The sequence below is a fragment of the Morus notabilis genome, unplaced genomic scaffold, assembly GCF_000414095.1.
Source record: "Morus notabilis unplaced genomic scaffold, ASM41409v2 Scaffold277, whole genome shotgun sequence".
Classification (NCBI taxonomy): domain Eukaryota; kingdom Viridiplantae; phylum Streptophyta; class Magnoliopsida; order Rosales; family Moraceae; genus Morus; species Morus notabilis.
Genome location: NW_010363731.1, coordinates 359,569 through 423,241, shown reverse-complemented (window position 1 = coordinate 423,241; position 63,673 = coordinate 359,569). Strand labels below are relative to the sequence as shown.

Genomic DNA, 63,673 nt, shown 5'->3' with positions numbered 1-63,673 from the left:
CCCTAGAGTTGTGGAATGGTCGAAAGCCAGTTTTGAAGCATATTCGCATATGGGGGTGTCCGGCTCATGTGATGAAACAATAGATTGGGAAGTTGGAACCAATATCAGAAATATGCATGTTTGTGGGATATGCAATGGGGACAAGAGAATGATTATTTTATATAGTCATAAGAATTAAAGGGTATTTGTACCGACAAATGCCACGTTTCTCGAGCATGACTATATGATAGTTATCAAGCCCAGAAGCAAAGCAGTTCTGGAAAAGTTACTTTACAATAAGATTGGACCATAATCGACAATAGTTATTGGAACGCTAAGAATGACCACGATTCCTAATCAAACTCTTGTGGCACCTCGTCGTAGTGGGAGGGTAAGCAAGTTACCTGACTGGTATACTGAGGAAGCACAGATCATCACTGTTGATGACGGTAAGGAGGATCCGTTGACCTTTAAGGCTACAATGGATGATTTTGATAAGGAAAAGTGGCAAGCAGCTATGAAACTCGAGATAAAGTTCATGTACTCCAACTCAGTCTGGCAACTTGTAGATCTACCTGAAGGGGTAAAACCTATTGGATGCAAGTGGATCTTCAAGAGAAAGAGAGGAACGGATTGAAAAGTAGAGACTTATAAAGTAAGGCTAGTGGTTATGGGTTACACCTAGAAAGAGGGAGTTGACTATGAGGAAACTCTCTCACCGGTAGCCATGCTTAAGTTCATCCGGATACTCTTCGACATAGCAACATATTTTGAATATGAGATATGGCAAATGGATGTCAAGACAACTTTTTTGAATGACTATCTTGAGGAAACCATCTATATTGATAAGCCAGAGGGTTACATAGAGAAAGGCCTAGAGCAGAAAGTCTGCAAGCTGTAGAGATCCATTTATGGATTAAAGCAAGCTTCTAGATCATGGAACATCCGGTTTGATAAGGCTATTAAGTCTTATGGATTTGATCAAAACCAAGATGTTTCAAATGAAAGAAAAGAAGATGTTCTTATTTTTTATAAGCCCGAATATCTGATATTCAGTGGGAGTGGTCAGTCGTTGTCAGTTAAACTCAAGATTCGATCATTGGGTAACCGTGTAGTGCGTCCTTAAGTGTATGAGGAAAAAGAGAAACTATAAGATAGTTTAGTTAGTGAAAGAGTTATCTTTCACGGGATACATAGACTTTGACTATGAGTCATGACAAGAAAGGTTGTTGGCAAAGTGGGATTACTAATTCTATTATTAAGAGTTAATGTGTAGCAGCTTGTGAAGCAGCAAAAGAAAGCAACCTGACTCTAGAAATTCTTAACTGATCTGGAAGTTGTTCCAGACATAGATCAGTCATAGATACCTAGAAAGTTTCAGGATTGGAGACATTCTACCTGTTTTAGGACAAGTGGGAGATTGTTGCGAATGGTGTCCTAGAACGATAAGATGTAATATGATATATATTATTTATTTAATAAAAGAGTTTATTCATTATTTTATGTGCATATATTTATGAATATTTTATGAATATCAATAAAAATTCCATGATTATTTATGTGACCTTAAACATTGTATATAAGTGTTATATACGATAGGATAATGTTTAAGGATAATAATCAAAAAATAATGTTCATAATGAATTTAATTAAAGTTTGGAATCTTTAATTAAAACATTATTAATACATGTCATTCCCATTTAGAATGGAACGATGTTATCTGCACTGTTAATATGGTGAGATATTGAATGAGTGTATTTCGCATAATGAGATTATATGGAACAAGGACACAGACACAATATGAATTTCTAATAATTTCCGTTAAGTATAGAAATTCTAATTGAGTGTACCGATGGTCATATATAGAATGATCTTAATCCTGAGTTCTTAACAGACTCCTATTTATGGATTTGTGTCTTTTGATTTACTCGGTACGGATTCTGAGATCCTGAATCCTATTCTTTGTATTTTGGAGACATGATGACGTAGGTAGCCAGGAATGTTATTACACGAGATGGAATCCATTTCTTCTTAAGAAAGAAGTAGATAAATAATTCTTTTGAGGGTTGATTCGGTACTTGGACTAGTAGGAGCTCCGATTCATGAATGTGTTTTATGAATCACTGTCCATTAGAGAATCAATGGTACTCAAGGATAAAAAAGTAATTAAAGAGGTTAACGGATTTTACCTTGCTCTAATTATAAATTATTTATGGAGGATTGATCTATATGCAATGACTATATCAAATGGACACTTCACAGTTTAGAAGTAATTTATATCTATAATTTCGAGATTTTTTGAATTAATAGAATTAATTAATTAATTAAAGTGTTTAATTAATTATTAATTTTATTGGAGCTCGGGATTATAGGTCCATTAGTCCTCGCGTCGTCCTAGTAATTCTACCAGACACAGAGGGTAAAATGGGAAATTTTAGAATTAAGGAATTCTATAAATTAAATACTCGAAAATAATTAATTGAGAATTAATTATTATTTAAATAATGTGATTATTTAAATTTGAATTTGAACACATCTAGATTTATCCATTTAAACTTATTTGATAAGTTGTTCAATTTAGAATTCAAATTAATTTAAGTTTGACTTAAATTGGAATTTGAATTTGAGTCAAAATTGGACTACAGGATAAATGATAATTTTCTCTGCCTTCCCTATCTGATATTGGCGGCTACATGAGGAGATAATTGACAAGCTTTATCTTGGAGATAGAGATTGGATTCCTTCTAGAAGTTTGACTTCTACTCTATAAATAAGAGAATAGTAGAAAATTGTGGATACAATTTTTGAGACAATTTTTGAAACAATTTTTTGCCCTAATTCCAGTTATGGCCGAAATTCTCTTAGAGAGGAAAAAGGAAAATTTTTCTCCAAAAATTTCACATTGTGCATGCGTTGGTGTTTGTGGAAATTTTAGTGTTTATTGTAACCCGTTTTGTCTCATGTGTGCCCACACACACGTCTTCGTGGATTCTAGGAATTGACGTGGAAGAGATTGGTTTTCTAAACACAAAGCTTTGGAGCAAGGATTGTTCGAGGTCAAAGAACTCAAGTTATCATCCAAGTCGGCCTCTAGGTATTTTTCCTAATTGAGTTCTTAATAAATGAATTAATGAGATTAATTTATTCATGCATAAATTAATATAATCTATAGAGTATCTCAAAGGTTTTGTGAAAATTTTGGTTATACACGATCTGGCTCCCCGCCACGCTTCCGCATCCAAATTCGATTCGGAGACCATCAGAAACAACATAAGTTACAAATATGTAGGAAATATATCGAATCGTACCAGGAAAATATATGAGCTATCAAAGAGACCCGATAGACATATATAAATCAAGCTCCTATAATCACGATTGTACTTTTTCACCAACAAGTACATCTCACGATTATAAACTCTAGTTCTATTCCACTTAAAGCCTATAGCTGCACTCTTGATCTTACAAAGCTCTAATTAGCTATCGTCCCCATCTTTTTTATGATGTGTATTATCCCTGCAGGATGTCCATAATCGACTTGAAGTCAAGTTCAATTTTACCTTCTCGATTATATTTAGCTTATGTTCCCACACCATTCATTAGAATAACCACTATTCATAACAACATAAAAATTGTACACCATTAGATAACACAAAGTAGTTTAATAGTTGAGCGCTCATGTTTTCTGATCGCCAGATAATGCCATAAGAGGATATCATTAACTCTTATATAAAGAGCTATTGATTCCCTATCTATGTATAAGAAATCTAAGCACACATGAGCCATATCTCAAATATACTGGTTTGTGTACCTTTAATAATATTAGGATGTCACCTTTTAGTACATCAAAAGATAGAAGTCACATACACATATTTATTTTTCATCTCATAATTAAGATATATCATCGAAAGTGAATTGTTTTATTCAAACAGAATTATTAATTGAAGCAATTTCACTTTGCCCCGATCCAGTATATATTCCACCAAAGGAACTATATCACTAGTCACTGATTCAAGTGGCCTTATAAAACCACCGGTCGACTGACTAGCGTATACTAACTCTGTCAACAATTATGTTTCATTTGACCGGTATTGTGCTAATTTCCATATTTATCTCATTTATTTATATGAAAAACTTGCATAAAGTCTTAATTTTAATTCAAATAACTCAATATAAAAATTACCTGATTAAAAGAGTCATATAATAGTTTTCTTGTATTAAATAAAAAGATTAATTATAAAAATTTCCCCTAAATTATACCCATTGTATAAGACTTTGCCTCTAAATCTTTAAAACATAACATCTGTTTCCCCTTAATAATGAAAAGTTAACAAAAATACTTCCTCCATTAAGAAATTTAACAGTTTTTGACATGTGTCACATAAATGACAGTTGTTGTTAAACATTTAAGGCATAGTTATTATTTTACCTGTGGACCCTAATTTTTTGGTCTAATTTACATATAATATAACAAAAAAACATTATAATTCTTTTTCATTATCAATGACACAATAAATCACTCACCTCAAAAACATAGTTCTGTTTTCTTTTTTTTAAAAATGGTTTTTATTTTTCATTTGCTTATTTTAACATAAAAAATAGTTCAAAATAACTTCATGAACTTTTAATTCTACCAAAAACAGAATCATAAAATTTTTAACTTACATTCAATTAATGATGAATGCTTCATAATTGAAAGTACTTCAAATTTTTTAAATCAATTTAAATTTAGAATAAATTTCAAACCATAGAGTTACTAAAATACACTAAAATAACTAATTAAATGTCACTTTTCGTTAAAATTTAACGGAGGGCTTTTTTGTTAGCATCTCATTATTTAGAGCGAATGACTATTACGTTTTAAAGAATAAGGGGGAAAGTATTACAAGGGGCATAATTCTAGGGGAACTTTTGCAATTAATCCTAAATAAAACTAAAGCCTTAATTCAACTAATTTATTTTGAATTAAACAACTATTAAATTACTCGTGAATTAATCACCTACCTTATCATCTAATTTTGAACCTATTGCAGAAATGACATAAGTTATCAATATGTAGGAAATACACCGAATCGTACTAGGAAATTATATGAGCTACCAAAGGGACTCGATAAACATATATAGATCAAGCTCCTAAAATCACGACTGTTCTTTTTCATCGATAGGTACATCTCACGATTATAAACTCTAGTTTTCTTCCACTTAAAGCCTAGAACTGCATTCTCGATCTTACAAAGCTCCAATTAGCTATCGTCCCTATCTTTATTATGATGTGTATCATCCTCATAGGATATTCATAATCGACTTGAGGTCAAGTTCAATTTTACCTTCTCGATTATATTTATCTTACGTTTCATTACCCTTCATCGAAATAACCACTATTCATAACAATATAAAAATAGTACACCATTAGATAACACAAAGCAGTCTAATAGCTGAGTGCTCATGTTTTCCAATCCCTATATATTGCCATAAGAGGATATCATTAACTCTTATATATAGAGCTATTGATTCCCTCTCTATGTATAAGAAAACTATGCACATGTGAGTCATATCTCAAATGTACTGGTATGTGCACCTTCAACAAAATTAGGATGTCTCCTTTTGGTATATAAAAAGATACAAGTCACATATACGGATTTATTATTCATCTCAGAATTAAGATAAATAACCTATATTTGTCGAAAGTGAATTATTTTATTCGAACAGAATTATTAATTGAAACAATTTACCTTTGGTCTAATCCAATATATATTCCACCAAATGAACTATATTAATGTCTCTACCCATGTAGTCACACTCCAACAAACAAGACAAGTTGTCTCCGTTAAGAAGTAGACAACATAACAATTTTAATATGAATAAAGCACTAAACTTTATTAATTTGATTGTAGATCATACAATTTAGATGATCATCTTTAAATTCATGTCTTCTCCATATTCTTCACAATATATGAACGATCTGAAGACTTAGAGCGACAGTTTCAGACTTCCAATTTACTTTACATGTATTCAATAAATATGAACATAGAGAGGACAATACTTGATAGATGAAATGAATAAATTCTTTCTTAATATCAAAATGTCATTGTTACATTTATTACCAAGGGCATAAAGGCTAACAAACACTACAAAATCAAAATATAACACAAACTCAAACTTTATCCACAAACCAAACCTTATCAGCCTATTTAAATTTAACACAAATCAAATTTGCAAGGTTGAAATTATCATTAAAATGAATTAAAAGATAATCACAATTAAGTAAACTAAGCTCAAGATTCTCTTTTCTTTTAATTAAAACAGCTACCGTTAAATAATGGTCTTTTATTACAATTATGCGAAAAAGAAAAAAGGATTAAAAATCCTAAAATAATAAACACAATGATCTTCCTGCCCTTAACACAATAATCCTAAAAGAATAGGTTCCTTTTTTTTTTTTTAAATAAAAAGCTGCAATAGTATGCGGCATAAAAATTCAAAACACGAGTTTTGTGCAGTGATTTTTCAATTGAACTAAAACCGTTGTCTATAAGGAATCGTCTATTATACATTTTTTAGCAGTGTCTTTTTCTGGGCATCCGTCCATGGGATAAGAGAAGATAAGTTAGAAACGACTCTAATATGCCAACCAAACGAATATTGGCTGGCTACAATGGGGTTCTACTTCTATAGTTTTCAAAGAAAATATTTTAATTTAAAAGGCAATGCCTACTTGTGGGTAGATGCAACCTTCATTACATTATAATAACTGTTGATCGGTCAGACAATATTCCTACTTGTCCAAACAGCATGGAAGCTACAACCGCAGGTTTGAAAACTTGTCGCTACACGCCTACACGTTATTAATCTAATGAATTAACTAGCAACTTGTGTTATTATGAAAGAGAAAATCAAAAATACCATCATTAAAGTAACACTATTTTATTTTTATTACTATTATAAATTTTTTTCATATCACTAATAATTTATAAGTTATTTTTCATAATTTATAGGTTATTTTTCGTAACTTAACTTGTAAGTTATTTTTTTTTATAATTTACAGATTATTTTTCATAATTTACAGCTTCTATTAATTTACAAGTTGTCTTTTGTAACATACAAGTTATTTTTAATAATTTACAGATTATCTTTTCGTAATTTATAGATTATTTTTTATAGTGACTTTAAAATTTTATGTAGGAACATGAATAAAAGAATTAGAAAAAACATTAATGGTTAAACTTAAAGTTTTCACTTATAATAATTTCTCTGAAAACGAAACTTAACTACAAGAAAATTATAGGACAGCTAAAAACTAGCCTGTCCCACGGCATGAACTGGTTTGATCACATGCAGAAAAAAGCAGTGGTCATCCCAGAAAACATACATTATTACCCTACACATGTGACTTGATTGCAATTTGTATTTCCTTTTTATTTTGTCGTGACGCTTTGTTTTGAAGCTTTTTGTCGTAATTAACCGATCTCAAATAATAATTGTTTTGTCACTATCGAGAGTTACTATTCTTTTCAACTAGAAGATGTTGGTACTTACATATATGCCAAAATGCACCGTGTACTAGTCTGAACCGTAACCACATGATGTCTCCAATCTACGAGCAACATCCCAAAAATTGGTTATTATTCAGTGACAAGTTCTTAAACTCGATTGACAACACACGATTTTATAACATCAAATAGTTATGCTTTCCATTTTGTTAGAAGTACAACTATTTTCCATCTAAACTTGCTTATGAATGTTATTTATTTATTTTTTTTGTAAGTGATATGAGAGATAAATATTTAAATATACAAAAACAATTTAATTAGGTTAATTGGCAATGAAAAAGTAAACCATGTGCCCGAAAAATATTTTAATTCTGTCTCCACTCTATAACGGTGTCCACACTAGTAATTCAAATACATAGCTGTGTTCTTATTAAACAAAATTCATTTATTTTATTTTCTAGTGGTCTCATTGAAACAACTTTCTGATTACTCCGCTAACGTAAATTCATTTGTAAATTCATTTTACTACGAATTTCCCTTTGCAATTTAATAAAGTAAAGGAGAATAAATACAAAATTCCAAGAAATGGCAAGCTCATATGAAAAGGTTGCAAGAGAAAAAGGACAAATTACAAGAAAAGAAAAGAAAAAAAAAGCTCAGATGAAAGTTGAAACCTGCAAATAACACGGGGTACCTTTAGCAAAAAGCCAATATATATTAGAAGGACTCGATCTTTTCTTATTGATCTTAGGACCCGTCTGTGATAATTTTTGCTTTTATTTTTTTAAGTAAAGTAAAATAAAAAAGAGATGCATAAGTTAGCATTTTTAATTAGTATTTGAATATTTCATATAAAAGAACTCTTATATTTTATAAAACCTTCTGAATTTGTTAGTAAAAAATTCAAAAGCTTTTACAATACAAGAATATGGATAATCTTTTTAATTTGTCATTCACAAATATAAAGGATGAAATTATGAAAAAAAAAACTTTTTTATAAGCTCTTTTTTCATAAACACTATGGAGGTGACTCATTTTAATGGAGTTTATAAAAGTTCAAAGCACTTTGATAGTGTCCACCAAACAATTTTAAAATTAGCTTCGAGACTACTTTGTTTACGCCATTTGAAACAAGCCCTACGTTTCACATCAGGTTTTATTTTTATTTTTATTTTTTGTTTATTTTTTTAATGTACATCAAGAGATAGCAACGTCTGAGATGGAAGAGACTTAATTTGCACACAATTGACAATAATATCATTACTATAAGGCTAACTAACAACTTTTTCCACGTAAAGAACTTGTAACTTGCGTTTAAATCTTTAATAACTTGCCTTTAAATCTTTAATCTTTAACATTTATAAAAACAGTAAAAAATTCCAATAAGCAAATTTTTAAAACCAAGGAAAAGTGAAAACTTAGCGACCTCGCTGGCTGGATGTTTTTGTTTTATTGTTAATAAGCCTGAATGTCTAATTAATTTTAGGATTAGTGTCGATTCTGCTGTTTCCGAAGGAATATACTAGTAAGCTAGTCATACGATATTATCTCTTTCTTACACATCTCCACAACATATATACGTGGATCAGGGCTACTTTAATAGTTTGTATTATTGTATATAATTGCACTAGTTCTAGTTACAATTACAATCAAAAGAAGAATTTCATTTCTTTTGACAGGAAAAAAAGAAAAAAAAAATGGGTGGGTTTGAGAATTACAAGCCTGCAATTGCTATGGTAGGATTGCAATTTTCTTATGCTGCTGTTTCACTCTCAACTAGAGTAGCTCTTTTACAAGGAATGAGTCCAAGGGTCCTTGTGGTCTACCGGCAAGCCATAGCCACTTTGGTTATTGCCCCTATTGCTTATTTCTCAAGGTACTCAAAATCTTAACTCTTTTTTTTGTTGATTTTATCTCTCTCTCTCTCTCTCTCTCTCTCTCTACATATATATATATATATATATATCTTTGTGTGTATATATATCTGACTATATATATGTCTCTCCTCATTCTATATATAGGAGAAAATCCGGTGGGTGTTCAATGGGATTAAGGAGTTTTTACTTGATATTTTTGGCCTCTTTAATTGGGTAAACTTTTCCATCTGAGTTCATTTTCTTGATTTGTTAATGGTGGGGATTCTTTTTTAAGTTTTCTTAAATTGGTTTTCTTTGTTGTAAACTTATGCAGTGTTGCAATCAACCAGAATATTTATTTTGAAGGACTATATTTGGCCTCTGCATCAATGGCAAGCGCAATGGGAAATCTTGTCCCAGCAGTGACATTTTTAATTGCATACTTTCTTGGGTAACTTTCCTTTTCCAATCATTACTTGCCTCCTTTAGTAACTTTTTTTTTTCCCAATAAAAGTGACTATATTGCTTAAATTTTAGCTAAGAAAAAAAAAACTACATTGGCAATAACTAAGCTAGCTTGACATGCATATTGTGTTCCTTCGTTTATGTTTTTCTTTCTCATTTCTTTTTCCCTAGTGTCTACAATGGCTCATTTCATTTTCATATATTTTTCTATGTGATCTAATTAGATTAGAGAAGGTGAAGATTAGAAGCTTGAGAAGTATTGCCAAGATACTTGGAACTATGTTATGTGTCAGTGGTGCCATGTCCATGGCACTTCTCAAAGGCCCAAAACTACTAAACGCAGAGCTACTACCTAAGAATTCTGTTTTCGGGTCCGGCGAAGAAAAATGGTTGTTGGGTTGTGTATTACTCTTTGTTAGCTGTTGTTTCTGGTCAATTTGGCTGATTTTGCAGGTACTAATTATCTCTTAATATGTCTGAATTAGCAACTAATATAAACCTTTAATGGATCACGTACGAATTCTAAACACAATTATTTTTTTACAGGTTCCAGCTTCAGCAAGTTATCCTGACCACTTATCTATGTCAGCTTGGATGTGTTTCATGGCGACAATTCAATCAGCAGCAATCACACTGTTCTTCGAGAGAGACCTTGAAACCTGGAAATTACATTCTGCTTTGGAACTTGGTTGCTGTTTCTTTGCAGTAAGTTGTTTAATATTGTAGAGAGAGAGAGTATTTTCTGCTAGTATTCATCAAGAAAGACATTTTCGATGGTGTTGCTCTTTCTTTTCAATTCGTAGTTTGATACCGCAGAGAGAGAATATATTCCAACAGATTTGATCTAAATGACATTTTACTAATGTACATCGAGAAAGACACCTCCAATGGCCTTGAGAATATTACTTACTATGTTTTATTTTTAAGGCATAAAATCTATCAGTAACTATTAATTTCAATTAAATGATTGCCGTTATTGGCCCATACCAACAAAAATTTGTAGTTTCGTCTCTGATCATGTAATTACGTGTGGATTGAATGCTAAATTGAGAGTGTTGACGAGTTTGGAATTTTGGTATATATGAGCAGGGAATAGTAGGGTCCGGGATTTCATTCTTTGTTCAAGCATGGTGCATATCACAAAGGGGCCCTCTCTTCTCTGCAATGTTCAATCCTTTATGCGCAGTTATTGTGACCATATTGGCTGCTATATTTCTTCACGAGAAAATTTATACTGGGGGGTAATTACGATTCGCCATCATTATTTTTATACTTGTGTCAATTTATTTCGTTATATTTGCTTTTTTGAAAAATTTTTTTTTTTTTTTTTTTTTTTTTTTTTTTTTTTTTTTCAGGTTGGTAGGTGGTATTGGTGTGATTATTGGTTTATACATTCTGTTGTGGGGTAAGGCTGAAGAGATTAAAGAGACAAAGGAGGAAACTGATCCGAAGCTGCAAAAGAGTGAGTGGAAACAAGTTGAGGAATCTTTGGAAAAAGACAGTTGTAAAAGTGATTTGGAGGAACCTCTTTTATCTGACCAGTCATCATTAGTTAATTGACATGAGAGGGAGAAATGTCATCAAGTAGTGTAATTTTGTTTTCTTTTTCTTTTTTTTTGTTTTTTGTTTTTTTTTTTGTGATGAACGAAAGAGGATTTTCCACAGCCTCTGTGCTTGCAGCGAATGAATTTCTGAGGTTAAAAATTAAATACGTTCATTTCTTAGTTCCATGGAATATAATTTTATTTCAACATTTGCGCTGGGTGGGACCGATAAATTTTCTATAATGATTGTTTCGGAACGGATTTTATTGGTTTAGAAAACCAATATTTTACGCAGTTGAATAGGTTTTTAAAAATTGTTTATACAACATTCAAGAATAATCTTATGTTGCTATGTAAAAAATAAAACTAAAAATAAAATAAAATTATATATCTACTCGTACCTATTTGGCAATAACAAATCTACTAACTCCTTCACAGCTACTCAACCACTCGATCTTTGTTGCTAGTAATTTTTTTTCTTTTTTTTTTAATTCTCCTCCAGAATAGACTATTTGGAGGCTGATGTTCTTAAATTGCACTCACTCGCATCTTTTTTTGTACACATCGATCGGGTTAGGGATGAGCCTGTTTTTGCAACTTTAAGGCTCGTTCGGTTCGCTAATTTGAGTTGAGATGTGATATTATGTGAGAGCTTTTTACTGTAATAAAAAAGTTAAATGTGATTATTTCTGAGAGCTTTTTACTGTAGCAAAACTCGAATTCTAAACTCTTTGTTGTCAACACGTTTTCTTTTTCTTGTTGCATGTTCACACGTACAGCTGACAATGTCTGTTTAATTACTTTGACACGTGTCAAATGAAAATTAAGCGCTTAGTGTGCAGATATAAAAGTTTTTTCAAGGAAGTGCGAGTGAAACTTTTCGAGAGGGTTGTTCTTTTGTATTTTTGAGTTTAGTATTCTTGAGTTAAGATCTTGAGTTGAATTTGAGTTATAATTTGAGTTGAAGTTGTAACTTAAATTTGAGATAAGAATCTTTTTGAGTTTGTGTTTGAGTGAGTCAAAACTTGAATTTATATTTAGATAGTATTTTAATAAAAACTCAATGGTGATGAAAAATTTTAATAGGGTATATAGGTGGAGTTTTATTCGTCTTTTCGTTGTCAACGCATAGAAAAAAAATCATCTCAATTAGAATTAAAACGAAAAAGTTATAGCATTTTTAAGAATAGAAAAAATACCGTTCATTAATTTGAATTTGAGTTTCTGAACTCAAGTTGAAGGAGAAATTTAGGCCTCGTTCGTTTCGCTGATTCGAGTTTAGAATTCGAGTTTTGCTACAGTAAAAAGCTCTCACAAACAATCACATCTAACTTTTTTGCTACAGTAAAAAGCTCTCACATACAATCACATCTTAACTCAAATTCTAAACTCGAATCATCGAAACGAACGAGGCCTTAAACTCGAGTTTTAGTCTCAAACTCGAGTTTAAACTCGAGTTCAAACTTAAAAGAACATAAACTAAAATAAAATTGTAACTCGAGTTGTCTTTTTTTTTAGTTTTATTAGCCGCCGAACAGCCCCTAAATTCAGAAATCCAAGAATCAAGCCGTTTTCTGAAGACTCTGAATAAGAAGATGCTCTGGGAGATAACCATAAACCTAAATGTTGATCCCTCACCATATTTGACCCAAGAATTTTACAGTAACATTATTACCTCAAATATTCAATGCCTTCTAATTCCATGTCTACCTTTGGGGAGAGTTGTTGATATTTCTGGGGAGAGAATCAATCAGTTTTTTGAATATTAATAATGCTGGGCTTTTTTATTGTCAAGATGATTCACCTTGCCAGCACTCTAGCCATGCACGGTACAGACCTTTAGGAAAACCACATGGCCAAAAAATTCCTTCTCTAAATCCCATCTTGCTCTTAAGTACAAGCTTATCCAAAGAATCACCTTAAACAACTAGAATCCAGTGAGAGACACTTCCAACGCAGCGCTGAAACCAGTTGTGGACATAGTTGAAACAGTCGTATCTTAACTACTTAAAAGTCAAAACTACTGCATCAAATCAAGAATCAACAACCTGAGCTAAGTAGTAGGAGTCATACTTCGGTGGAGAGGAAACAAGTTGGGAAGAGACCACGGCTGATGAAAAATAAGACGAGGCCCGTCTGATGAGTCCTCAGAAAAGGAGAAAGCAGCTCTAACAACCAAGCTTCCATCGACTAAGAAAGAGGAGGAGGAGAAGTACTTTTAGTTTCTCAAAAAAAAAAAAAAAAAAAAAAAAAATCAAGAAATCAACTCGTCGCCTCACTTAGACTTCAGCTGTTGTCCCAATAGACAACCCTGTAGTTACTGTCAAAATGCAAAATAAAAAATAAAAAAAATTTTCAATCCAGCTGCTTTTTCTCTCGACACCCGAAGATCAACCCGTAACAAGTGATATTTTTTTTCCTTCATTTCATTTTTCTTTGTTTGAATGGTTTCTTATTTTAAGACTATTTTTTTTATATATTGCGTCTGTACTTTTAGGGCCTGTTTATTTCTGTTTTTGTTTCCGTTTTTTACGTTTTTCGAGGATAAAAAATGAAAATGCGTAGACAAAACACGTTTGGTGTAAAATTTTCTAAAAATTGAAAACAAAAACGTTTTTGTCCTTTTCTAAAAATCTGAAAATGACTTATTCTTATTTTCATTTTCTCCGTTTTCCTTTTCTCTCTTCAGCCCAGACCAGAGACTCTCCCCTTTTCCTTTTTCAAACACAATCAAAGGCCTCTAAGCAAGGAAACATCTTGATCTCAAATTTCATGAATTTAAAACCACTTCTTTTAAATTGATTAAGTACGATTAAGGATGTGTAGAAATCAAATTAAAAAAAAAAGTAACAAAATAATTAGATCTGGAGGTTGGCCCTTAATCTCTCTAATTCCAAGCAGAAATCAGATCTGAGCACAAGGTAGGGCTTCACACCAAAGGCATGGCGCAGTGGTCACCGGGTTAGGCAGGCAGAGGAGGTGGCTTCGCTAGTGGGGAACGACAGCGGTGTAGGGTCGACATTTGTGTGGGTTGGGGATGCGTGGCCTTCTGACAAAGAGTCGAGCTGAGTCCTGTACAACCTAAATCGTAGGAGGCCAGTCCACAATCCGTGGAAGAGTGGTAAGGTGGCGACGGCGGGTTGTGGTGGTGAAGTGATTGAAGAAAGGGTAGGGTGGTGGGTCGATCGGCGAGAGGCTAGGGTGGTGACTCTACTATGATGGCGACCTCTGTTGAGTTTGCGACGGCTTCCGGGGTGGTGGGTTGTGACGGCGAGAAGAGGAGGACGAGAAAGATAAATGGTATTGGTATTTGCTTTGTTTCAATGAACAAAGAAGAAGGTCAGAGATGGGGAAGAATGTGTTCTTCAGATTTGTGGTCTTTTTTTTAATGTTTTTTAATCAATCTAATCTGTTTTTTATTTTTGTTTTTCTAATTTTTGTTTTGTTTGTTTGTTAATTTTAGTCTTTAAATTTTTTTTAATTTAATTTGATTATTTATTTAATATATTAAAACTACCAAACGCATTTTCAGAAATAATTTCAAAATGAAAATGAAAACGTTTTCATTTCCATTTTCATATAGAAAATAAAATTATTTTGGAACCAATTCCAAACGCACCCTTAGTTTTTTTTTTTTTTTCTTTTGTTACTATTTCCATTGCCATGTACTTTTAAGCATGTTGGGGTAAGATTTTGTCACTCAATCTTAACTGTACACTGTTAACTCGAATCGACTATACTTGAAGGCCACCAATCAAGGGGATCTCTTAGAAGGATTGAACAACTCATAAAGGATAGAAGACGACCTGAATCCAAGATTAGCTCCAAACGACTTCAGCATCCGAAGTCGACTATGACTACTTGGTAGAGCAGAGGAGTTGACTTCTCCAAGGAATATTTTGAGAATCTTTCGAGACACTTTCCATTTTGGGATTTTAGGAAGCTATTAAATTGCACCAAAGGTGGTTCATATCTCATAAGATACGAAGTCTACAAGGAAAAAAGAATAAAAACACAATCGGGAAAGTCAACTCCATTCAAGAAAGAGAAACTAGTCTTAAATGGAAAATTAGAGCTTGTCGCTACAAAAGGAGGACTTCCCTCAACGTCCAAGACATCTCATGTTCTGCAATATGCTCTAAAGCCACCCTTCTCTTTATCTGTTTCCTCCATTATTGTCTCTCTCAAACTTTTTTAAGTTTCTTTATAATATTTTCTACATGCATAGTGGTGTTGATGGCTGATTTGGTACTAGGCCCGTATAAGGGTCCAGACCCAATAATATGTGTCATGTGACACTGTTGGGCTTGTTTTGTGGACCCACGTCACACTCGGAGAACCCTCGTGGGCCGTGGTTTGGTGGGCCATGGGTAATCAAGTGGACCAATTTATCTCTTAACTTTCGTATTAATTTGAATCCCGCTTAGGGGCTTTCCTAAATTAATCAAGTTAAGAATAAATGGGTGATGGAGTTCTCACCCTTTTTCCCAAAAGCCTTCCTTGCGTGGAAAGCCTAAAACTCTTTGCTAAAGTCTTCTTCTTCGTGTGTCTTTAAAGCCCTAATTGCTCCTTCAGCCCCAAACTTCATCTTTTAAAACCTTCCCTACCGCCAAAAGGTCTTTCTACATCACCTTCTAGCTCAACAGAGACTTCTCTTGTGCTTGACTTCCATCTCAGAGCTACATTGCGTCTGCCTCCGACAGAGTCCACGCGCAAACCTCTAGATCACCTATTGAAGTTACGTCGGATCAATTTATGTCAGGTGCTCCGAATGATGGCTGCTTAGCCAGAAATAACATGAGTCTGACCTGACATGTTTGACGCCATATTCAGACCTCTGAGAATGGAAATGTTCAAAGCATTTAATGTGATCCCATCCGATCAGGTGTGTTTCAGACCTGGGAAATGTTTTAATCATCATATGTCTCAAAGCCTTGTGTTAATCTCCTTCTACTTCGGGCTATTATTCCAATCACATCTCTGCTTTGTCCAATCATTTTTCTCCGTAAGGAATGGCGTGTCCAGTGCTCTATCGGAGCGTTGTCGGATCTGTTACAGTGCAGTTCTCCAGAACCTTCCATTCCATTTTGAGGCATCCTTTTCGTCAAGAAAACTATAGTTCTTTGCTTCAAATGGAAATATGTGCCTCAGTTTCCACTAGATCCTTTCATACATGAACCGCTGCCAAACACTTCTATTTTTCCCATGTTTGGTTTTTTTTATTATGACAACTCCATGAGGCTGGTTGGTGTCTTCCTTTAAATGGAATTATGTGTGCAGACTTCCCTCAAAGCATACGGTATGATTCCTCAGAGCAAGTGTTCAAGATTTCTCCTATTCTTTCCCTTCACATTCACAACAACTAATCAAGCTTGCATAGCTTACTTCCACTTTGCTGAAATGCTTCCAGAGTTTCTCCAAATTTTCTCCATCCACTTCTTGAGTTATTCTCGAGGTTATACTGGTCTTGGTTCGCTCTAAGCCATGATGCTACTCAAGAAGCTCAGCCAAATCTTCATTTGCTCTCCTCTTAGAGCACTAGGAAGTTCTTGAGCCTTTACCAGCATATTCAAATACCTTCGCAGCATGAAGCATATTTCGAGGCTCAAAAAGCATCAAGTCTTCGCTCTCACCAACAACCATTTTGACTTGTTCAACCTCACCCTTTTGGAGTTCAAGCTCAAAAAGCAGCAAGCCTTATCACCACCATAGTGGCCCGGTCTGGGTTTCAGGTCCTGCCCCCAAGGATACACTCTCCATATCCTATCTAGGCCATCAGCTGGTTTACTGATTCGCAAGATCTCTTATCTTAAAAAATCATTCATTAAACTTTTTGAAATAGTTCATTATAATTCCAATAGCTAAAATCAAACTATTGTGTTAAAAATGCTTTTCTTTCACAGACATGCCCTTTCTTTAAAACATTTACAAGGCCAAAACTCTTTTGAATACAGGCTATTGAAGAAAGGGATAAGGAATCCTACCTCTCAAGCACCAAACATGTGGCTAGCGTTGCACTATTCCAGCTTTTAATTCCTTCAAACCTTCAATTCGACTCCTTAGCTAGCATTGATACAAAACAACACTTTAGGATCCAATTCTCACTCCTAAAGCAATTCAATCTCAATTATGCACCTCGATTTCCTTTTAGTGCACCTTAATCCAATTCCAAGTTTCATAAATCATTTTATGTTTCAAATCATCATTCCAAGGGCTTTGATTCAGAAACATGGATTAAAGATGCTAATCCATCTATTTTAGAGCCCCAAATGAAGCTAATTTGGGCTATCTTCTAAAATCGAGGTCAAAACAACATTTTTGGATAAAACAGGGTCAAACCCCGTGTGCACCGGTCGACCGGTGACATAGAGGTTATTCTCCACCCGTCAGCCGGTGGAGAAGGAACCGGTCGACCAGTGGAAGCAGTATAGGATGGCCGACATGGCCGATCCGCAGAAAATCAGAACAAAACCTGCAAATCTGAGTTCAAATCTGAAATATCTAAAGGGGAAACAACCAAATCCAGGGTTACTAAATGAAGTCCAAAGAACCAAGGATGCCTAATTTCTAACATGATTTTACTCAAAATCCATCAAAATCCATTTCGAATCAAAAAATAAGTTTTCTAATAAAAAAATTTGAGAATCAAGAGAGGTTAATCTTACATCAAATCCTTCTCTTAACATTGAAAACTCCTTGAAATTCTTCTTTCGTTCGAAATCTGGTTAATTTGAAACAAAAATGGGAGAGAGAGAAATAGAGAGAGAACGAGAGTGAGATAGAGATAGAGAGAGAGAGAGAGAGTGAAAAATGACAAGAGAGAGAGAGAGTGAGAGTGCATGGGAAGGAAAAAGAAAAAGGAAAAGAAAAGAAAAAGGAAAGAAAATAGGTGCCAAAATATTTAAGAAGACAGTCCAGTAAATGTGTTTACACACACTTCTGGGAGGAAAATATAGATATTGACAATACTTAAGCCCTTAGAAATATTTAAAGTTACATGTCAGAAATATTTAATCAAGAATAATTAGTTAATTAAACCAGATTAGGCACACTAATAAATCTTAATTACCTTAATTAATATCGTTTAATTTCTCGAGATGTTACAAATTTCCTGCCTCTTTTTGGCCATGTCATTGCCAGCTTTAAGTATCAATATTTGTGACGACATGTCGTCGTAAATAATGGACAAACTGGCGCTAAAATTATTGGCGCCAACAGATATTAGCAACGACATGTCGTTTAGAAGTTAAACATAATTAGGAAGGCAATTAAACATTTAGAAATATAATAATCAAAACCAAAGGTGAAATATTAAAGAAATTTCTAAACAAGCCCCACATTTTTTGCTAAAATTAAATTACAAGAAAGTGATGGGAACTTGCACATTTCTGAAAAAATAAGTTTTAAAATTAAGCCTTTGGCATCGTTCAGGGCTTCACCCAAAGGATATATAGTATTGTTCATACATGAACATGTAAATAACGTTACAGACATCAACTACAGTCTAGAAGTCCAAAGTTCAGATTTTTTTCTTTTTTCTCTTCCTTCTTTTTTTTTTTTCCTTTCTCTCCCTTTTCTTCTCTAGGTATTCCTTGGATCGTTTTTCTAGAACATTTTTTTTTAGCGTTGATAAATAATAATATATCTTCATTTTTCATTCTAAAATTGTAATGACTGAGAAAATTTCAGACCTTAAATAATACAATTCATGTATTTTTAAGCCAAGGATTTTCTTAGAAAATATTATGTTATATTGTGAATGGAGGATTTAAGGAATTAATATATGTATTCCTAAATTCTATAGCAAATTTCATGTTAAGTTCATGTTTCGATCAAGTAAATTCGATCGATAAATTCTCGCCGTATTTTAAGGCGGAATAATTTTCAGTACAAGTATAGTTTGAGAATCTTAATTTCAAGAATCTCTAAGTACAGCACGATGTTAGCGGCGTATAAAAAAAACGCACTGGCATTTTAAAAGAAGAAAAAAATCCATAATTGCTAGACAGTTAGGTTAAAGTCACAAGATAAATACCTATAGTAGATGGATACAATATGAGCTCGGGAGTTGACACTGTCAGAAACGTCATTCTTGGGATAGAATGCAGAAAATTAAAATTTAGAATTTGTTCAGTCTAAAATTAATTTCAAGACTTGAAACAGTTTGAAATATTTCGCGAGTAAGAATATAAAATAATATTGAATTATTCAGAAATTGATATTGGACTGTAAGTAGTAGATTAACTTACGTGAGCTAAACTAATTACCTCTAATCAGTATAAATTTAATCTGTTTAGAGGAAATAATTGAGGATAAGATCAGGCACGTAATCTTGCCTTAATCAGATACTTTATATAGTGAAATTTTTAGGGTTCTTGCACTTTCTTTCTCTTATTCTCGCTCATTCTCTCTCTCCTCTCACGTTCTCTCACACAAACCATCAATGGCCAAATACTCAAGTTAAGATTCCGACCTCCATTTTTTACACCGCCGGTGTCAATAGAAAGATCTCGACGAGCTGAGTTCAACGACATGCGACACGACCTCTAACTCCGCCGGAATCAGCCGCAATCGCCGGTGGAAGTTCCGAAATTCCCATTTCTTCCCGTCATGATATCTCCGCCATCCGACCTCCGATTGAGATGATTTCAGTCCCTATGGACTCAGTACAGCGAGACGAAGAAAACCCATCTATTTTCACAGCTCGATTCTGGCCGGAGCACCGCCGTCCGTGGTGGTTGGAATCGCCGCCGCCGCCACCGTCGTTTCTCTCTCTCCAGGCCGTCGTGGATGTCACCGCCCCCACCAATCAACTTAGAAGCCGACGTCCAGTAGATCTCGACCAGCAGCCACCGTCACATCGCAGTTTGGCCGGAAAACGGAGCCACTACCATCGTCCGTGGAGGGAAGAGGTGGTTCCGACGATCTAACCATTGGATCCTTTCATTTAAATCCATTGCAACTTGCAAGTGTTGTTTTGGTGATCTTTACATTTCTACGACATTTATTGTTAGAGTGTTGAGGCCAGCAATTGGTGTTCGCTTTGACTTATTAATTCCGGTTTGCTATTAATTTTTTGCGAAGAATAGGAATAGATAAAATTCTATTTTAGGATCTTAAGTGCTTTATACATATTTAGTAAGAGTGGCTGTCAGATGTGATGCTAATTAGAGTATGAAGGTCTAAATTCTTAGTATTCACAAGTTAGAAGATAAAGCAAACGGTGAAGGAGAAAAGTTATGGAATTTGTATCCAGCAAAACCTTTTCTTTTCTTTGACAATGCATTTTCTTTTATGCGCCTTCAACATTTGATGAGGCTGTATGTTCTGATTATTAAAGAACTTCCTCAACTTTCCTTGTGGTGACTTTTAGGTATGATTTGCATTCAGGAACTAGTGAAGTGATCGGAAATCATGCTGATCTCTCTACATGCATTGGATATTCTGACGCTACCTGTAAGCAAAATTACCATATACTTCTGTTGCCATTTAGTTCTGTTTACAAGTTACATTAGATGTTTGATCCTGTTTCTCTCACCCCCATCACTGGATTGACTTGTTTGAATTAGAGATGTCTGGGCCGGGCACGGCCCTGCACAGTGCAGGGCCGGGCCTGAGGAGAAAATCTCAGGCCCGGTCCAGGCCCGCTAGTCCATAAGGGCCAGGGCCGGGCTTGGGCCCAGGCCCTTCATGGGCCGGCCCTGGCTCTTGTAATTTTTTTTCTAAAATTTAATTAAAAAAAAAGAAAATATATCATATGTCCTCAAAAGATGTGATTTTATTAAATTGAAATAATACAAATAAGTACACATAAATGACTGTCTCGTTAAAAATATTGCCAAGTAAAATTTGTAAGGAGATCGAAACAAAACCTTAACGAAAGAAAAAAAAGTACAGTAAGAATGATTGATTTACTTTATCGTATAATTTAATGTAACATGATTGATTTTATGTGTTGGAACCCTGAACATCAGAAGTTGACATCCATGAAAAATTTGCCTTTTTTCCAGGCCAAGTAATCATTACTGGTTTGCACAAGAAAATATTATCCTGGGACACACGTATGGAGAAGGATCTTTTGTGCTTGGTGAATCTAGGATCAGAGGTGGATTCTATGTCAATTTCGGGATTTGATATAATGCTAGCAGTCGGAACATCAGTATATATGTACGACTTGCGTAATTTAAGTAGATCAGTCCAATCAAAAAAATCTGATATGGATCTTCGGATAAAATGTGTCAGCTCAGTTCCTTATTCTAAAGGTATATAATAACAATTTCTTTGCGTGTTGTATAACATGTAACCATTGCTGAGGCTGCAAAGAAAGTGTTCTGATTAGAACCGTCAATGTCAGTATTCATTGATTATATATAAATTTGAACTCACTTTACCTAACTAACTAAAATTGACCACTTCCAATTCCTGTATGCATATAGAGAGTTGCATGTTTTGAGCTTATTTTATGCCGAGGGTTTAAGATTTTCAAGAAAACTAGGTAATGAGGAATAAGAGTGGACTTTGGGGAAAATAAATTAGTTTGATTAGGATTGATTTTTATTTGATTTCCCCTTAATTGTGTGTGATTTTATGGATTTAATTAGTTTCTGGTTTTGGTTTTGGTTTTGCAATTGGCCTATAAATTGACTACACTTTTATGGACAATGCAGACTATGGTGATTTGAATATTGAAAGAATTCTCAGCTGTTTCTCCCTCTTTTGACTTCCCCTTATTCGTCTCTCTATCTCAATTGCTTTTCTAAATCCCTAATCCCTCTTCTATCTCTCTCCTTTCCCCTAAATTCCCCCCTCTTTTCTCTTCTCTACTTTCTTTCTCCCCCTAATTCTGCATCACTAGGTTTCTGCATTTTCTTTTATGCTACAACGGCATTTAACTTTTAGTAATATATGCAAGGTGTTTGAAGTAAAACTTGTGTCTTTGCACTTGCAGGATTTGCAGCTGGCTCAGTAGATGGACGCGTAGCATTGGAGATGTCTTTTTCGGCCAATTCTGATGACATTACGTCAAATTTTAGGTTATTGCCGACTTAAGCTTTGACCGCCTTTGCTTTTTGGTTAGAGAAAGGCCTTGTTTAAGTTGTTCAAAGTCTGAAAAATATTTGGTCTGTCATTGTCCCTAATTCCTTTATTCTATCTTTTCTAATGAAATCCTTTTATTTTGTGTTGTATTACAGTTATACATTCCGATGTCATCCAAAGTCAGCTAATAAAAGACTTCATCTCGTGTCGGTGAATGACATTGTATTCAACCCACTGTACGTGTAATCTTATAAGGAGTTTTACCAGAACTATTATGAAAATTTACATTGATTTTATGTTTTTTTATAGCATTGGCAGTGCTTTTTTTACTGGTGATAACAACGGTTATGTGAGCGCATGGAATGCTCAGAGCAGGAAAAGGCTATTTGAGGTATGGCTCGTTGCATTAAACTACTTGTAGATGTTATTTCTTCAAGTGAATGCTTTTTATGTTTCCTCAGGAAGTATTTTTAGTAGAGACATTCGTCTGAGTTCTGAAATAAGGATTAATTCGGATTGCATAGTATGTTTCAGTATCATTCCCTTTAGAAGGCTTAAAGTCGACAACATTTGTAGACGACAGTGAGGGGCTAAAATCCAAATAATGTTTTGTTTAAACTATGCTAAATTATTAACATACGTCGGCTCTATTAGCCTTTTACTTCTACGTGCTTAATGAGTAGGTCATTTTGGTCTCACAAAATAGCTGATTCTCCGTTGTCATATTTCATGATGTGAGCATCCAAGTGTTCTATGATTATCTACATTTGTGAACCTATTCTGGTTTAATATCATTGCTGCCATATTTCTGAAATGGGATGATGTTTTTTTTTCTTAACATATTTCAAAAATGTATGATTATCTACAGGTGTGAAGCCTCGTTCTTTTTACATCACTCTCTTGTGCGTTTGAGATGTTGGATATGTATTCTGAGGATTGAATGATGAATGCTCTCTCTCTCTCTCTCTCTAGTTCATGAATGGTCTCTTTAGTGGCCATTAACTTTTCATTGTTTCAGTTGCCTAGATACCCAAATAGCGTGGCTTCTTTATCAATGAACCACAAGGGACAACTTCTTGCTGTCGCATCAAGCTATACATACCAAGAGGCTAATGAAATGTTAGTGACTCTTGTATTATTTTGTCTTCTATCTTAGAAGTTTCTCCGTTTACCTATAAACATCACACGTTAAGTACAAAAGGGTGATATTCTGTCTGGTTTGATTTATTATTGAAACAGAGAAGAGCCACCTCAAATATTCATTAAAGACATTGGCAATTGCAGCATCAGATCAGTTTCTTCTGGAAGTTCAAGCAGCCACTAACCATTCGCTGAAAGAAAGAGACTTGAGGTAGAAACTGAGTTAGAAACTTAGAGCAGCTGAAGAAACGACGCGTGGTTGGCAGGCTAGTGTCTTGGGAAGTTGCATCCCATTGTAAAATTTTGTGGCGATTTATCTAATAACATTTTATGTTAATTGGCTTCATGGGTTATGTGATGATATATTCTTAATTTAGGAGATGTTTAGTTGGAGGATTCAAATCATGATTTGAATCATGGTTTATGGTTCGTTACAGTGTTTTCTCTCATAAAAAATACACGTAAATCGAAAATAATCATAATCACATGATTTTAATCCATGAATCAAATATTTCCTTAAAGTTTTCGTTTGTGTTACTAAATTGGTCGTTATAACATTATGAGACAAGGTTTTCCTTTCATCACGCTAATATCATGTATCATGAAATAAAAAAAGAAAAAGAAAAAGAAAACAATGCTATGTTTGAGATTGACCAGCTCTTCATTTTTGCGTTTTTTTTCCTCTTTGGGTGAGAAGAAACTTGCTCAAGTGTTATTTTATACTATCTTACCAGATCATTGACTTAATGGACCCCAAAAATAAATTCAAAAGAGGAAAAATAGCATATTAATATTTGTTCTTTTTTAGAAGAGTAAGGTTTCTTATTGATGGTAAGGTTGTATATAATAACTGAAAATCGAATGGCAAACGACGGCACGGACCAAAATTGACAGAAAAAATCAATGGAAGCTAGTGGTTGACGCTGTCGGTTGGTGAAACTGAACCGCATAATCTCCAGCGATTTGGTCTTTTGATTATGCTAATTTTCAATTAGTCGGTTAATTGAAAACTGACCTAGTTTTTCTTTAATGAATTTCAATGGAAGAAAATTATAGAATTTATAGTGTATGAGTTTAAATTTTTACCTTTTACTCTTGATAAATACCCTTTTGTTAGTATAATTATTTGACTAAAAAGGCCATGAATTAAGAGTAAAAATAAAAATCGTGACTCATGGACTTTTAAAGAGTATTTGTCAAGATTACCCATTTGATGAGTGCAAATATGCTAGTAGGCCCATGTTAATCCTATGCTGTTGGGCCCAATAGACGATACACATTGATAAACGACCTGCATCCACTAAAAGTAAAACCACCAAAGGGAAATGGGTCGACCAATATAAAATCTCACGACGACGAGACCGCCATAACTGCCAACATATCTCTGTCTCTCCACACTTTTCTTCTTTGACGTCAACAACTTCAAGGCCACAATGACTTCTGCAAGCTGGATGATCATCGTTCAAGTGATTGTTATTGTGACATCGACCATGTCCTGTGTACTCATTGTAACCCTAGAAGCTCCATCGGCGTCTCCATCCACCCACTTGCCCTTTCGGGCCTCTTCGATGCAGTCGCCATTGCCGACCCCCTTCTCCGTTGTCGTCGCTATTGCTGTCTCCCCTTTCGTCCTCTCCACTACCGTTTCCATCACTGTCGGCATAGCCGCACTCGACGAAGCTTTATTCCAACTCAAGAGGCTGGATCCTAGTAAGGGTGGCAATTCGTATTAGTAGGTCGTATTCGTGTCAACTCGTTTGTTAATCGTGTCAGAAAACATCAACCCAAACACGACTCATTTATTAATCGTGTTAATCGTGTCAACCCGTATAACCCATTTAAATTAATATATTGAAGAAATAACTAATATAATAATGACTTATTTAACACGGTCAAGACAGATTTACCATGTTTATTGGTCAATTTATTTTTTTCTTTAATAAAGAATAAATAAAATTTACCTACAAATATTAAAATTTACATTATTTGTATTTAATATGTCATACAAACATTCATGTTATATCACATATCATTAGATTACAGATGACACATATAGTTAATCGTGTCAATTCGTGTTAGGAGGTCAACTCTAACCGAACTCATTTATTAATCATGTTTATCGTGTCAACTCGATTATAATCCAAATCCATTTATAGTAAACCCAAACCCGCTAACTTCGTAAGGGTTTCGAGTCGTGTCATCGTGTTGCTTCATGAATTGCCAGCCCTAGATCCTAGCCATGATACTCAGGTGTATTTCGCTGGTCGCCGAATAAAAATCATGACCCATATACTTTCAAGGGGTATTTATCAAGATTACCCATTTGATGGGAGCAAATATGCTATTGGGCTCATACTAATCCTATATTGCTGGGCCCAACAGACGATACACATTAATAAACGACCCACATCGCCTGAAAGTAAAACCATCAAAGGGAAACGGGTCGACCAATATAAAATATGTTAACAACAATGAGACTGCCATATAAGGCTGTACATGGGTTGGGTTGGTGCGGGGTATGTGTCACGTGAACTATCGGTCAGATAATAAGTGAAGCTCCAACTTAAGTATAAATATATATACATATGGAGAATGGTTAAATTGAGGCCCCACAGTTTGGATAAGAAACTGCTTAATGATTATGACAAACAGAGTAGAAGTGAGGATGGTCCATAATCAATGGGGAAGCTATTAGAACAAAAATAGAGAGCTCCTATAAGTATGAACAATAAGACTGATCTTTCTCCACTCATACTCCAAGAGAAGGGCGGAGTACCCAGAAGAAAAATAGAAAAAGTCTAATCGAGGTGAGAAGGATCCCCCAAAGTATTAGAACAAGTATATATAAATAAGTTATAGTTACTACTATGGCTAATAATAACGATTTGGATAATGGGAACCTATTAAGAAAATGTTAAGATGATAGATTCTTGAGCCATTTCCTATGTCAAATCACGATCCAGGTAAAGGAATGCATGAATTAAGAATATAGAGCAAGTAAGTTAAGATCATGGATTAGTAAGAAGAGACCTCATAAAAGTAAGGTCAATAATCTTAGTAAGATCCTCGGGGAAGAAATGCCAATGGAGGATGCTCTTCATGTGAAGAGTAGCGAAAAACATTACAAAACCTGAAAATTTCCGTATTACAGACATCACAAGCGAATGGCCTGGGAGGTATTTAATATTTATAAAACAAATAAAACACAAGCGAATGGCCCAATATGATGTATTTTAAAATAAATTTTATAAACAAGTAAATAAATTAATGAACAAGTAAATAAATAAATAAACAAATAAATATAGATATTCAGTTCCAGCACAACAGCCAGAACCTCACATCTTTTTTCTCAAAGTATATATAACTGAAAATTTCCGTATTACAGACATCAGCATGTAATTTATCCTCTGATAAATTACTTGGACAAGCCTGAGCACCACCTTAATGGCCCAGTCCGATTTTCGAGTCCTGCCCCCAAAGATATACTCTCCATAGCCTATCTAGGCCATCAGCTGGTTTACCAATTCGCAAGATCTTTTATCTTAAGAAATCATTCATTAAACTTTCTGAAATAGTTCATTATAATTCCAATAGATAAAATCAAGCAATTGTCTTAAAAATACTTTTCTTTCACAAGCGTGCCCTTTCTTTAAAACATTTGCAAGGAGAAAACTCTTTTGAAAATAGGCTATTGAAGAAAGGGATAAGGAATCCTACCTCTCAAGCACCAAACCTGTGGCTAGCGTTGCACTATTCCGGCTTTTTGTTTCCTTCAAGCCTTCAATTCAACTCTTCAGCTAGCATTGATACAAAACAACACTTTAGGATCCAATTCTCATTCCTAAAGTAATTCAATCTCAATTATGCACATCGATTTCCTTTTAGTGCGCCTTAATCCAATTCCAAGTTTCATAAATCATTTTATGTTTCAAATCATCATTCCAAGGGTTTTGATTAATTTGAGTTCTCTTCAAAAATTGAGGTCAAAACAACATTTTTAGATAAAACAGGGTCAAACTCCGTGTACACTGGTCGACCGGTGACATAGAGGTTATTCTCCACCGGTCAGCCGGTAGAGAAGGAACCGGTCGACCGGTGGAAGCAGTACAGGATGGCCGACGTGGCCGATCGAAGAAAATAAGAATAAAACCTGCAAATCTGAGTTCAAATATGAAATATCTCAAGGGGAAACAACCAAATCCATGTTCTAGTTACTAAATCAAGTCCAAAGAACCAAAGATCCCTAATTTATAACATGATTTTACTCAAAATCCATCAAAATCTATTTTGAACCAAAAATAGGTTTTCTAATAAAAAAATTTGAGATTCAAGAGAGGTTTCTTAGAAATCTTACCTCAAATCCTTCTCTTGACGTTGAAAACTCCTTGAAATTCTTCTTTGGTTTGAAATCCGGTTAATTTGAGATAAAAACCGAAGAGAGAGAGAGAGAGTGAGAGAGAGATAGAGTGAAAAATGACAAGAGAGAGAGTGTGTCAGAGTGCACGGGAAGGAAAAAGAAAAAGGAAGAAAAAGAAAAAGGAAAAGAAAAGAAAAAGGAAAGAAAAACAGGTGCCAAAATATTTAAGAAGACAGTCTAGTAAATCTGTCTACACACACTTCTGGGAGGAAAATATAGATATTGACAATATTTAAAGCCCGTAGAAATATTTAAATTTACACGTCAGAAATATTTAATAAATAATTGTTAGTTAGTTACTTTTAGGACTGCAACTTGTCCACGTGTTAGATAATTATTTTATGATTCCTTAAATGTGTTCACGTGTTCTTTATGTTTCCTTCAATATGTTCACGTGTCCTGTATGCGTCCATTTTATTTGTTTTGTTTAAATGAGTTGGTCCTAGTCTTTAGGAAGTAGTTAGTTTGTTCTAGACGTGTTGCAATTTATGGCTTAATTCTCGGCCACTATGTTAGTTGTTCAATTTTTCTTTTTTTATATAATGTAAGCTTGATGCATCATGAATGATGAGTATTCCCAGTTTACATTCCCGTATATCTTCCTCTATTTTTCTTACTTTTGTTTAAAGAATTCCTTCTTTTGCTGCATACCCTTATCCTTCTTCAGTACCAAACAATTCTTCAATCCTTTGTTTTTCATCTTTAAAACTAACAATTGGTATCAGAGCTCTCTTCGTAAGGGATCTGTGTGTGAGTTTGATGCATCATGGAAGCTGAAACCAGGTTCTCACCAATTGCTCCGCTTGTGTTTGATGGAGAAAACTACCAGATTTGGGCAGTACGCATGGAGACATACTTGGTTGCTTTGGATCTTTGGGCAGCAGTGGAAGAAGACTATGAAATTCTTGCACTTCCAAAGAATCCAACCATGGCGCAGATCAAAGCGCAGAAGGAGAAGAAGACAAAGAAGTCAAAGGCCAAAGCATGCTTGTTTGCTGCGATGTCATCAATAATTTTCATGAGAATAATGTCCCTTAAGACAGCTAAGTCTATATGGGATTATCTCAAGGAAGAATATGCAGGAGATGAAAGGATAAGAGGAATGCAGGGATTGAATTTGATAAGGGAATTCGAGTTGCAAAAGATGAAGGAATCTGAAACAATTAAAGAGTATTTAGATAGACTTCTCAGAATTGCAAACAAAGTGAGGCTGCTCGGGTCTGAATTAAGTGATTCAAGGATTGTAGAGAAGATCCTTGTCACAGTGCCTGAGAGGTATGAAGCGACAGTTACAACCTTGGAAAATACCAAGGATCTGTCAAAGATTCCCTTAGCGGAATTACTTAATTCCCTGTAGGCTCAAGAGTATATGAGGCTTATGAGGGAAGATGTCAACACTGAAGGAGCCTTACCTGCAAAACATCATGGAGCTGATAAAAACAAGAAGAAAAAGAAGAAAGGCCAAGAGAAAAATTCGGTTTCTCCTGCTTCGAGTAGCAACAAAAGCAAAATGGAAGTTTCAAAGGTAAATACCCTCCTTGCCATCACTGTAAGAAGAAAGGTCACCCTCCATTCAAATGTTGGAGGAGGCCTGACGCTAAATGTTCCAAATGCAATCAGATCGGACATGAGGTAGTGATATGCAAGAATAAAAACCAGGTGCAGGAAGCAGATGCTCAAGTTGCAGACCAAGAGGATGAAGATCAACTTTTTGTGGCATCTTGCTTTGCAAGTAGTAGTTCGACTGAAAGTTGGTTAATTGACAGCGGCTGTATCAACCACATGACCAATGACAAGGAACTCTTCAGAGATTTAAAGCCAACTAACATTACTAAAGTCAGAATCGGCAATGGTGATTACATCTCTGTCAAATGGAAAGGGACACTCGCCATAACCAGCACTGCAGGCACAAAGAGAATTTCTGATGTTCTCTACGTACCAGAAATTGACCAAAATTTGTTGAGTGTAGGTCAATTGATTGAAAAAGGCTTTAAAGTGATCTTTGAAGATAGTTTCTGTCACATTCTTGATGTCATGGGTCAGGAAATTCTCCAAGTGAGAATGAAGGGCAACAGTTTTTCTTTTGATCCTATCAAAGAAGAACTTGCTGCATTTTCCACCGAAGCCAGCAACACTGAGATATGGCATAAGAGACTTGGTCTGTGACGACCCTGCTCAGCGGCCATCACTGTAGCTGAATTTTAACTTGTACTTACTGAAATTTTCTTAGAATTTGCGAAACATTTTTTTTTTTTAAAAGTCTTATAGTAACATATACTATGAATTGCTTTCTTGATCGAAACATTCAAACCTTAATATATATATGATTCTCAAAACATGTAGATACATTTATATGTATATACCTACTTACTAATAGGTAAATCCTGCTTCCTAATAGTCATAATCCACAAAACCATTTAACATATAGTTTCAGAATAATAATTAGCAAAACTATTTATAACATAAAACTAATTGCGAAAATATTTGCGAGTGGTATCGATTTCCCGATCTCCACATCGTTTGTCCACTCGCCGTCAGTCCATCAGACATTATATGCCGGTTGCTTACCTACAGTATAAACATTCTATAATGAGCTTTCGCTCCGCAAGTAGGAACTATCTCTTGTAAAAATAACTGTAAGTTCACATGAATAAATATGCATGAGCTGATTATACTTAATTATGATGTCTTATCATAGTCTTATTATCTTATCTTATCTTTCTTACTGATGGGCCCGAGTGCTCGTACCACTTGCGCACAATCATCAGGACTTGAGGGTTTGCAAGATCCCTCATGATACCGTGATTATAACTGAACTGAATGCCTCCCTCTCAGAGGACATTATTATATATTTTTTTCTTATCCCTTGGGAGCCTGAGTCACCTCCCTCTCAGAGGCTGGTACGACACTTTACTGATATTATTCTTATAAGTTTCTCTTGACTTATTAAGGTGTATGCAATATGACATAGCATAGCATACTATAACATGGAATGTACTCAAACACATATAATTCATGTGCACTGCTTAAGTGTATGCAGTATGATCTAGCATAGCATACATAACATTAAATTAACTCAAACACATATAATTTAGGTGCGCTGCTTATGTGTATGCAGCATGACATAGCATCGCATACAATACTTAAACCATAAACATGCAAATATAACATGTGTAACTTTTTTTTTAAAATCTATTCATACTGTAGCGAGATTCCTACTTACCTGATTTACAGAGCTGGAAATCACTTTTCACCAAACAGCTTAGTTTCTTACTTGCTTACTTCTGAAAATGAACACCCATTAAGAGTGTGAGATTAACTGTCGTTTACTATTCTATTTTAGCAATTTGTGAAGGAAAATCTAACCTTTTCCTTAAGGCATGTATTCCTCTCATTTGCTAAAGGATAATAAGGATCAAATTATTAAATCCTCAAAATCTTATTTTCCTTAATTGCCATTAACATCTATTTGCCTAGATTGAAAATCAATTACCCAATCTAGTAATTTATCCTCCATAATCTACCTCATTGGACTTGTTATGCCATTAAGGCCCAATTCCGCCTTGAACTTATTCACGGCGTTCTAACTCTTACGCCGTTGAAATTTAAACTCAAACGGAGTCTCTTGAATGAATGCGAGCGTTGGACCCACATCCAATCTTCGGAATCCTAAGGTCCTATCGTATTGGGCTTGTTGGCCCGTTGGGATGATTTGCTCGATAAACCATTAAATTCTTTAAAAGAAAGCATTTTTCTTGAAGAATTTCTTTACGAATACTTTTGTTAAAATGAGGTTTAATACCATAGTATTTTGTTGAAATCACACCTCGGGTTCTTTGATAATTTTTTGTTAAAAACCAACACTGTGTCAGTTTCATTTTGTTGAACCGTGCAGTTTCTGAAATATGCATTTTACTACATCTTAGAGTCAGATTTCAAAATTTTGTTCTGCACGACAATTCTTCGTCTCATTGAGATCTAAAATTGTTACTTTTGGTGAAAGTTGAAATTTAGCCTCTAAAGGCCTTGTTTGGCTGAAAACAGTGGCTACTATTTTTTTTTTTTTTTTGCTGTAGGAATGCTATAGTAATGCTGTAGTAATTTTTTGAAACTGTGTTGGACAGCGTGTCCATTTTTTATAAAATGGCTTCAAACTTGCTTTTAGAGTTAAAATTGGGTTTTGTTATAGTCACTAAAAATGTTCAAAACATCGAGAACTACAAGTTCAAGCTTAAAAATACTGAAAAATCTTGCTCTAGGTCCTCATTTTCGCGTTTAAAGTAACCGGAAAATTTTTCCTCCAACCTAAAATAAGCAACTTAAACCAAGTATAAACATACCGCATATTGCTAATCAAACTAACCTCAAAACTCACAAAACCAACATAAAACTCACACACCCTTATTACAACTCATCTCCTCAAGAATCACAAATTACATCCATAAATTCAAGCTTAAAGTTGGCTAGAAAATAATGGAGTGGAGTTTGAGAACTTACCCTTGAAGAACTCTCTCTCTTGAAAACCCTTGAACTCCTCTAAGATTTGTTAATGGCTTGGAACTAGAAGAGTATAAGGAAATTTGAGAGGAATGTTTCTACATTTCAAACTTTACTAACACATGAGAAATAGAGGATTTAGAGTTTATACCCTTGGAGAAATGCTTGACTAGACTCCTCCTAGAATCCTTTGATCTCCTTCTTCTTTCTCTATTGCTTGCTAGTGGTTTAAGGTTAGGAGAATGAGAGAAAATTTTTGAGAGAGTATGGGTGTAATGTGTGTGGCCGGTTTTGGGGTGGAGAGAAAATGAGAGGAGTAAAAAATGAGGCCTAGCTTATGATGGTTCCTTTTATAGACAAGTTGGTGATCATTTATTTAACCCCAATTCACTTCATTAGATCAACCAAATTTTTGGTTCAAATTCCCTAAGTCATGGCCGGTTCTAGGTGGAGAAAAGAATGAGTAAATATGCCATGATTTTCCCTTCAACTACTACTATCACATCACCTTATCATGAAATCCTCTAGCACACTCAACTAACCAAGTTTTACTCTAATTTCGCTATGCATGGCCGGCCAAGTGGAGAGAGAAAGAGAAAAATATAACCTACCCCCTTGTACTTTTGGCCACTCACTCAAGTTTCCCCTTAAAACTGATCAAAATTATACTGGCTGTAATTTTCTCATGTATATATATACTGGATGCTAATTCGTATTGTGCTTGGAGATTCTTGAAATTAAGATTCTCAAACTGTATCTGTATTGGAAATTCTTCCGCCTTAAAGTACGGCGAGAATTTAATCGATCAAATTTACTTGATCATAAAACATGTACTTAACATGAAATCTGCTACAGAATTTAGGAATACAATTGTTAATTCCGTAAATCCTTCAGTCATAAAAATATAACATAATATATTATTTTCAGGAAAAATCCTTGACCTAAATACATAAATTACATTATTTAACTTCCGGGATTTTCTTGGTCATTACATGGTCATTGTCACTTGCAAAGGATGCAGCTCATGGAGAAAAAGGAGCTCAAAGTTAGCTTACCAACCTTTCGAGATCACTTACCGAATTGTCATGCTTGTCAATACAGTAAACAAAAACGAAGAGCATTCCCAGTCAACTTGGAGAGCCACTCACAAGTTGCAGCTAGTCCACACAGATGTATCCGGTCCTCAAAGAACCCTATCATTAGCAGGTAGTCGGTATTACATTGCTTTCATTGATGATTTTACAAGATTTTGCTGGATTTTTTCCCTAAAATTCAAGTCAGAAGTGGCTGGAGTGTTTTGGAAGTTCAAGAAAATGGTGGAAACCCAAAGTGGCTGCAAAATTCAAGCTCTAAGGTCAGATAATGGAAAAGAATACACCTCAGAAGAATTTAATTTGTTTTACGAGGAAGCGGGCATAGAACACCAGCTTACTGCTCCTTACACGCCACAACAAAATGGAGTTAGTGAAAGGAGAAACAGATACATAATGGAGATGACCAGATGTATGCTTCATGACAAGGAGTTGCCAAAGAATTTTTGGGCTGAGGTGGCTAGTACTGGGGTTTTCTTGCAGAACAGATGGCCTACCAAGGCATTGAAGGATAAAACTCCATTCGAGGCATGGTATGGCTATAAACCTTCACTCAATTTCCTTAGAGTGTTCGGTTGTATGTGTTTCTCTCACGTTCCACATGTCAAGCGTGATAAACTTGACAAGAAGTCAAAACCAGGCATCTTCGTCGGTTACAGTTCTTCCTCTAAGGCCTACAAGGTGTATCAACCTCAAACAGGGAAGATAATTGTCAGTAGAGACGTGTTCTTCAATGAAGATGAGAAGTGGAACTGGGAACAGACAAAAGAGACATCCACGAGCAAGCAGAAATTAAGTCTTTCCTTCCAAACAACAGAAGAGCAAGCATCAGAATAATGGCAAGAAGAATTGGAAGATGATCCACCAATCCGTGGAATAAGACCGCTCTATGATATCTATCAGAGATGCAATGTGGCCATTTGTGAACCTGCGGGTTACGAAGAAGCCATTAAAGACCAAAAATGGAAGAAGGCAATGGAGGAGGAGTTGTCAATGATAAAAAAGAACAAGACTTGGGAGCTAGTTGATAGACTGAAGGATAGAAAAGTTATTGGAGTGAAATGGGTGTTTAGAACCAAGCTCAATGCAGATGGATCCATCAACAAACACAAAGTCAGGCTTGTTGTTAAGGGCTATGCTCAAGTTTGTGGAGTTGATTACTTGGATACATTTGCCCCTGTTGCTAGATTAGACATTATTCGGCTGGTGCTAGCTGTAGCAGCCCAAAATGGGTGGAAAGTGTTTCAACTAGATGTAAAATCTGCATTCTTGAATGGTATTTTACAGGAGGAGATCTATGTTGAACAGCCCGAGGGATTTGTGGAACAAGGTGAAGAGGAGAAGGTCTACTTGCTAAGAATGCTCTATATGTCAAGCCTAGGATTCGAAAAAAGCATGGTATATCAAGATAGATAAGCATATGTCAAGCCTAGGATTCGAAAAAAGCATGTCAGAGGCTACTCTTTATGTGAAACGTAAAGGAGATGATCGCTTATAGTCTCTCTTTATGTTGATGATCTCTTAATCACAGGTGGCAATGGCAAGCTTGTTGAAGAGTTCAAAAGGGAAATGATGCAGATCTTTGAAATGACAGACCTTGGACTAATGACATACTTTCTGGGAATGGAGATTAAGCAGTTGGAAGATGAAGTTTTCATCTGTCAAAAAGAGTATGCCAAGGAAATTCTCAAGAAGTTTCATATGGAGGATTGCAAGGCAATGGCTACTCCAATGAATCAAAAGGATAGCTTGAGCAAAGAGGATGGGACTGACAAAGTTGAAGAAAGCTATTTCAGAAGCATGGTTGGATGTCTAATGTACCTAACTGCAACCAGGCCAGATATCCTTTTTGCTGTAAGCATTCTCTCTCGTTTCATGCATTGTGCTAGTGAAGTGCATCTTAAAGCAACAAAAAGAGTTAATAGGTACATCAAAGGAACTATTGACTTTGGTGTAAAGTTCAAGAAGTGTCAAAACTTCAAGTTGTTGGGATTTTCTGACAGTGATTGGGGTGGATCCGTGGATGACATGAAAAGTACATCTAAGTACTATTTCAGTCTAGGATCAAGAGTTTTCTCATGGTGTTCCAAGAAACAAGATATTGTAGCACAGTCTACTACAGAGGCCGAATTTGTTGCTGCTACAACAGCAGTGAATCAAGCATTGTGGCTGAGGAAGTTGTTATGTGATTTACACTTGAAGCAACTGAATGAGATAGAGGTATTTGTGGACAATTAGGCAGCAATTGCAATCTCCCACAATCCAGTTTTCATGGAAAAACTAAACATTTCAAGATCAAATTTTTCTTTTTAAGAGAAATGCAGAAGGAAGGAGAAGTGAGCCTCATTTATTGTAGATCTGAAAATCAGCTCGCAGACATTTTTACAAAGCCTTTGCCAGCAAACAAGTTCGAGCTTCTTAGGCAGAGACTTGGAGTTTGCAGCTCCTAATGCATGGAGGAGTGTTAGTTAGCTACTTTTAGGACTGCAACTTGTCCACGTGTTAGATAATTGTTTTATGCTTCTTTAAATGTGCCCACGTGTTCTTTATGTTTCCTTCAATATGTCCACGTGTCCGGTATGCTTCCATTTTATTTGTTTTGTTTAAATGAGTTGGTCCTAGTCTTTAGGAAGTAGTTAGTTTGTTCTAGACGTGTTGCAATTTATGGCTTGATTCTCGGCCACTATGTTAGTTGTTCAGTTTTTCTTTTTTTATATAATGTAAGCTTGATGCATCATGAATGATGAGTATTCCCAATTTGCATTCCCGTATATCTTCCTTTATTTTTCTTACTTTTGTTTAAAGAATTCCTTTTTTTACTGCACACCCGTATCCTTCTTCAGTACCAAACAATTCTTCAATCCTCTGTTTTTCATCTTTAAAACTAACAATAATAATTAATTAATTAAACCAGGTCAGACACACTAATAAATCTTAATTACCTTAATTAATCTCATTTAATTTCTCGCGGTGTTACAAATTTCCGGCCTCTTTTTGGCCATGTCATTGCCAGCTGTAAGTATCAATATTTGCAATGACATGTCGTCGCAAATAATGGACAAACTGGTGCTAAAATTGTTGGTGCCAACAGATATTAGCAACGACATGTCGTCGCTAATAATTTGTCAAATTTTAGCGACGATATGTCGTCACAAATAGGGAAATTTTGTGCAATGACATGTCGTCACAAATAGTGAATGCGACGACAAATCATTCAAAAATCTTGTTTTCTTTTTGACGACGACATGTCGTCACTAATATTGTAATTTTAACAGCGATAAATGTCGTCGCTAATAACTCTTTTCTACGTGATCTGATTAGATTAGAGAAGGTAAAAATTAGAAGCATGAGAAGTATTGCCAAGATACTTGGAACAGTGCTGTGTGATTAGTAATTCTCATGTCATTATTTTTATGAAGGTTCCAGCGTCAACAAGCTATCCCGACCATTTGTCGTTATCAGCTTGGATGTCTTTCATGGCAACATTTCAATCGGCAGCAATCACACTGTTCGTCGAGCGAGACCTTGAGACTTGGAAATTAGATTGTGCAAAGAGTATTTTCTGCTACAAAGTCGAAGCATGGCATTTTACTAGTATTCATTAAGAAAGACATTTTCAATGATCTCGATAATAAATTTATTTTTTAAGGCATGAAATTCTGTCTAGTGTTACGTGAAAACTCGCAAGTATACGAATCGCACAAATAATAAAATGTACACGAGTACGGATATCGATCCACGAGAATTGTGTTTAGCTTTCGTTAAATACCAATATTGATTAGCTTCTAGGATTGTTTTTATATATTTTTATAACTAAAAGAAAATATAAATGCAAGCAATTGCAAATAATCGAGTTAGGACTTCTTAATTTTTCCTTGATTGCAAAATGCTAAAGCTGTGCTAAAGAAATGCTACAACATTCTGTACTAGTTAACCAAACTCAAATTTGTGCATAAAGTTCTTTTGAATTAATTATGACTATAATTCCTCAAACCAATTTCATCATATTCCTATATGAATCTAGTTCATGAAATTCTAATTTCAAGTTCGGGTTTATTAGGTTATACAAGGTAAACGATATATTCTTATACGTTCTACAAATCAATATATTCCTATATTGAACGTGCATCATCCATGTAAAGTCCAACCTAAATTAATTTTTCCAAATCAATCTAAGTCTAGTTCTACCTTGATTTCCATCAAAAATAAAAATTAAGCAAGTAATTATACATGAGTGAACAAGCACAAGAATACCATAAACAATCCAAAAGCAAAAACTAAAACATCACAATCTTAGTTCCACTAGGAGCCTAGCTCACAAAATTAACTAAATAACATCAAGAGTTTCATCATTTATAAATTTCAAAAATAAGAGATAAGAAAAGGAATGAAAAACCCATTTTAGGAGTTGTCACAAGCTCCAAAACCTCTTCTCAAAATCTTCATCTTCCTCCTTCTTGAAGCTCATCTAAATCTAAAATTAAAAATAAAATCCTACAACTCTAAAAATAATTTTTCTTTTTCTTTTTCTTCATTTCTCTCTTCCCCTCTTGTTCTCTGTGGCTGCTCGTATGAGGGCTGGAAAGAAGGGAGCAAGATGGCTTCCTTTTCTTTTCTTGCGGCTGCCCAAAAAGAATGGGATATATTAATCCCTCCTCTTCCTTTGCGTGCGTGAAGCAAGAGAGAGGCATAAGGATTTTTTTATGTCAACCGGACATGTGGCGAGTTAGGAGTGGTGAAGGAGCTAGTGGGATCCATGTGGCAGAAGCGGAGAGAGTGAGAGCGAGGGTGCACGCAGTAATGGTGGAGCGTGAAGCAGAAAATTTGGCTCCTTTTTCTTTGTACTTTTAACCTGATTACATTTTAAACTTTTCACTTAAACCCCACTGTTACACAAAATTATATTGCACAATGAGGAAAATAATTATTTTAAAAAGAAACTAAATAAAAATAAAAATACCTTAAACAAACTAAAAATAAAATTAATTCTAAATAAAATAAAATAAAATAAAAATAAAGTAAAAATATTAAAAACTAAATAAATTCTCAACAACAAGCATACTTTTTAATCCACAAAAGAGACTAAATAACACCATTTCATGGAGTTATCATCTAGATACCTCGTAGGTCTTAATAATTAACTATTACTTGGTTAAATGTTCCTTAGTGATAGAAATTTCGTGCTCTATGGCCGATTTCTACGTAACAATGCTAAATTGTGAATCTAATAATGAGGTTGGAATTTGGTTTATATGTGAGCAGGGAATAGTAGGATCTGGGATAGCATTCTTTCTTTAAGCATGGTGCATATCACGAAGGGGTCCTCTCTTCTCTGCAATGTTCAATCCTTTATGTACAGTTATTGTGACCATATTGGCCGCCATTTTCCTTCATGAGAAGATTTATACTGCCGGGTAGTTATGAATTATCTTATCTTTCTATTTGTGCAGAAAAATACTCAGAACACCGCTAATACTAAACACCACTATTAAAAAAAGATAAATTCTATTTATGAGTTTTATATTTTGAGACATATCTTTTATTAGTGAGTGATAACTATGAGTGCCTGATAGCGTTGTGTAGTTGCACTGCTTTTTATTTCGTTTTTTCTTTTTATTTGAGAAATCTGATGGGAATTATTTTCCCAGGTTGGTAGGTGGTATTGGTGTGATTATTGGTTTATCCGTTCTGTTGTCGGGTAAAGCTGAAGAGAGTCAAGAGTCAATGGAGGAAACGGATCCGAAGCTGCAAAACAGTCAGTGGACACACGTTGTCTATTGACTCTTTGGGGGACAGTTGTAAAACTGACTTGGGGGAGCCTCTTTTATCTTATCAATCATCTTTAGTTAGTTCGTACGAGAGAGAAATGTCATCAATAAGTTTGCAGTTTTGATAGACAAGTAGACGTTTAGTTCATAAATTTAAAAGAATTATAATTTTAAATTATTTTTAATTTATGTATATTTTTTATAAAAAAAATATTATAATAAATTATGAATTATAATTCGAATCGTGACATAAATTTAGTAATTAAATAATCTTATAGTATTGTTGTCTATTTACGAGGTTTAAGATACGTTTATTCCCAGCACCATAGAATAAAAAATTAATTTCAACATAATTTAAGCCAACTATCTCTGTATATAACAATTAATTAATAGGAAAATAGATATAATATTAAATGCGGTTTACTTTCCGTCACTGGCTTCCAGTTAATGTGACACCAACTAGGTGGTCCCTTGATAGAACATAATTGCACTTCCAATTTGCTACGCATGTCACAATCTATTATAAGACTTTTTTGTCATGTGTTTAATAACAAAAGATGCCAACGTGAAACATAACAGATTGTGGTCTTATCACAAAAGATGAACATTGAACAGCCTGACACAGCTATCCTTGCAAATTAATCAGGTGTTAAAGATGTCAACTTTTTACTTTAAAAAAATTTAAATTTTAAACTCGAATCGATAAAATAAATGATATATATATACTTAATAAACTGAATAGAGGTTATGTTTGGTGTTACTTGTTTCCTAGGTTTGAATTGGTTCAAATCTTTTTGCTATAATATTTTAAATGTTGCATTATACTTGAATAGGAAATTAAAAAAAAATGGTGAATGTGTTAATGCGCAATAGGCTTTTCTATCAAACTTTTAACTTTTGCATTGTGGGACTAAAAAGTGTTAATTCTTCAAAATGGCATCCAATTAGTAATGAAAGTTACAAAATAGACAACAAACACATCCTCAAATGCAAGAATTAAAAAAATAAAAAGACATAGTCCAACTTCTTAACTAAAGAAAAATTTAAGGTGCATTTGTGAAGCCAAAAAAAAAAAAAAAAAGCTTGAGGCATATTTGTCTGTGAATTGACACGAGTTGAGCCTATTTTTATGGGCCCGTTTAGTTCGCCGATTCGAGTTTTTAATTCGAGTTGAGATGTGACTTTATGTGAGAGCTTTTTATTATAGCAAAAAAGTTAGATGTGACTGTTTGTGAAAGCTTTTTACTATAGTAAAATTTGAATTCTAAACTCAAATCAGCAAAATAAACGGGGTCTAAACTTTTGTCAGAAGTAACTTTTGGTTACTTCCAAGCCAAGATTTATATAATAGTAATTTATTTTGTTGCCCTACTTATCTGGGCTGGAAAAGTGGTTTGCGCTTATGATTGTGAGTCAAGCTTCTTGTTGCTCTTACTACCACCGTTGTAGTTATTATTTTTTTACCACGGTTGTAGTTTTTATTTTTTAACCTTTAGGCCTTGTTAATTTCATTGATTTAAATTTAAAATTTAAAATTTATTACAGTAAAATTTTTTCAGAAACAGTTAGATTTAAATTTTTTATTTTTGTATTTTTTTATTTACATAAAATCACATCTCAATTCGAATTAATGAACTAAACGTGCCATTAATGTTTATATTCATTACTATTGCTAATTAAAACAAGAGATGTAGCAAGTATTAAAGTAACGTGTCAGAATTTTACCTGACTCACGTTCAAATTATTATGTGATATATAATTTGAACATCAAATTATGATAATAGCATGATATATAATAAAAGGATAAACGAGACAAATATCTCTTAGAGTGTAATGAGTATGTATTTTTATCTCTTAGTTTTGATTAATATCTTTTTAGTTAAATAATTATATTAATCAAAAGTGTATTAATAATCACGAGTAAATGGTAAAAATTCAGACCCCTACACTCTAGAATAAGTTTAGCAATTTTCCATAATAAATCTAAAATCTGATTGGTAAGTCGTGCAGTCACATATTACCTGGGAATAATTATAAGTGATGCTATATAAAAGACTCCACCTCCTAATGATAAAATCGTGCGAACTAAAGCCCAAAACGAACAATTAATATTATACTAAATACAAGTGCGGGTCTTTAAAATAACACATGTGGCCAGATGTATCATGAACTAAATATAGACCTTGACGAGAGAGCCATGGGAGGACCTAAGGAAGATATTGAATCTACAAGAACGACAATTCTGCAAGGAACAAAACTCGGCAAACACTTTGTAGACCTTTTCTACTTATCTTAATCTTAACCTTAACTATAGTAAAAGAGATGATATGGCCTCCACTATTCACATTGGTAGTCCAATCTTAACCTTAACTCTTTTTTTTTTCTTTTTCCATACCCATTTTTGTACTTCTTTCCTCCCTTTTAACTCTTTTATTTCTTTTTTTTTTTTGCTTTTAATACCTTTTTAATCTAATCCTAAATTCTAATCTTATCTTAAATCTTAAATATATAAAAAGAGTGGATAGTTAGTTATTGTTCATCCTATAGTGGTCTGAAACAAAACGTTCTAGGCAATTTACCGCTTTTTCCTTTTATTTTTAAGTTTCAACTCTTTTATTTTTTTTTTCTTTCTTTTGTTGTTGTGGTCATCCTATAATAGTTCAAGGCGGTAAATTCTAGGTGCTTTTCTTTATTTAATTTTTTTTTTTTCACTTTTAAGTTTCAACTCCTTTATTTATTTTTTTATTTTATTTTCCTATCTTCTAATTTAAAATGTTTAAGGTGTTTTTATGATTAAATGTAACCTTATGACTTAAACTACTATTAACGTATATTGTATTTTAAAAAAAGTACGGAAGTTCAAAACTTTATACATTGTGATTGAGTCAGGTGTGTAATTATAATTAGAATATGTCTCTTATCACTTAAATTACGTTGAAGTTTTAACGCCCTTTGAAAAATTCAGTAAAATTTTTCTTCTGTTTCTTTTCATGTATATTGTGGTTATTATTCTGCTTTACAAAAACTTAAATAACAACTGAATACGTGTGATACACGCACCTAAACTAGTAATATGTAAAAGTGAAACGCCTAACATAATATATGTGTTATGTAACTATATCTTTTTAAAATTTCATCAATTAATTTTTTTTGGTTTCCAAAACTTAAAAATTCTCACCAGCCTCTTAATTTTTGAATTAGTCCCACTTAACTCATTCTATTAGAATTTTTGTTAAAAACTAGCACAAAAAAAAAAAGAGTCAATGCGAATCAGTGATCTTTCTGTTAGAACTTCTATTAAAAATAAATAGAAAAAGACCATATGATCATACTTAGTTTCTCTTTTTCTGATTGGCTATACCAAAAACTCTTATAAATGCATAAATTTAAAATTTAAAGAGTAAAATAAGAATTTTTAAAGTTGAGCGGCCAACTAAAAACAATCCTAAAATTCAAAAAAACCGATGAAACTAACCCTAACAAAGAACTTATCCATCGAAAGTTGGACCTCTATAAAATTATTTTTGTATAGAATAAATGTCATGTACCTAGATCTTATAAGGTTCGATCATTTCTTCGTGAAGCACGCAAGGGAATCCAAAGAAATGATCTTTTAGGAATTTGAATAAAACTTACATGTGGCAAGAGGAGTGCCAAGGCTACTGAAACAGTTGAGCTAGAAATGGCATTTAGCAGAGCCTTCATTAAGGCCCCGTTCATTTCGCCGATTCGAGCTTAGAATTCGAGTTTTGCTACAGTAAAAAGCTCTCAGAAACAGTCACATCTAACTTTTTTGTTACAGTAAAAAACTCTCACATAAAATCACATCTCAACTCGAATTACAAACTCGAATCAGTGAAGTGAACGGGCCCTAAGTTGAGTGAGAATACATGCCTTATTCAAATTTTCAAAGTTTTACTTTTACATTTTTTTTTAAAAAAAAATCATGATAACAATTGATGATACTCATAGTTTATAATAATAAAATTTGCAACTGTTCCCCGCTGAGCAATTGAAATTAATTTTTTTTCTCCATTTTACTAGAACAATTATAATGATGCCCAACTCAATAATTAAAGTTTATAACGATTGACGGTGAAAATTTATCAACAGAATAATAACAAATTTATAAATAATTTGTGTGAATTAATGATTTAAAATACAATTAAAAGTAATAAAATAATAAGAACACGCTAGAATTATAGTAGTTCACTCTCGGTTTGAGAGTTACGTCTACTGTGGGGAGGAGAGAAAATTCACTACTTTGAAAGAGAATACACGAACTTATGCTCAGAAGGAGACTTTTGGATTTTTTGACTCATAATCCCTTATTTATACTCATAATCACCCCATATTCTTTTTCTTATTTGAATTCAGGATCTTTTCCTTATCTTTTGTGATTATTTCCCAAAAAATAGAGATTACGATCAATCAGGACAGTTTCGGTAGCGACCCTGCTTATGTGGCCATTACTTAACTACATAATCTTAAACTTAACTTAAAATACTCATATAAGCGGAATACATTTTTTTTAAACGAAATAATATTTTCATAAAACATATTAATAACAAATTCATTAAAACATTTCGTAACTAAACAAAAAAATCTTCTAAACGACTTTTAATAAGAAATCGTCGCAAATTTGTATTTCAAATACTACTTAAAACCTTTTTGAACTAAGGTTGTATAATTACAACCTCGGTCTTCAATAACATACATACATATATACTTGAATCTCGTGAACCGTAAATACATGATTTTTTTTTTATTTTAATCTTACTGCGAAAGGTTTATTTGTGAGTGGTATTTATTTCCATCTCTACCATTCGTCTGCCGCTTGCCATTGCCCGTCAAGAATTGCTGATAGGTTTCTTACCTATAGCATGAACATATCTGAATGAGCTATCGCTCAGCAAGTAGGAACTATATCTCGCAAAACTATTGAAAATACATATAACAAAATATGCAGGTTTGAGTTGATCGTGTCATATTAAACTCTTATTATCTTTCCAAACATGATGGGCCCGAGTGTTCATACCAGTTGTGCACGATCATCGAGAAGTTAGGGTTTGCAAGGTCCCAACAACACCGTGATCATAAACTAAACTGAATTCCTCCCTTGTGGAGGACTTTGAATATGTACTGAACTGAATATCTCCCTCGTGAAGAACATGATTACCTCCCTTGCGGAGGATGGTATGACACTCAATTTCATTCTTATAAGTTTCACTAGACTTATTAGTGAGTATGCAGTATGGCATGACATCGCACACTACAACACAATGTAATGTCTTATGAATTTATCTAGCTATACATAATTGGCCCAAGTGTTCGTACCAGTTGTAAGTAATCATCGGGAAGTTAAGGTTCGCGAAGATCCCTAACAACACCGTGATCTCAGTTACTATACTGGATTGGTCTGCCTCGCGGAGGTATAGTAACTGGTCTCCCTCGTGGAGTCTTAATTACCTCTCTCTTGGAGGCTGATACGACACACTTAACTGAACTTATTTGTTTCACTTGTCTTATTGTGTGTATGCAGTATGATATATTACTACATAACATCACATTTATGAACATACTTATACTAAACATACGATGAGTATGCAAATATAATCTACCATCGCATAACATATAACATGATGAGTCATAGGCATGGTCTTTTTTATCAAAGCATATCATGACATAACATAACATAACACTGATCATGCATCTTCATAGTTTCCTAAATCATGTGAGAACACTTTAATTTGAAAATCGTAGTTTTCATGCTATAGATAAGATTCCTACTTACTTAGTTTTCAGTAAAGAAGAATCCTCTACTCATCCATATCTACTATCCTCTACTGCTAAGTTCTCTAAAGGAACACCCATTAAGAGGGTGAGGTTAACCTTTCGTATGCTATATTTATTTAGCATAGCCGTAAAGGAATTAAATCCTTTCTTAGAACGTATTTATCCTTTTTATTAAGGATCATAAAAATTTGTAATTCTATTATAAGGATTAATAAAATGCTCAAAATTTTGTCTTCCTTAATTGCCTTTACAAATCAGTGCTAAATTGATAATTAATTAATTAAATATATTATCCAAATAATAAGTCTAATAATTTTAGTTAATTAGTTTTAGTAATTAAGAGTCCGTTTGGTACCTAGATTCGTTCCCGGATTTGAATCATGGTTCGTGGTTCACTACAGTATTTTCTCTCACAAAAAATACACGTAAATCAAAAATAGTTCTAATCACATGATTTGAATCCATGAACCAAACGCCACCTAATTAACCCTCTTATTCATATACTTAGTTTACATAATTTAGTTAATTAATTTTGATAATTATTTAACTTCCTTAACCATACTCTACGTCTAAGATAATTTAATTAATTAATTTAATAATTAATTAAATTATTATCCTTAAACTTTTAATAAACTTTACTTTACCGTACTTGATGGGCTCATAATACTGTTAAGGCCCTATTTAACGTCATAAAATTAAAGGTCTAGTGTATAAACTTTTACGATTTTCGCTTACACACTTATTTGAAAACCGTTAAGTTTTATTGAAAAACTATATACGATGTTTAACATAAACATAACCATAATTCGTGAATCTCATAATTAACATATTTCATGAAAATCATACACTTTAAATAATTATCTTACTTAAACAGTAGGCGGGGTTTGTACTTGCCTCGATTTTGAGCCAAGCGATCTCGATAGTACTTCACTAATCGTGTCACACTGCATGCTTCCTTGAAACTGGTTCCGGGAGAAATCTTAAGCATTATGAATGATCCATTAGAATAATTGAAGTAGTAGACATTCAATTATAAACTTCAACGAATCCATTCGATTTGCCTCAATCCGCATGCACCCATACCAGTCGACCTTTCAACGGAGTCAATTAGCATGAACGAAGGTTACCGTTGCATTCAGTACGTCAAAACGACACGGGATATGGTCTCAGATCTTTGACCGAATGTCAGGAACCTCAAGAACAGAGACTTTCTGGACTTGGCCAACCGTGGTGGCACATGCGCCAGCTCCGGTGGCCGAATGGCGATGATACTTCAGCTCCCACCAGTTTTTACAATGGTGGAATCAATTGCACTGAATTCGGCCTCTAACAACTCAGATCGAACTAAAAAATATCCGTAAAATCTGGTGACTTTGATCTGAATTCTCCGGCTATATAACCTCTGAATTGGTTGAGGTTTTTTGTTACCCACTTCCTTATGAGTGTTTTGACAATAAAATCACGATGATCCAACGGTCAGATTGTGGGGACCAACTTCTACCACGTGATGGCGGCGGCCCTCTTCAAATTCTGGCAAACCGGTGACGATGACGTTTGCTACTGCTCGAGATCTGTTGGGTGTTGGCTTCTAAATTGATTGGTGGGGGCAGTGACATCCACGGCAGCCTGGAGAGAGAGAAACGATGGTGGGGGCGGCGGCAATTCCAACCACCATGAACGGCGGTGCTCCGGCCAGAATCGAGCTGTGAAAATGGATAGGTTTTCTTCGTCTCTTCCTTCTGAATCTATATGAACCGAAATCAGCTCGATTAGAGGTCAGACGGCGAAGATATCATGACGGGAAGAAATGGATATTTTTAGAACTTTTACTGGCGATTATGGTTTATCCTAGCAAGGTTGAATGTCGTTCGATATGTGAACATGCTCAACTCGTCGAGATCTTTCCAACTAGCCGGGAGGTGTCAAAAAGGGACACTGGAATCCTTATCAGAGTGTGTTGGCTATGAATAGAGAAGAAAAAGAGAGAGAGAGAGAAACGTAAGGAATGAGAGAGAAAGTAAGAGGAGAGAGAAAGTGAAGCATCTTAATAATTTTAATAACTATCTCATCAAATCAATGTCAAATCTCATCTATTGATCTTATCTTCAAAGATTCCCTCCAAACAAATAAAATTTGCATTGATTAGAGGTAATTAGCTTAGCTGACGTAAATTAATCTCCTACTTACAGTCTGATGTTATCTCTGACTAATTTAATGTTGATTTCAAATCTAAATCATGTAATACAATCGGACTGTTCAAGTCTAAAAATTATTTTTAGACTAATTACTATCTTAACTTGACTTTTCTACATTTTACCTCGAAAATGCCATAATTCCTAACAATGTCAATTTCCAAGCTCGGATAGCATTTTTCTTTTATCAAAAATGATGTTGCTTAACTCTGATTTAACTAATTGGCAATTAAGGATTTCTTAAGGATTAGAGTGTTTCTCGGTACACTGCTAACATCAGACTGCACTTGAAAATTCTTTTAATTGAAATTCTCAAGTCATTTTTGGATTAAAATTCTTTTCGCCTTAAATCGCTGTGAGAATTATTAACCAAACTATTTGATCACGAAAGGTGAATTTAACTTAAAACTTGCTATAGAATTTTAGAATATTAATATTAATTCCATAAATCCTTTATTCACAAAATCAAACATGATATTTTTTAAGAAAATACTTGATTTAAAGATGTAAATTATATTATTTAATTCTATGATTTTCTCCGTCATTACAGTTTTCTTATTTAAAATTCATATATTTAGTTTACAAATAGCAAATCTTCGAGTAAATCTCGTAAATCTCATCTTTTGAGTAGTCTTAATTGCGTAAATGCTTTCAGAAGCTTCTTCACCTACAATTGTGGGTAGGGTCGGATTCATGTTTTCCTTTGTATTGTTTCTAAGTGATCGAACTCCTACCTATGCTTGACACTTTTTTCTACCGGTCGGTCCTTAAGAGAATAACATGCTGATGTGGCACCTAGGGCTGAGCTGTCGTTAATCATTTATTATTTTACTTCCAGCTTTGACCAAGTAGGGTTTACGCCTTGACTCTCTTCCCCTGAGTTGGCTTGCCCAATAAGGATTCCAGCCCTAGGCCTCTCTAGGTAAGATGACTCTGACACAAAAGATGCCTCTACAGTAGGGCAACATTCGCATCGATAAAATTATTCTGCAGGCATTTCTTTGCCAATTTGAACTGCTGAATCTGAATCATTGGATCAGGACTTTTCATTTTCTCGCCTGCGCCCTCGTCGTTAGATGAACAATTATTCAATCAGATGGTCTAGGGTCGAGGCTTCCTTCTCTTTATAAAGGGTGGTTCCTGAATACACTTTTCATCAGTTTATTCTTAGAATCCGCCTAGACTCTGTCAAAATTTCCCTAGAACCTCAGATTTCTTCCTTTTTGAAGCTCATTCGAGGATTTTCTAACTAAATCTCTGAATTTTCATCAACACCCAACCTGAATCCTCATTCTTCTGATTTCTGGTGAGTTCTTCCTTAAAATCCCTCCGTTTTCATTTCGGTTTATAGGAAAATGTAGAAACTTCTATATGTTATGGTTTGAATATGTATTGATTACCTACGTTCCCTACATAAATATGTTAGAAATAGATTTACTGAACAAAAACTTACCTTTCCTCCCATTCTCCCATACTTCTGAATGTATTTATGGTGCTTTTGATCAATTTCAAAGAGTTTTGGATTCTGGGCATTTAACTTAATTTTTGGGTTTTACTTTGAATTCTCATCGCTGTGATGAATTCTTGATGTCTTGCAATCTTTAGGTTCCTCGGGCTTTAACTTTAGATGGTCACTTTTAAAGTCGACTGTTTGGCTAACTTCCTTTCTCCTCCTCGACCCTTGGATCGATGTCCTCATTGATCAGCCCTTGACTGACCATCCGCATTTTCAGCTTCCTAGGGTCATCATACTCATGCATGGTGTCTGAGTATGCAACCCTCGACTCATACTAATTGTACTTCATCTCTCTTATACCATTCGGGTTGGGAACTTGATCTTTTAGTGGAAGATGGACATGACAGCCTTTAGCGCTCGAAGGGTTGGCCTTCCAATTATAGCATTATATTGTGATGCTCCCTTTATCACCATAAAATTTGCCATCATTGTTGCCTGTCGGCGCTTTCCACCAGCTGTGATGGGTAACTTGATCATCCCCTATGGAATAATTAAATATCTAGTAAACTTATACAAAGGTCGAGTGATCTTTTCCATATGCTCTCTTGGGACTCCTATCTTTGTCAGACAGTTCGAGTATAAAATATCTACCGAGCTCCCATTATCTACGAAGATCTTACAGATAGTGTGGTTTCCAATCATGGCTTCGACCACCAGCTCATCATTTTAAGGGAAGTGCACACCATTTGTGTCTTCCTCTGAAAAGATTATTTCAGAGCCGTCAAACTTTGGAACCTTCGACGGTCTTGTCGATGAGAGATTCCAAAACCTCTCCTGGTAAACTTACTTCGCCTCATAGGCATAGTTCTTTTGGGATCTCTTTGAATCCCCTCCTATATATGGACCTCCATGGATCGTCCGTATAATCCCGATAGGCTCACAGTCATCTTCCCGTTGGTTATCATCCCGACGATGGTTGTCATTTCTCTGTCCCTGATTCCTTCTATCGGCCCTAAACTCCCGCAGTCGACCTTCACAGATAAGTGATAACGTAGCATGTTTCCCTTGCCAATCTGGTTATAAATTTATTCCATTCCAACAATTAACTCATGATAAGTGTTGGGCCATTAGAATAGGCGAGGCCTTCTGTTGTCTTCTTGCCTCTATCTGATCAGAGGTGGAAGCTACTTGCTTATCCCCATTGCCATTGCCTATAGGCTTTCAGCTATCCTGCTTCCCAAACGTAGACCATTGCTCTGCTCCTTTGTTCTTGTTTGATCTATGCTCAGGATCATTAGCCTCGGCCACCTCCGCATTGATGAATCCTTGCGCCCTAGCTAGAATTTCCCTATATGTGGAAGTCGGCTTGCGATTGAGGTCGCGATTAAGTGGGGTGTTCTTCTTCATACTGGAAAGGGCTCCCATTAAAGTATTCCCATCAGTCATGTTGGTGGTTGCAGCGACTACTTCACCAAACCTTGCCAGCCATTCCTTTAATGACTGATTTGACTTTTGATAAACCATTGTCATATTCTATTTTGGCGGGACGTACTTTTTCACCCCAATGAATTTTAAGGAGAAGACATCCTTCAATTCAACCCAGCTGGAGATAGAGTTTGACTTTAGTATCATGAATCATCGACATGCTAAATTTGTCAAATCGTTACGGAAAGCTCGGCACATAATCTCCTCAGAATAGCCGTGTAACAGGATATGTCTGTGTACAACTCCAAGGGGTCATCGGGATCTCCTCTTCCATCATATAGAGGAATTGACAGTGCTTTATATTTCTCTAAAAGGGATGGCGCCATCATTTCTACCGTGAAAGGATGATCGTGAACCCTCTTCGGGGCAATGTCGACATTCACCACCTCTACGACCTACCCCAAATTCTTCTGTAGGTGACTAATCTGGCTTTTTACATCATTCTTTAAACCGGTGACATCATCCACAACCTTCTCATCCAAACTCGCCATGCGCTCTATGATCGCCTTAGCCTTTACCGTTGAGATTATGGAGTCTACTCCATTTAAGGCTTCTGCACTCCTAGCATTCAGCCTATTTCTTAGGTCTCCTCGTTTCTGTACTGACCCTGAGTCTTTTTAGGCCTCGTTGACCTGGTTTCCTCGATGTGGCGCCCTCGGAGGCAATCCTTGTACATTCGCAGCTTCCCTTTCCTGGGCTCGTCTCCTGGCGGCCCTTTGCCTGCTTCCTAGTGATTTTGACGGTCGAGTCCTAGGGTTGTTTTCCCTTTTGTTATCACTCTCTTCAATCCCTTCCGTGTTAACTAGAGATTCTAGGTTTGTTGCGCAGCGGAGTCGCTAATTATTGACGATGAAAATTCATCAACAGAATAATAACGAATTTATAAACGGTTTGCGTGAATTAAATGATTCAAAACACAATTAAAAGCAATAAAATAGTAAGAAAACGTGAGAACTATAGTGGTTTATCGCAGTTTTAGGGCTACGTCCACTGTGGGGAGGACAGAAAATGCACTACTTTGAAAGAAAATACACGCACTAATACTCAGAATGAGACTTCGGGATTTCTGACTCATAATCCATTATTTATACTCATGATCACCGTTGATATTCTTTTCCTTATTTGAATTTGGGATCTTTCCCTTATCTTTTGAGATTATTTCCCAAAAAATAGAGATTACGATCAATCATGACGGTTTCCTTATTTAAAATTCATATATTTGGTTATAGTAAATCTCGTAAATCTCATCTCTTGTGCAGTGTCGACTTGGTAAATGCTTCCAGAAGGTTCTTCGCCTATGATTGCCGGTAGGGTCGGCTTCATTCTTTCCTTTGTATCCTTTTCTGAGTGGTCAACCTCCTTTCTATGCTTGACACTTCTTTTTAGCGGTCGGCCCCTAAGAGAATTGCCTGTTGATATGGCGCCTACGGGTGAGTTGTCCTTGATTATTTTGTTTTCATTTAAGGTGTGCGGCCCCGTCCAAAGCCTTATTTAGGTTTCGGCGTTTTACCCCATATTAATAACAATATCTCAGGTCAATAAAATACTATCTATCTTCAATTTTCTTGTTTTTTAATGATAATTCAGTCTCAGCCGAGTTATTTTCCCTCAAAATAATCCTTGTCCATATATAATTACCTTGTATGCCCAAGAATGTCAACATTTTACCCGGTTCTCCATGTTTTATAAGATTTCCATCTGCACGCAGAAAAAGAAGAAAATTTTGAAAGGGAAAGGAGGAGACATTACACCACATTCAATGCATCATAACATAAAATTTTGGCTAAATTCTTAGTTAAAATGGCTAGAAAGCTATTTTAACTAGCAATTTTTTAGTAAGTCATTCTAATTATACTTTTTATTTTAGCTAAATATAGATTATTTTAATATTTTTTTGAGTTTAAAATATAAATAAATTTTTTTTAACTTTTACTTTATGTTAAAACAAAATATAAAATAATAAAAATAAATAAATAACTAGTCACTTCTTACAAACTATATTTAGTTAGTGAAAAATATTTTATCTAAAATAACTAACCATATAATTAATGATTGGAGTGAATAAAACTTAAAAAAATTAAATTATTAACTATTTTAACCAAAAATATAAATTAATTAACGTAGTCGGAGTTGCTTAATAGCTCCAAATTTGCCACCAATAACTTTCTCTGCCAACCTTTGCTTGGATCAACCCCACGTTAGAAATCCCATATCATGATCCTAAGCCGAATAAAAACAAGGATCCTAAGCCGAATAAAAACAAGTCCATGACGCCGCATATATATATATATATATATATACACATATATATATATGCTGTTTTCCACGTGTAATTTAAAATTATCCAGATATGTTGTGCCACGTGGCAGCAATCATGAACATCACTGGCCAATCCCGGTGTCCCATCTCAATGCTAATCTTGCCACATCATAAGCCACTATTTAATTATCTCATCTCTAGCAAAAGTTTTGATTCTCTCTGTCTCTCTATATATAATTACTATATCCTCCTCATCTTCATGATGTATTCTATATATTATTATTTGGAACTAGGTACATTATGAATTAGACCCCACATGCCTAACTCTTAGAAATTTCCTTGCAGTCTTCTTGCTTTGCACTGCTGTCCTCCAAACTCTTCTTTTCTGCATAATGCATTCCAAACTTTTAATTTTGACAAAATACAAATCATAAACTTCAAAATCAATATCAGTTTTGGTCCCAATAGCAAACAAACATGAAATACAAAGATCGTCAGTATCATTAACTATGTCATGTTCAAATCTCGTGTCTCAAATTATCAATTTGATAACGCCATTAGTCACCGGACTTCAATTCATATTGATTTTAATATTTAGGTGTATTTTGTAAACATTTAAAGTCTAGAGTCTATTATGTAAAAAAAATAAGTAGTTTGGGTGAAATAGTACAATTTACTATGTAAATAATGCTCTATATATACTAAAAGGATTTCAAGCTCTTGTGTGCTTCTTCAAAGTTAGCTACTCAGCTTTTAGAGTAGAGTTTTTGCAGTCAAATTAAGTGTATGGAAGGGTTAAATGATTACAAGCCTGCAGTGGCTATGATTGGATTGCAATGCATCTATACTGGACTTGCTATTTTCACTAGAGCTGCTTTGTTACAAGGAATGAGCCCCAGGGTTTTTGTTGTCTACAGACAAGCTGCAGCCACTCTTATCATGGCTCCTATCGCTTATTTTACGAGGTGGTAGTCACATATTCTCTTATCTCTTATATTTTCTCTCTTTCTCTTCCTCTCATTCTTGTTTTGTTTTGGCAGGAGCAATCCATACAGGACTTCGCTGGGATTGAGGAGCTTTTCTTTGATATTTGTGACTGCTCTTATTGGGTAGGTAGATGAGTTTGATCTATTGATCATTTTCTTTTTTAAGGAAAATTTCGTTTCATGTAGACAAATTATAAACACAAAACTAGTCGTAAATGACCACTTATTTTACATGAGAATTCGACCCGACCACACAAATTACAAGGGAGTTTAATCTATTCATTTGGTGCACAGAATATTGCAATATTTGGATAAGATAGTCTTAGAGGATTGGATTGAATTTTATAGGAATGGATAGGATAAAATTTTAGTTTCATTTAAATACCATGTCTTATGTTATGTAATAATGATCGGGGCCTTTTGGCAAAAATCTGTGGGACAAAAATATAATTTTTATAAAATACTTAACTCGCATAATATTGTATTTTGACCCTTCAATTTTAAAAAAAAAAAATAGTTTGGACCCGAAACTTTATAAATCCTTTCAACTAGATCCCTGAACCTTTTCACAATGTTCTCTAGTTAACAGTGTTAACAATGTGATGTGTTTAGTGTCATGCTTCCATAGGGATAGCCGTATCCCCTTCCAGATGGATTCGAGCATGGACTTGATAAAAGTTTATCCACTCGAGTCTTAAAAATTTTCACCAAACACAATTTTAAAATTTAATACTATCCGGTCTTCCTAATCACGTGCATCAAACAAACCTCTATAGATTGATGAAACTTTATATAATAGTTAGTTTTAATGGATGATCTGATTAGTTTACTAAAGTTCAATTTTTTGACTTCCCCTTGCAGAGTCACAGCCAATCAGAATGCCTATTTTGAGGGCTTATACTTGTCCTCTTCATCAATAACAACTGCAATGACTAATCTAATTCCTGCAATCACCTTTGTCATGGCAGCTATGGTTGGGTAAAGACAACTCATAAAAATGATTTGATTTGAAGGCGTTTGGAGCAATGAATACAATAGATTCTATGAAATCTGATACAAACACATCTTAATCATAACTCTTTTAAATTTCTCAATATTAGTACCATCAAAAGTGGCTGAGCTAGGAGCTAATAATAATATTTTATTAAATGCAGACATAATTACGTGTTTAAATTATTTTGTGAGGACACAATTACTTTTTTTTCTTTTTGAATTGGTGGCACAACTCATGACATTTTAAAAAAATTTTAGGGTTAAAACATAAATTTTTAAATTTTGAGTTGGAACACATGCCCCACTTAAATTAATGTCCCTGCAGTATATATTCGTAATGTAGTGAATGAATATAAAGCCAAAACCTTAAAGTAAAAATGGCCGTTGGTGGCTACTTGTGTTTTATACATAGAATTCATTAATTTGATTCTTACTTTTTTTTAAAAAAAAATCCTTTTGTAGATTAGAGAAAGTTAATACAAGAAGTTTGAGAAGTATTGCCAAGATAATAGGTACATTCTTGTGTGTTGGTGGAGCAGTTTGTATGGCATTAATTAAAGGTCCGAGGCTATTAAACACACAGCTTTTGCCACCAAAATCACTACTCTTTGGCATGAAAGGCGGCGAAAATTTGCAGTTGGGTTGTCTTCTTCTCTTTGTGTGCTGTTGTTGCTGGTCGTTTTGGATGATTATGCAGGTTCTACAAAGCCACATTGAATTTATTCATTATATGTTTTTAAGTTTGAAAAGTTCCTAAAATTTGCTTCAAATTTGCAAGCAGGTCCCTATTTCAGCAAGCTGCCCGGACCACTTGTATTCAACACTTTGGATGTGTTTCTTCACAACTATCCAATCTGCAATATTTACATTTTTCGTAGAGAATGATTTAGAAGTATGGCGTCTGCATTCTTTTCTTGAAATTGGGAGCTGTTTATATGCAGTAAGTAATTTTTTTTTTTTAAGTATATCTTTGTGGTTATTAGTACTATTAGTCTCTAAATTTTGAGCATAATGTTACTTTAGTCTTTGAATTTTTAATTTTAACAGATTACTACTTGAATTTTTGTTTTTTTGATAGCTTTTGTTCCTGATACTAAAATTTTCAAACGATTTTTAAAAATTAACACCGACAATCCTGTTTCTATTGCATAATAACTTAAAATATTAGAAAAATAGTTGTATTATATATGAGCAAACTTTTCTCTTTACTATTACCACTTTTAGCAAGTAAAATAACTATTTACGTAAAACTCCGTAGTTATTATGCAATATAGATAGAGTATCTATACTAAATTTCAAAAATCCTTTGTCAAATTCAGTGTCAAAGATCAAAAATATCAAGAACCAAAAATCCAGGTACTAATCTATCAAAATAAAAAATTTAGAAACCAAAATGTCACTGTACTTAAGATTCAGCGACCAACAGTGCTAATAATCCTTTTTTTGTTAATATTATTGTTTCCCTTTTTTTAAGGTGGGTGTGTTTGTTAAAATCTATAGAATGTGTTTTGTCTTTAACTGACATATAATTAACTGACAGGGAATTGGTACTTCAGTGTCCTTTTTTGTTCAAGCATGGTGCATAGCACTAAGAGGTCCTCTCTTTGCTGCAATGTTCAGCCCTCTTTGCACAGTCATTACAACTGTCATAGCTTCTTTGTTCCTCCATGAAAAGTTGTATACTGGAAGGTACTTCATCGTTGAATTTTTTTTTATTTTATTTTTTACAAAAACACACATTTTTCATTTCACACAATCCAAATCTCTATTTGTTGTATGAAAACGAATATAAAATCCCTTTAAATTAAATCAAACTGAATTTCATACACTATAGTTCAAATACGTATATATTATTATACTAGCTTTATAAGTGAAATTCTAATAATTGCCTTCTTTTTTCTTATATTATACATACATTAATCAGCTTATTAGGAGCTTTTAGTGTGATGTTTGGCCTCTATGTTGTTCTTTGGGGGAAGGCAAAAGACCTTCAAGTCATAAAGCAGGACAATATAGATGTTCTAAGGCATGAAATTCATGATAACAGAGAAAATATAAGGATGTGGATAGATCAACCTTCAGAGAAAATCAGTACAAGTTGTGAAGCTGATTTGATAGAATCACTTCTTCCTGCTAAATCAACTTACGAGAATGAGGATGGGGCGGATAAGTAATTTTTGTATTATTTGTTTATGCTTCCATATGTACAAGAGATTTTTAGAAAAGAATCTCTTCACTCTATGATGGAATGTCAGAAAATAAAATAAAATGATAATACGTGTGATCTGGGGACCATAACTACTATATATAGATAACTTCTGTAACACCCGATTAAATTGAATGAAATTAATTAATCTAATATGGTAATTAGTGTTAATTAACCTGAGATTAATAAAAGATTTTCAGTTAAAATTATCATGTAAAAGATTTTTTCTCCTTTAAAAAGGATTGTTTTAGAATTGACGCTGTTGTTGCCTAAATAAATTTAAAGTGTCAATAATTAATTTTTAGAATAAAAATAATGAGTCATTTCATATTTTAGTTAAATTAAACTTTAAATTTTAAATAGTAAATTTATACAAAAAGTCCAAACTCATTTTTTCATTCTTACTTTTTCCTTTTTCTTTCTTTTTCTTTTTCTTTCTTTTTCTTTCCTTCCCCGAGACACTCTCTCTCTCTCTCTCTCTCTCTCTCTCTCGTGGAGCTCTCTCTCTCTCTCTTCTTTCCAAAATTTTTTCTTCAATTTCAAAACTCTATAACTCACTCATTCTTAATCGGAATTGAGTGATTCTTGTTCCTATGAGTTCACAATGAAGAGAGGGACGAAATGATATCCATATTGCTCATGGAAATCTGCCATGCCCGGTAGCTCGCCGTGAGCCGCCATCTCCGGCAGTGGAGGTTGACACCACTTGCTTCAAAATGTTGAGGACGACGTCGGGATGCTAAGCCCTCAAGAAATTTTAAGGAAAGAGCTTCTATGTTTGAGGTAGGTTTTTTCCTCTTTCCTCATTCTTTGTTTAAATCTAGATTTTGCTCTTGTTAATGGTTAAATTGGAGATTTATGAAAAGGTATTGCTGATTAACCTTTGAGATCATGGGATTCCACTGGAATTGGTTGAATTTCTGAAATTTGCAGGATGAAATTCTAGAATTTAACTTCCTTGATAGTTTATGGTTTAAACCTGAGTTTTGATGAAATATAGTGAAAACTATATGAGTTTAGATTTCAAAATCTTAATTTCGTATTTGGAAACTGGTTAAAGCGATATTCATGAGTTATTTTGAAATCACAACCAGAAACCCAGGTTTTTGGTATTTTTCTCGCCAAGGCGGCAAGCTGATTTAGAACTGAAGAACACCCCCAATCGACCATTCTGGGCGACCGGAATAGGTACCACCAGTGGAATTGTACTTCTCTGTCACCGGTTGACCGGTGAAAGCTAATTCCGCCTAAATCTTTTGAAAAATCAAATTTTAAGCCAAAATTTACCGTATTACTCGAGTTTTAACCATGACTAAGAATGATAATATATTTCTCATCCTTTTTTAAAGTGTTTTAAGGAATTCTACCTTTTGGCGAAGAATTCAATTTTTCTTGATAAGAGATTTTAAGAAGATTTTTGAAAAGTCTATGAATAAATATATGTGGAGTAATCATACATATATGAAAAATCTTCTGGAAAACTTGCTATTCGCGAATCATAGTTTACGAAAGTGGAAATTTCAGAAAAGAAAATATGTCTTGAATTAGAATTAAATTTGAGCATGAAAATATGTCTTGAAGTAGAATTAAATTTGAGCATGGTGTATAAACATGTAGAGCTCTCAGCATTGTTCTGATAAGCAATTTGCCCTTGAACACTGGCCTGATGAGCAAATTAGATATTTAGTGTGCTTGATTGTCTGAAGATTAGGATATGCGGCGTGTATCCTTAGGGGCAGGTCCCAGAACCCACGTGGGGTGTATATTGGCTTAGCATTGATGTTAGACTTTATGTTTGGTACTATTAGAAAGCATTCCAGTTAATGGTGCTTGACTTCTAGTCTTCTCTTATGAACTTCAAGTTCTAGGATGCTTTAGAATTTAAATGGAATTACAAGTACTTGGTACTTGATGATTACCTGCAGGATTAGATTCCTTGTATTGTTGGAAATGAATTTGAGAAAGTTTTAGTATTTAAAAAGAAAGTTTTAAAACACTTGGTTATCCGTTTTATTCAAATATGTTCAAACCTGTTGAGATTTTCAGTTTTGAGTTTACCCCTCGCAGGTGTCAAGGTTTTGAATAGAGGATTCAAATACTGAAACTATTGTTTGTAAATTGTTTTTCATCATAAATATCAATATATTTTGCTCTGGAGACTTTCTTTTACAAATAATATCAAAACAGTCCACAAATTTAAACTTTTCACATCTTAAGGACAATGCCGACCAATAAAGATCATATACAAATATACAGTACAACTTTAGAATTTAAAAACTGTAAATTTCCAATTAAAATAAACCACCTCGTATCTCGAGTCTTCAATCCGTTGACGTCAGCTTACCATGTTGCTAGTCAAGCTACTGACTCTGAAGGGGGGAAAACATTTAAAACAGGGGTGAGCTGGATGCCCAGTAGGAGAGTAAGAGTGGTTTATAATGAAAAATAATTTAGAAACAATAGTTTCAGTATTTGAAATCCTCTATTCAAAACCTTGACACATGCGAGGGGTAAACTCAAAACTAAAAATCTCAACAAGTTTGAACATCTTTAAATAAAACGGATAACCAAGTGTTTTAAAACCATTTTTTTAAATGTTACCGGTGTTTGACTTCTAGTCTTCTCTTATGAACTTCAAGTTCTAGGATGCTTTAGAATTTAAATGGAATTACACTTGGTACTTGATGATTACCTGCAAGATTAGATTCCTTGTACTGTTGGCAATGGGACAAGGTCCCACACATAATTGTCCTTCATGAACTTAATCTCCTTATTCATGGCATGCATCAATCCACTTCTGAGAGTTAGAACTTTTATGGCTTGACGGAAGTTGATCGGATCATCTTCCATCACTCCAATGTCAATCTAATGGTCTTTGAGAAATACAATGTAGTCTTCCGGCACTACACTTCTCTTTTCTCTCGTAGATCTCCTTAATGGTATAGGTTCTGGAGGTTGTAGAGTTTTTTCTTCTGGATTAATTTCTTAAATGAAAGGCTCTCCGATATTGTCTTGATCTGTTGTGTCATGAACAAGGTCAGGAATGGAATTCCAATCACTGTCAATAGCACCCGTGGGAATATCAGCATATTACTCTTCAAAGATAAAGTTCCTAATTGTATCTACCCCCCCCCCCCCCCCCCCCCCCCCCCCCCCCCCACCACCACAACCCCCCCCCCCCCGCGCGTAAACTCGACATCCTCAAAGAACTGGGCATTTCCCGACTTGAAAATTGACTAAGTCGTGGGATCATAAAACTTGTACCCCTGGATCTTTCAGAGTATTCAAGAAAATAGCAACTCATAGTTCTTGAGTCCAGTTTCTTTTCATTATGCCTATAAGGCCTTGCCTCAGCTGGACATCCCCAAATGTGCAAGTGCTTTAAACTAGGCTTTTTGCCTATCCAAAGTTCATAAGGGGTTTGGCAGTCGCTTTAGTTGGAACCCTGTTAAAGATATATGCTGCAATCTTAAGCGCTTCTCCCCATAGTGATGCTGGTATGGTAGAATAACAAATCATACCCCTCACCACGTCTTTAAGTGTCTTGTTTCATCTTTTAGTAATACCATTCATAGTGGGCGAACCCGGCATAGTATATTATGGGACGATACTACATTTCTCTAGAAATTTAGTAAATAGTCCTGGACGTTGTTCACCTAAACCGTCATATCTACCATAGTACTCACCACCACGATCAGATCTGACAGTTTTAATCTTTTTGCTTAGCCGGTTCTCAACTTTAGACTTATAATTTTTTAACACATCCAACGATTGTGACTTTTCACGAATGAGATATCTATAGTCATATTTGGAATAATTGTCTATGGATGTTATAAAATATTGTTGGCCATTCTAAGCAACCATAGGGAATGGCTCACAAATGTCCGTCTGTATAAGTTCTAAGACATCCAAAGTCATGTTGGCTTCAAATCTCCTTTTATTGGTTTGTTTCCCCTTATACAATTAACACAAACATCAAAATCAATAAAATCTAAAGGGTCTATAATTTTGTCTGACACAAGTCTCTCTATTCTTCATCTAGAGATACGACCTAATCTCTTATGCCATAACGTAGCTGAATTCTCACTGGTTAATTTTCTCTTTATACCTCGCATACTTAATTGCAAGGATTCATTAAATGAAGTAATTTTATCAATCAACTATAGATTATCATAACCTGATAAAAAACCGGAACCAACTAATTTTCAATCATGAAACAAATTAAATTTTCCATTCCCAAATGAACAAGAATAACTTGATTTGTCCAACAGAAATAGAAATCTAATTCCGTCTAAAAGGCGATACAATAAATATCTCATTAAGATCCAAATAAAATCTAGTCTTTTATAAAAATCTAAATTTTCTTACCTCCTCAACTTGAATCATCTTGCCATCACCCACATATATATATATATATATATATATCTTTCACCATCACTTGGCTTTTGGCAACTCAGGCAACCCTGGATAGACACACTGATATGAGTTGTTGCACCAGAATCTATCCACTGCGTGTGTCTAGGTACTAAAGTTAAATTGACCTCAGAACAAACCAAAATAAGAAGCATGCAATGCTTCTTTTTATGCCCTTTAACACAACAGAAGAAACAACTAGTACCTTCCAATTGGCCCGATTTCTTTTGATGTTTCTTTTGAGGTGTCGTATCTGCAGCTTCCTTATCCTTCTTCCTTTTGTTTCCTTTGTCCTTGTTCTTAGAGGTTGAGAACAGGTGAGCACTTTCTGCCTTATCTTGCTTCAGTCCTTCCTCTTCCTGAACACAATGTGAGATAAGCTCATTCAGAGACCAAGTCTCTTTCTGACAGTTGTAGCTTACCTTAAACTAGCTAAACTATGTCAGAAGGGATTTCAAAGGCAGATGCACTAGCAAGTCCTCAAAGAGTTCTAGCTTAAGTGCTTTTAACTTTGAAGTAAGATGAGACATCGCCATAATGTACTCCCTGATACTACCTTTGCCTTTATACCTCATTAAAATTAGGTTTGTCAAGAGCATACCTATTTCAGCCTTTTCATTTTGACAAATCTCTTTTCAACGTCTGCAAGGAACTCTTTAGCCGTAGTAATCTTTTCAGATATTGTGCCCCTGAATGCTTCCAAAATGACCTTCTTCATATCATACACATGCAATTTTATTTCTCCTACCTTTCCATATCCTTTTTTGCATTAGAGGTACTCTTATTCGTAAGAGGTGTAAAAGAATCAACCCTTAACGCCAGGTCGAGATCCATGACTCTGAGAACTATCAGAAGGTTCTCTTGTCATGACTTGAATTAGTGTCATTTAACATAGGAATAGAGTTGATGTTTGCAGTAATATTAACAGGAGAGTTTGTAGCTAAATCCATAGAACAATAAACAAACAAATCAAGCTCACATAAGCCTCAAAACAAAAATAACAATAAAATTCAAATAAAGGTAAACCTCATCTCAAGATACCGGGCACTCCATTAATATCTTGTCTTCTAACAAAAATATTAACTTGTAAGTGATATCTTGGTGTAGAAATCAAACACTAATAATAAGAACATGTCGAACAATAAATCTTCCTTTGGGCCGATGTATTGTTCACATATAAAACCGAATAATCATCACACGTTTATTACCACAGGTACCAATGCAATTCCATTAAATAGTGACCTTTATTTGGGCCGGTCAATATTCACATAAGTTACATGCACACAACCGTTTATGTTCCAAAACAAATTAATTTCCATAAGAGATGTCACTTTGGTGACATGTTGTTTCAATTAATTTATCTCAAAAAATATATATAAACATACCAATATTTAAATTTAAATTGCAGCAAAATTGACCCAGAAATATTTAAAAAAATTTTGTCAAAGTCAACTTCAATGGCCAACGGTCAAACCCAACCATAAGGTCAATGGTCAAAGTCAACCATACACGGTCAATTGGGTTAGGACTACACCGGGTCGGCTCCATCCTTTTTTCTAATTTATGGCGCGCAGCCTTTCATAAGCCACGGGCCCAATTGGGCCTATGGTTCCCTTAATGGCCCGCAAGCCAAATATTTTTTTTGAGAGAAAGAGGAAAATAGGTCAAGACTTGAGATGAATTAAAATTAATAGGCCAATAGTTTACATAAGTTAATAAATAGGCCAAATTACTATTTTCGTCCATAACTTGTCTGGTTCATAACTTGTCTGGTTATGAACCATAACTTGACAAGTTATTGTCCATAACTTTTCTGGTTATGAACCATAACTTGACAAGTTATGGCCTATTAATTTCTATAACTAAAAATTGGCCTATATACTTTCTTAAGCTTTTCATATTGGCCTATTTTTTACTATTTCTCTTTTTTTTATTAATAGTTGCGAGCCAAAGCCCGCAGCTTCATTCTTCAACTACGGGCCTAATTGGGCCCATCCTATGTTGCTAGCTACTCTAGGCCGAAGCCCAAAGTCTGCTGCCTTAAGGGTCATAACTAGCGCTGAAACTTTGGACGGGCCGCCCACGACCACCGAAAATTCTAAATTTTTACCCGATGAACGAGCTTGCCTGAGCCTGAATTTTTAAGCTACCTGACACGACCCGAGCAAGGCTTTGGACGGGCTTCAGGCAAGTTTTGGCTGCCCGAGCCCGGTCGGGCAACTTGAGACCGCCCGAGGTGCCCGACCTAATTTTTTAATATTTTTTATATATTTATATACTATTATATATATTATATATAATTTTGTTTATTAATTATATATGTATGTATATAAATAACTTTTAAGTTATTTATTGTAAAAATTATAGAAAAATTATAATGGAGATTGCAATTTGAAATTTGAACACGAACTATATAAAAAATTATTTATTTATTAATTTTTAAATTTGTAATTCATGATTGGTAAGGAAAAAGAGTGCAATCATTCTGGGACGAACTTACAAAGACTGTTGCACGCCCGCCGCCCAGAGTTCCACCACTAGTCGCAAAAACTATTGCGAACCTGAAGCTTGCGGCCGGCGCCGCCGCCCCCCCTCCCCTTCGTCCC

General features: G+C 34.5%; 5 protein-coding genes and 1 long non-coding RNA gene across 6 annotated transcripts in view; all 6 read left to right on the top strand.

Annotated features, from left to right (window-relative positions):
* Positions 1 to 9,037: 9,037 nt before the first annotated feature.
* LOC21405797 (WAT1-related protein At4g30420) lies at positions 9,038 to 11,434 on the top strand. Its single transcript, XM_024169942.1, has 7 exons — positions 9,038 to 9,342; positions 9,488 to 9,556; positions 9,657 to 9,773; positions 10,012 to 10,240; positions 10,334 to 10,492; positions 10,877 to 11,028; positions 11,143 to 11,434. Exons 1-7 carry the CDS (start codon positions 9,164 to 9,166, stop codon positions 11,345 to 11,347), a joined length of 1,110 nt encoding a protein of 369 aa, XP_024025710.1. The 5' UTR covers positions 9,038 to 9,163; the 3' UTR covers positions 11,348 to 11,434.
* Positions 11,435 to 19,988: 8,554 nt separating this feature from the next.
* Positions 19,989 to 23,896, top strand: LOC21405795 (mitotic checkpoint protein BUB3.3). Its single transcript, XM_024169948.1, has 9 exons — positions 19,989 to 20,243; positions 20,346 to 20,365; positions 20,705 to 20,787; positions 21,342 to 21,593; positions 22,280 to 22,352; positions 22,524 to 22,604; positions 22,678 to 22,759; positions 23,387 to 23,487; positions 23,608 to 23,896. The coding sequence occupies exons 1-9, from the start codon at positions 19,989 to 19,991 to the stop codon at positions 23,690 to 23,692; spliced, it is 1,032 nt and encodes a 343-aa protein (XP_024025716.1). The 3' UTR covers positions 23,693 to 23,896.
* A 4,795-nt stretch (positions 23,897 to 28,691) lies between these two features.
* On the top strand, positions 28,692 to 29,282 carry LOC112092836. Its single transcript, XM_024169946.1, has one exon. The coding sequence runs from the start codon at positions 28,692 to 28,694 to the stop codon at positions 29,280 to 29,282; it is 591 nt and encodes a 196-aa protein (XP_024025714.1).
* A 5,206-nt stretch (positions 29,283 to 34,488) lies between these two features.
* On the top strand, positions 34,489 to 35,751 carry LOC112092835 (uncharacterized mitochondrial protein AtMg00810-like). Its single transcript, XM_024169945.1, has 2 exons — positions 34,489 to 34,843; positions 35,045 to 35,751. Exons 1-2 carry the CDS (start codon positions 34,489 to 34,491, stop codon positions 35,749 to 35,751), a joined length of 1,062 nt encoding a protein of 353 aa, XP_024025713.1.
* A 17,456-nt stretch (positions 35,752 to 53,207) lies between these two features.
* LOC21405793 (WAT1-related protein At4g30420) lies at positions 53,208 to 56,732 on the top strand. The gene is made up of 7 exons (XM_024169943.1): positions 53,208 to 53,434; positions 53,510 to 53,578; positions 54,317 to 54,433; positions 54,911 to 55,145; positions 55,230 to 55,388; positions 55,989 to 56,137; positions 56,373 to 56,732. Exons 1-7 carry the CDS (start codon positions 53,256 to 53,258, stop codon positions 56,620 to 56,622), a joined length of 1,158 nt encoding a protein of 385 aa, XP_024025711.1. The 5' UTR covers positions 53,208 to 53,255; the 3' UTR covers positions 56,623 to 56,732.
* Positions 56,733 to 57,181: 449 nt separating this feature from the next.
* The window catches only part of LOC21405792, an 11,431-nt gene continuing 4,939 nt past the window's right edge, over positions 57,182 to 63,673 (top strand). The window contains exon 1 of the long non-coding RNA XR_002902777.1: positions 57,182 to 57,437. This is a non-coding gene — a long non-coding RNA (uncharacterized LOC21405792). The remainder of the gene's footprint in view (positions 57,438 to 63,673) is intronic.

Excerpts from the sequence above, each read along its gene's own strand:
- LOC21405797 (XM_024169942.1), top strand. The coding sequence starts at position 9,164 with ATGGGTGGGTTTGAGAATTACAAGCCTGCAATTGCTATGGTAGGATTG. Across the intron at positions 9,343-9,487 it reads CCTATTGCTTATTTCTCAAG|GAGAAAATCCGGTGGGTGTT; the intron begins GTACTCAAAATC and ends TTCTATATATAG. Across the intron at positions 10,241-10,333 it reads CAATTTGGCTGATTTTGCAG|GTTCCAGCTTCAGCAAGTTA; the intron begins GTACTAATTATC and ends ATTTTTTTACAG.
- LOC21405795 (XM_024169948.1), top strand. The coding sequence starts at position 19,989 with ATGGACTCAGTACAGCGAGACGAAGAAAACCCATCTATTTTCACAGCT. Across the intron at positions 20,244-20,345 it reads ATCGTCCGTGGAGGGAAGAG|AGTGTTGAGGCCAGCAATTG; the intron begins GTGGTTCCGACG and ends ATTTATTGTTAG. Across the intron at positions 22,760-23,386 it reads GCAGGAAAAGGCTATTTGAG|TTGCCTAGATACCCAAATAG; the intron begins GTATGGCTCGTT and ends TCATTGTTTCAG.
- LOC112092836 (XM_024169946.1), top strand. The coding sequence starts at position 28,692 with ATGGAAGCTGAAACCAGGTTCTCACCAATTGCTCCGCTTGTGTTTGAT.
- LOC112092835 (XM_024169945.1), top strand. The coding sequence starts at position 34,489 with ATGGAGGAGGAGTTGTCAATGATAAAAAAGAACAAGACTTGGGAGCTA. Across the intron at positions 34,844-35,044 it reads CGAGGGATTTGTGGAACAAG|GTGGCAATGGCAAGCTTGTT; the intron begins GTGAAGAGGAGA and ends TCTTAATCACAG.
- LOC21405793 (XM_024169943.1), top strand. The coding sequence starts at position 53,256 with ATGGAAGGGTTAAATGATTACAAGCCTGCAGTGGCTATGATTGGATTG. Across the intron at positions 54,434-54,910 it reads GTCATGGCAGCTATGGTTGG|ATTAGAGAAAGTTAATACAA; the intron begins GTAAAGACAACT and ends ATCCTTTTGTAG. Across the intron at positions 55,146-55,229 it reads CGTTTTGGATGATTATGCAG|GTCCCTATTTCAGCAAGCTG; the intron begins GTTCTACAAAGC and ends ATTTGCAAGCAG.